General features: G+C 45.4%; 2 protein-coding genes and 1 pseudogene across 2 annotated transcripts; all 3 read right to left on the bottom strand.

Annotated features, from left to right (window-relative positions):
* Window positions 1-15,776: 15,776 nt before the first annotated feature.
* Window positions 15,777-17,972, bottom strand: LOC123050345 (putative disease resistance protein At1g50180). Its single transcript, XM_044473156.1, has 2 exons — window positions 16,363-17,972; window positions 15,777-16,239 (listed from the first exon to the last, which is right to left on the bottom strand). The coding sequence occupies exons 1-2, from the start codon at window positions 17,924-17,926 to the stop codon at window positions 15,908-15,910; spliced, it is 1,896 nt and encodes a 631-aa protein (XP_044329091.1). The 5' UTR covers window positions 17,927-17,972; the 3' UTR covers window positions 15,777-15,907.
* A 16,719-nt stretch (window positions 17,973-34,691) lies between these two features.
* LOC123050344 (putative disease resistance protein At1g50180) lies at window positions 34,692-44,288 on the bottom strand. Its single transcript, XM_044473155.1, has 4 exons — window positions 42,679-44,288; window positions 41,834-42,555; window positions 35,024-35,068; window positions 34,692-34,942 (listed from the first exon to the last, which is right to left on the bottom strand). The coding sequence occupies exons 1-3, from the start codon at window positions 44,240-44,242 to the stop codon at window positions 35,042-35,044; spliced, it is 2,313 nt and encodes a 770-aa protein (XP_044329090.1). The 5' UTR covers window positions 44,243-44,288; the 3' UTR covers window positions 34,692-34,942; window positions 35,024-35,041.
* A 17,547-nt stretch (window positions 44,289-61,835) lies between these two features.
* Window positions 61,836-71,475, bottom strand: LOC123050343 (probable disease resistance protein At1g58390; annotated as a pseudogene).
* Window positions 71,476-72,089: the final 614 nt, after the last annotated feature.

The raw sequence follows: 72,089 nt of genomic DNA, 5'->3' as shown, positions 1-72,089 counted from the left end.
CTCAACCTCAAGTTGAAGAAAGGCCACTTCCCAAGAAGACTCAAGTTAATACTTCTCTTATTGAGAAATCAAGTGACAAGAAAGTGAAGAGTAGACGTTGCTACTTATGTCGTGAGAAAGGTCATGTCGCTTCTTCATGCACTAGTGGTAACTTATCCGACCCAATTATTATTGATGATATCTATTCTCATGGGAAGGATAAGGTTGGCAATGTGTTTGCCAAGTTTGTTGGTACTCAAAGTGGTGTCAAGAAAAGAACCATTTGGGTAGCCAAGCCTATTGTGACTAACCTCTTAGGACCAACTTGGTTGGGGACCACCAAGCTCAAATTTGATCAATAGGTGTTGTTGGAGGGCATTGGAGACTTGGCTACATTATGAAGAATTAAGGGGACTTCATCATTCCTTTTGTCTCAAGCCAAGTCAATTGGATTCTCAAGTTTCTATCTTATATCCAATGTGCCTCCTTGCGGTAACTTGTACTTTAATTGGTTACATTGAAAGTTACTTGCCCCTATGCATGTTTTGGTTTTGTTCCTTGCATGTGTTTGTATATGTTGTGCTTCCAATGCTTATCTTGAGCAATCAAGTATGTGTGTGTTGGTTTTCACATCATGTATGTGTGTGTCGCGCGTTGAACCTTTTTGCTTCTTGTTTGTATCCTAGTTGGCTCGTGTGAGAGATTAATGGAACATCCCATTTTGGGGGAGTGATGTGCTTTGTGCACCTCACAATCCTATAAATGTGTATACATGAGGAATACCATCTAGTATTGATATTACAAGATTATCTAGTTGCTAGGTGGTATATCTCTCATGAGAAATTCAAATTCTAAAAGTCCAATGACTATCTCTCGTTGGATCCTCTTATTGCCTCTTGTTAAGTTTTCTTTGGTATCACATTATGGGGGAGTAATATGCTATGTGCATATTACAAGCCTAGAAAATGTGTACATTTGAGATATTGTCACTTAGAGTTGATATTATTAATTATATTGTTCCTAGGTGGCATGTCAGCTCTACAAGTTGCAATTTGCTTGTGTTTGGTGTGAAGATGATATTGGATATCCTTGCTATCTACCAACGGGAATTATTTCCAAATACTTCTTGTCTTATGACAATTGGTACTCACTTATGTGTGGTAGAAATTATTGATCATCTTTACATTGGCCTTTGCTTTTATTTGCCTTATCTCTTGCCTAGGTCTGTGTCAACTCCCATTGTTTTCCATACCACTTGTGGATCTTGTTAATTTCTTGACCTTGTCTAGTGTTTTCTAGATATAGAGAAAGTGGTGATCCCACCTTGTGCATTCTGTATTCAAATGCAAATTCTCTCTAATGCACTAGTCTTGGGGGAGCTATCCTATTTTCTATGAAACACTCATCTTGTGATCCTTATCAAGTGTGTGTTTGTGGAAGGCAAGCCGTTTCTTTTTGGTACTTTGTGCCATCATGAAACTTTGTAGAGGGCTTGGTTTGTTTGGAACCATTCTCTCTTTTGGGAGTTTGACATCTTTCTTTTTGCGTGTATCACTGGATATCTCATTCCTTGATGTATATTTCAATTGATATCCTCCAAGAGATGTTTTATTCATTTGGTATCTTTTCTTCGCTTGGTATTTCTTTGTCGTTTGGTCTCGATTCTTGAAAGTCCTGAGCATGCATATTAACTTCATGTAGTTTCCTTGGCATGCTTTCTTTCTTTGACCCAATATATAGGGGAAACTCCACCAAGTCTCAAATTGGACGAGATGTGCATGGATTTCATTTACATATCTATATGCACATATTTATGTGGAGTTTGTCCTATGTATTGTTGGTTCTCTAACTCTTGGTCCCAATGAGTTTGGGTACCATTTTGTTTGTGTTGTTGTTCTAGGAACAATTGGAGATGCATTGGTCGCTCGACACACTCACAAGGAAGGTGGTGTCACCATGTGCTTATTGGAGTCAAGCTAGGATGATCAATGAACTACTATCTACCTTTAATTGGTATCTACTACATCCTTCCAATGATATCTCGGTAACAAGTATCTATTCATGCTTTCCTCTCTTGCATTCAACCTTGTGTAGGTTGCATCTTGACATGATATTCATTTCATATCTTGTGATACTTGTTTCCTTTCTCAAAGCATCCCAACGATGATCTCTTGTTGCTAGTTGTGATGTCTTTGATGGATGTGTGATTGGACTTCATTTATATACAATAAGACCATATCTAGCCAAGTGCTATGCTTTCAAGCAAATATCTTATTGGTATATTTATGACTTCCTTGTGGATATCTTGTTCCTTCGTGTTGTAACTATTTCAGGTGTACATCCTTCTTTGTAGATATATATCATCATGATTTCGTCTACCTAGAACCTTATACACTTGAGAGAAATTACATCTCTAGTTGATATCCTTTCTTTCACGTCCACCTTGTCTTTCTTATGTTATTTCTTTGGTGGCTCCGTGAAAGCATTTGCCTTGAGTGCGTGTCCTCTATCGTTGCATCTTGATGCACTCTTGTGTGGTGAAGATTTTTTTCCTCTTGCTTATCTTTATGAGGCTTTTGCCATCTTAATTGGTATCCCTCGTCTTGATGAGCCTCTCATCGTCTATCTCCACCACAGGTTGTCACAAGCATAGGTTCTCCATTTGCTTATTAGTAAGCTTGTGAACCCATTTGCTAGTTGTGTGTGGGAATGATAGGCATTGCACCATGTGCCTCTTTCTTTCAAGACTTCATTGATGCTTGATGCTCATCCGTACATTAGTCTTCTCAAGTGCATTGCCTTGACTCACACACATCTTTTTGGTTGAGCCCATTCTTAAGTTGCCTCTTTTACATGTTGCTCAACCATGTGTTGTTGCAAGTGCTAGGCTTTGTTTCCTATATGCTCACTTGCACTGTGTGAGTTTCTATTGATTTTGGGGGAGCTATGATCCTATTTTGTGCACTTTGTATCCAAATACAAAATTCTTATGTGTGCACAAATCATGGGGAGCTTCTCTAGTTTCTTTAGAACACTCCTTGCTTTCATCATATATCTTTATTCTTGTGGCTCGTAGGATCATTGGTCTAGTTGGTTCAATTGATATCTTTGATTGCTTGCTTCAATTGGTATCTTTTGATAGCTTGATTGCTTGTTTCTCTCTTTGTTATGTCTTTGTGGCATATCATTCTTTTGCAATCTTTGGGCCTCAATATAGTTTGTCTTCCTCCAAGTATTTACCGTTGGATATGTGTATTGCATTCCACTCTCTTGTTGAGAAATACACAATTTATGGAGGAACACCTTTATATTGGCCTTCTTGCTTTTCGCCCATTTTGGCAATCGATGCCAATGGGGGAGAAGTTTCAGAGAGTTTTGTGGAGAAGTCTTAGAGTTTTCTCCTTGCTTTGGTTTTGTTCCTAGCATTTGCATCTCATACGCATGCATTATTGGTTGTTGCATTGCATGGTGATGCATAATTCCTTATATAAACTCTCTTGAAAGTGATTGTCATCAATTACCAAAATGGGGGAGATTGAAAGAACATGCGGTGCCCCCATGTTTGGTTTGAGTTCTCCACGTGATACGTGGAAGTTACAAGTTGAGAAGCTTATTACTCTTGGGTGCTTGGTACCCTTGAGCTTGTTACTCTTGGGTGTTTGGACACCCTAGAGCTTGTTCCTCTTGGGTGCCTTGGCGCCCTAGACGGTTGTTGTTGTTCGGAGCTCAATCATTGTGGTGTAAAGCTCCGGGCGAGCGTCGGGGTCTCCAATTAGGTTGTGGAGATCGCCCCGAGCAATTTGACGGGTACCGGTGACCGCCCCCAAGGGTTGCCAAAGTGTACGGGTTCGGTGACCGCCCCCAAGGGTCGCCATTTGTACGGGTTCGGTGACCGCCCTCAAGGGTCCCTTAGTGGAATCATGGCATCTTGCATTGTATGAGGGCGTGAGGAGATTACGGTGGCCCTAGTGGCTTCTTGGGGAGCATTGTGCCTCCACACCGCTCCAAACGGAGATTAGCATCCGCAAGGGTGTGAACTTCGGGATACATCGTCGTCTCTGCCTTCCTCAGTTATCTCTTACCCGAGCCCTTTACTTATGCACTTTACTTTGTCATAGCCATATTGTTTCTTGTCATACGTCTTGCTATCACTTTGTTGTTTATCTTGCTGCATAAGTTGTTGGTGCACATAGGTGAGCCTAGTTGTTGTAGGTTTTGTGCTTGACAAATTAACCGCTAGGTTTATTCCGCATTTGTTCGAGCCTAAACCGTAATTATTTTAAAGCGCCTATTCACCCCCCCTCTAGGCGACATCCTCGATCTTTCAAAGGTCTACAAAGAACTACTCACATATCATCGGAGAGGCACCAATGGAAGTGGTGAACCCCTCCGTGATGGTGTCTAGATTGGATCTGGTGTTTCTGGACTCTGCGGCGGCTGGAATTGATTTTCGTCGACTCCCATAGGATTTATGGAATATTGGGGTATTTATAGAGCAAAGAGGCGGTCCGCGGGGCACCCGAGGTGGGCACAACCCACCAGGGCGCTCCTGGGCCTCCTGGCGCGCCCTGGTGGGTTGTGCTCCCCTCGGAGCACTCCCTAGGCGTAGCCTTGGCCCATTGGGTCTGTTCTGGGCCATAAAAAATCTCCGTGAAGTTTCGTTCCATTTGGATTCCGTTTGGTCTTGATTTCCTGCGATGTAAAAAACATGCAGAAAACAGCAACTGGCACTTGACACTATGTCAATAGGTTAGTACCAAAAAATGATATAAAATGATTATAAAACATCCAAGATTGATAATATGACAGCATGGAACAATCAAAAATTATAGATACGTTGGAGACGTATCAGCGTGCATGGTGTTGGAGACGGCACCACGTGGAAGAAGTACTATCGTGAGACCACTGAGGAGAGAAAGGAAATATGGAGGTTAACTGAAGAAAACATGGAGAAGAAGGTTGAGATTGCGGTTGAGAAGAAATCAGGTGAGACAGTCAAAGCAGTGGTAGCTGCCGCAAAACGGGAGATGGAAGCTACTGTGGTGTCTTGGTTCCGGATATCGTATGTTGGAGCAAGCAAAATCCAAATAAAGATGCAACGGACTTTCCCCTTGCCGACTTCTTGGGGAGCAGCTCGACTAGCGTTGCACCAGCACGTGCTCCCGCACCTGCACCAGCATCTGCTCCTACACCGGCTCCCGCACCAGCTCCTGCACCGGCTCCCGCACCTGCTCATAGCAGCCCGTCCTCCATCTCGGACGTGCTCGACGGTGCTTCATCTTTGGCTGAGCTCGACGCCCTCACGGTACTTGTCACACCGGCCCTCTTCAATAAATGTATAATCTCCTGTTTCTGTTGCCTTTCAGATATCTCATGTCGCAGAAGGTGGACGTGGGGAAGGCGACGATAATGAGCCAAAGGAACAATTGTTCCACAGCTAGTCGATTCCCCCTGACGTCTTCAAGGTTTCCGTGGCCAGTGTCAATCCGGGCCACGAGATTTGGCTCCTCCGGTACTACTAGGGGAGATGGCGAGAGACCCCGCGGCGGCTTGGCATTGCAAGAGGTGGGTCCTGTTGTGGCCAAAGAGTCTGCTTCGTCTGGAGGCGGCGGGAGCACACCCACGACCACGCAGCCTCAGCAAGGTTGAACATCAACACCCCACCTACCCAATTAGTGGTCTCCTATCGTGCCGGGTGATAGTGGACGGGGGTGAGGAAGAGGCTGCCATTAGTCCGTTGGGACGTTGCTAGCCGTCGGAAGGAAAACCAATGCATGATATCAGTGCCATAGATGAGGATGAGGATGACGATGACACTCCACATTAACTCAATGCTGGCCGCCTATGAGGACCGGAGGATGATGGCTCAGCAGTATGAGTACTCAGAGTTTAGGCGTCATGAGCTCGGTGCCTGAAATGCCGCCTCCGGAGGTTGAACGTATTGTAGACGAACCTTCCAGTGCCAAAGAGCATAGGAAGAGAGCGAGAAAAGGCAACAATAAGTTGCTGCTATGATCCAGCCGCCTCCGCAGCCTCGGGTTCAAGACCGTATACCTATCTCCGGTGCGGCGAAATACCATATCCCCGGTGAACCAATCCTACTAAGGCAACGGATAGAGGCCATACACGGCGATCTATGGAGACTTTCATGATGATGTGCTGCGGAGAGAGAAAAGCCTAATTGCCTCGGAAAATTCCAGGATACCCACTCTACGTGGTTAACTTGCCGCGGCAAAGGTTGTATGTCCACACATTCCCCGCAGAGAAGTTCTTCCTTCGATTCGATTACATCTTCGACATGTTTCACTTGAAAAGCTGGATTTTATGTTTCTCCACCTTTTTTGCCTCGTACATGAACTACATCATCGGGATTGAGCAGATACTTATATCTGTGTCGATGACCCCTACTCATGTATGAGGGCTTTCTTGGCAGTCTGCGCAGAGCACCGTGAAATACGCGAAGGGACTACATCGTCGATTTCATGGCGCCAATAAGGACAAGGAGACGATTCTCGTGCCTTATCATCCCATGTAAGTCCATCCGCGCGGATATCCTTCCTCTCGATTTCAATCATTCATTGCACGGTGGAGGCTAATTAATTTGAGGTGTAACTTATTTTGCGCAGCCACGGGCGCGCCGTCCTCATCATATCCTTTACCCCGATTCTCCACGCTCTTTTACTTGGACTCGTCGAAGAACATGAACAAAAAGGATTAAACCCACATCAAGTCTGTTCTCGACAGTGCTATCTTTTTCTATGGCGTACGGGGTGGAGAGATCAAGACCAGGAAGACAAGGAACCGCAGGCCCGCCTTCGGCCATAAGACCGACTTCTGCTGCATCCAGCAACCGAGTGATACTCTTCGTGATGGATTTCTATGTCCTACACCACATGCTGGAGTACAGATGGGATCAGCAGAACCTTCGCATGTCACCTACATCCGCGATGCCCATATTCTGCAATGGGCAAAGAACTAGGAGATATCCCGGATCATCGACTTCGAGCTGAGTTCTATCCATCCAGCGTGAACTTGCCCAATCATCATGAAGGAGGTCCTCGACAAAAACAGGGATGTTCTACGAGAAGGGCAATTGTCGCGGAAGACGTCCGAACACGCGTAGCCGCTCAGCGTCTCGACCTGAAGCCTTTCACTAAGCTCGGGGACTATCTCCCTTGACTTGGATGGATGGCACGACATGTTGGAGTGATTGTCGATATATGACAATGTGTCCGTTTAGTCCATACTTTCTGAATGACGAAACTTTGAGTTATGCACGACGAAACTTTATTTGTGATGTAATTAAACCGTCCTCCTCAACTAGCGAAGATCACTCTAGTTAGGGCATTTTGGGTACGATGAACTTTGTTATTTATGCTTATGATATGTTGCTTCTATTTTTGCCAAGTCTGTCTCTTTCTGTTGCTCAACTATATATGTTGCATATCATCGACTCATGTGACGATGCAGGTGCATAGATCATCGATGACGAAGAAGTGCTACGCCAGGAGTATACGACGAGTGGCCGGAGTGTCAGGCCCAGGTGTACCGGTTCCGGTTTCAGAGCGACAGCCAGTAGTTAGTTTAGGTTCACGCTAGTGCGAGAGAGGGATACGAACCGACGCCTCAAGAAGTACTACATTATGTATGATGAGACATGTCATGTAACTTGTATAGATATATCGTGATTATGAATGTGACGACATGATTTGTGTTGGATGATATGATGAGACTATTATGTGTATGATATGATGAGCATATTGCATGTTTATGATATGATTAGAATACTGTACAAACCTATACAAAAACATCGCAAATATGCAGCAAAAAAAGATATGAGAAAATATAGTAGTAGCGCTCTTTAGCGCTTGACAGGAAAACGCTACTGCTAAAGCACTTAGCAGTAGTGCTAGTATGGGAAGCGCTACTGCTAAGTAGGTATAGCAGTAGCGCATGTCAACATGCGCTACTGCTAAACATTAGCTGTAGCGCCTTATCAGTAGCGCGGGTACCCGCGCTACTGCTAGGCTTTTCCCTAGTAGTGGCGGAGGGCTTGCTGGTGGCGTTCGTGGCGTCAACCAAGTAGAGAGGTCATGCTTTCGGTCTTTTGTTGAGGGATCGTTCAACTACGATACGAGGGATGCCAATTACGATCTGCACTGACTCGTCTACTTTCGCTGCACTACGGAGTCGGTAACGATCGTTGATCCAAACCTTATATGCATCTTCCTATTGTTCTTGGGTGATCGTAGGATGATTATTTTGTTTTTTACTACGTTTCCCCATAGGTATCTCTCCCGGATGGTGCTAGGAGGCCTCGGATCCAGGATGGTTGGTTGAAGACTCGGCTTCGGATGAAAATCATACATTGAAGCCAGAACGGCGTCTACGTATGTCGTCTTCCTCCTTGGAGGTACCGACGTGGAGCTCGTGCCCCATGGCTTGTGGTCTCTAAGTGAAAACATAAGATTTGGCTATGACGGATCGGGTGATGGTGCTGTCCTCAAACATCACTTCCTTCTTCGAGGCGTCACCTTCGAGACCCGATGATGGTTTTTCCGATGGTGTGGGACAGCTTGTTGGTGGGTGCTTGGGTTTGTGGTGGTGCCGACTGGTCGTTTTTCTTTATTTCTTTTTGCTCTTGTCTTTTCGTGGTGCTTTCCTCCTTGTAGGTGTTATTGTAATGCTTTTTCTGATCAATGAATTTGATAGCTCTCATGTCAACATTCCAAATATTGAGCTATGCTTGTCGATTACGAGGTGCTCAAGTTCCGCTGTGACCTACCCTACTCAGTGGACTGTGAATGTTGAAAACTGAAATGTGTCATTAACAGCCCAAACAATAGTGAGCACCAGCATGTAAGAATAAATTGTCCGCTGCGCAGCACTTACAGATGTTATACCTTCAGTTTCCCCTAAACAAAAGGCGTTTAGAGCATCTCCAATAGATGATATAGATTTCAAAAGAACTAACTTATACATCTTCGAGGCCCAAAAACTCACCTCCAATAAATGATGTTATATACAAAAAAAACATCTCCGCCTTCTGAAGATGTAAAATACACACCTAGAGATGCAAATATACATCTCCACCTACAGGAGATGTACGCGCGCCAACTGCCCAATGCCTTCATTCGGCTTCTGCCCGCCCGCCCATTGCCCGTCCACCTCCCGCCCGCCGCCCGCCGCTGCCTTGCCGACGCCGATGACCCCGCCACATTCTTCGAGCACCACTGGCCGCTGGTGTGACCCACCCTCGCCGCAGCTGCCCATCGGCGCGACCATGGTCACCAATTCGGGCCTCCGCCTCCATGTCGTCACCGCCATGCCGCCCGCCCCGAATTTGCCCCATCGTCGGCCGGTCGCCGTCACGCCAGAGCCGCCTGCGAACAAGCAGCAGGCCGCCAAGCCACGCGGTGGAGGCGCGAAGCGGCCGGCGGCGCGGGCCGCAACCTGGCGGCTAACCAACCTCGGCTGGCCAAACTTTTTAAGCCGGGCACGGCTGTGGCGGGCGATTGGCTGCCGCCGGCCAAAATGTCGACAAAGAATCCATTGACGATGATGATCATACCACCGTCCACAATGTCACTAGTGACAACGCAGAGGACGAAAATGGAGTGACATGTTTGATGTTTATGTGCATTTTAATTTGTTGAACCATGAACTTTGTTTGAGGCAATGCGTTTGGTTGTAGGATTTTAAACTATGAATGATGACGAACTTGTGATGGTAGAAATTTGATGCAAATTTCTATTTCAATGTTGAAATGCGGATGTAGTGGTTGTACAGTAGTTGCGCGGCCGGACACCGGTTCTTTACATCTTCATTTTGCGTCTATTAGAGTTCCACTTTTACATCTCCAATATACCATCTATTAGAGTTGGCTCATTTTTAAAGATGTAAAAACACTTTTTAGAAATGTAAATTTAACATCTTCTACTTTTACATCTCCAAATTTGCATCATCTATTGGAGATGCTCTTACATGGCTACAGACACAATTGCACAATGCAGCTTTTTTCATTTTGATGACAGTACCATAGTGCAGCCTTGAGGTCCGCCTTGTGACACAGAACAAGACGCAAAAGAAAGGAGAAATTCATCTAGTTGGAACAAACGGTTACTACACAGGTCAAAATCGGATCAGTAGATAGCATTACACTGCATAAAAATCATAAATTTACACAAATCTCAATATATATAGAACCGTTTGATTTATTGGTTTACGCAAATCTCAAGCTGAAAACCATAAGCCTCGTGACAACCAAATTGAGTACATACACAAATTACCATCGTAGCACACATGTTCATCTCTGCACATGGTACTACACACACAGATTACATGAATCGGATAGAATATCAGTGACACAAATTACGTGGAGTAAAAGGCCTAGCCCAGTTTCTTGATCCCTTCTTTTTCCCTTATGTGTCCTCGACTTCCTTCACATGTCATTTCACCCTCGTACGCATCGCCCCGGGGTCCTGAGGGCATCTATATGGAGTATATGCCTTTTAGAGAGGAGAAAAAAATGCAGCAGTTAGAAGTCTTATTAAAACATGTACTCTTATGCTTTGCGTCGAGCAACTCACCTGGCTCCATGAGTATCTCTAAGAGGCATCCACCAAAACGCACATCTGCAGAAGGCACGAAAGAAAATTGACTTCTAATTAGAACACATTTTTTTTGAAATATCCAGTTACCGTAGCTTTTCATTGATTTAGCAAAAGACAAATTACAAACTTTTGATCAAGTGATCAAAATGCTTGTGTAGAAAACAGAAGGGTGGCGTAGCACGCAGGCTCGCCCCCTAGATTGGCCTATGAAGTAATTCTCATGTGATCTCCCCTAAAGGGGTCGCTATGCCGTTAGCCCCGGCTAATCTGCATTGCTCCATGTCTCTACAGCAAGCCTCGATCACGTCTTTTGCGTGTCTTCCCTCGGAAAGTGCAGCAGTTTCGCTCTTGCCAGGTGTGCCATGCCAACAGAGCCACCATGGTCTTGATTCCTTTCTTCACGCACGGGGGTGAAGCAGCGATGATGGCCATGACTGCCTCCGTTGTGGTCTTGCTGCGTGCCCAGGTCTCCGGCGATAACGCGTTGTAGCTGTTCCAGGAGGCTACCTTTGACCAGATCACCTTGGAAACTGGGCATTTCCACAGAAGATGCACCGAGGACTCCAAGCTTCTATTGCAGAGCTGGCAGAAATAGTTGTTCTCCCAGCCACGCCTCTGCAGCCGGTTGTTGCACTAGAGACGGTCGTGATGGAGTAGCCATAGGTAGAACTTGATTTTCCCCGATGCCCAGATCCTCCATACCACATGTTGCAGCTCGCCCCTGGGTTGTGCTTCAAATTGTATGTTGCAGGCTGCCCTCACCGTGTACTGACCGGCCACCCTCCAGGAGATTTCATCTTCGGTGGTGTCATTAAGCACAACGTTGGCCTCGAGAATGCGGTGCAGGAGGGAGATAGCTTGAGGGATGATCGCCTCCGTGTTGCCGTGCCTCAGGCCAAGGATCCATCTGTCATCCTTTAGCGCCCCCGCCACCGTGTGGTTCTTCCTGATGAAGTGCTTGAACAGAGTCGGGAAGCTTTGGTGCAGTGGCTAGTTACCGAGCCACGTGCAACTCCAAAAGAGGGCCTTCTTGCCGTTGCCGATGGTCACCGTGGTTGCAGCGGCAAAGAGAACACTGTCCTTGTCATCGCAAAGAGAGCTAGTCTGCTAGTGCCCACCCACGGCCTTTCCGGGTATTTCCAGACGCCAGCCAGAGCCAGCGCCGAGCGGAACCCTAGCCGCCAGGCGAGCTCCCTCCTCGCCAGATTTCCCTTTCCTCGCCTCCGCCAGCAGGTGCCGCCGGGCAAAGCCCACGCAGCATTGGCAGCGGCGGGGCACTCCGGTTCTCCCTCTCACGGTCCTCGGGCGTTGCGGGGCGTCCGCCCTGGGGGCGCGTGGTCGCCGTGGCAAGCTTGCGTTGGGGCAGCGCAACGAGCGTGTACGGCGCGCTGGAGCACGTGCGGTGCGGGGAAGCAGGCGTGCGGATCTGCCTCTCATGGCGCGGCGGCGGTTGGCAGATCGGATCTCGGGGCGGCGACCTTGATCGGTGGCACGCGGTGCAGCCTGCCTGGCGGGCGGCACCCGCGGGTGCAGACGGGGGGCCTTCCACGGCTACGTGGGCGACGTGGAGGCGGCGGCACTGCGGCGGCTCCTCGATGGCCGACCGGAGTTGCATGGGAGGCATCATCTCCGACTCGATCTACTCCGGTTCGTGCTGGCTACGGTACTTAGCGACTGTGGTCAACACAAGTACTGCCTGGACGGATCTGTCGGGTGGGCATGGATCCAGGGGAAACTCCAGGCCGGCGTGGCGGCCGCACCAAAGTCGACGCCCTCGGCGCCTCTGTTCCTCTGTTTGGGCGACGGTGGCACTTTGGGGTCGTGTTCCTTCCTGAAGGCGTCGGCAGGGGACTGCTCAGGGTGCTGGAGTGCTGGTAGTTCAGAGTCGACATGAAATGGCATGTAGGTGGAGCGGTGTGGCATCAACCATAGCGTCGACGGTGGGTCTCGGTGGCATTGGTGCAGTGCAGACTCAGTGTCCGATGCGCGGAGATGGACTCGCGCGGGAGGAGGAAGTTGCCTGGCGTCCTGGTGGCGTTGACGGCAGAGAGGCCTGGCAAGGTCTCGGTGCATCAGTTCTGCTCTGAGGATGGACCGATCGAAGATGGTGGTGACGGCCCTTGCAGCATGCTGTGCTCACTGGAAGTGTGCCGGACCGGTGTGTGACCCAATCCAGGTAGTGGCTTGGATGGGACATCCGGCTTTAGATGTTAGGCTTTGGTGCGATGTCTGTTTGGTATTAGGCCCGGACATTCGGCACACCTTCATCAAGGGGATAGGAGTAGTAACAGCGTTGCCAAAATGATGGCTTCAGGCTTATTGATGTATCACCTTCTATGGTCTTTGTGAATAATTAATAATATGGCTGCATGCATCGTCCAGATGCAGAGGCCAGGGGTACATCCTCCTTTTCCAAAAAAAATCAGAGCCAGTGCAGCCGCAGAGCACGCGCAAAGCGTTCCATGTCTGGGATGCCCAAGCCGCCGCGGTCGATTGGTGTGGTGATGAGCCGCCAATTGACCTTGCAGTTCACTCCAGTGATTTTCTCGTTCTGCGCCCACAAGAATTGTCGTCGTGCCTTGTCAACCTCCTTCTAGAATTTCTTGGGGGCGCACAGCACTGGCAACGCGAACGCCGGCAACACGGCGAGCATGCAACGTACCAGAACACGGTGCCTAGCGATCGACATCAGCCGCCCCTTCTAGCCCGCCAGCCTCGCGCCGATGTGGTCGAGGATGTACTGCAGATGGACGAGCCTAACTCTAGTGATGCAGATGGGCAGCCCTAAGTATCTAGTATGGAACAAAACTAGATTTCCGCCGAAGTTTTGCACGACACGACCAAGATCAATGCCCTCGCAGCGTATGGCCACTATTAAGGATTTCTGCGGGTCTATTTCTTGCGCGTTGGTTTCACGAAGATTACTGCGTCGTCAGCGTAGAGCGTGACCCGGAGGCGTGCAGCTCCTGTCGGCGTAGAGCGTGACCCGGAATCGCCCTGTCTCGGCCCCTAATGAGAGATGCACTGTCCTGGGTTTCTGTTGAGCATGCACGAAGAGGATGAAGATGCAAGCAACAGAGCAACCCAGTCCCTCTAACGGGCGGGGAAGTCCATCTGCTGCATTAGCTCTATGATGTACTCCCAGGAGACGAAGTCGAAGGCCCTTGCAATATCCAGTTTCAGCAAAAGTGTCGGCACTTTCCTCCTCTGAAAACTTCTGACGGAGTTCTGAACATATGTGAAACTGTCATGGATCCCTTTGCGCTTCTGAAAAGCACTTTGAGCTGGAGATGTGATTTGATCAAGCACGCCGGCGAGCCTAATTGAGAGGACCTTAGCAATCAATTTTGCCATCGAGTGAATGAGATTGATGGGCCGGAAGTCATTCATCTGTACTGCCCCATTTTTCTTTGGCAGTAATATGATGAGGGTGTGATTGAGCGCATCAAAATCGCACCTGGCCACCTGGTAGAAATTGCCGAACACGGCCATCACATCAGCCATGATGATTTGGCATGATGCTCTGAAGAATGTTCCGTTGAATCCGTGTGGTCCTGGCGGGTGGAGACTAGTAAATAGGGAATCTATACCTCATATGAACAGTGATACGCTACGGACGAATTTTGCTAACTGTGACGAAGGAAGGAGAGGAGGTAGAAATTTGATATAAAAACCGAAGCTGATGTGAGAGCCCTAAGGCAGCGTTTGTTGGACCCACTAAGGGACACCATGATACTCCCGCATGCCTCATGTCTTGTCCTTTCACCAGTACTTACATCACATGCACACAAAAACATAAACAGTATAGCATGGCCTGAGCTCCTAGCATGCCTCGCTGCTGTCCGTGACATGCAGCCAGAGTAGGTCTGTCTCCTGCAGCCTAGGTACAACCCCGTTCTAGTCTGAAAATCACATGCTTAATTAACATCACAGTGCAAGTGGGCTACTGCTCTCTAGGCTTCAGCACGAATCTTTAAATGACCGGACGCACCAAATAAAGGGTGCCTAGACACCCGGGTGCTATGGCACCTTTCCGCTCGACCGATTCATCTCCCTAAACCAATAAAATTTCCACCGATTCCTTCAAAAATCAATCTCTAGGGGGAGCAAAACAGCACTTCCGATCTCCATCAATTCTTCTCATCTTCCCCCTCTCTCTCTCCATACTGCAGCGCCACCGTCCAAGCCTTCACGGGTCATCGCAGCGGGACACCCGCACTGCTGCCGGCTCGGAGCCTGGCCGTCGACCGGACGACAGCACGTGCCACCACCGCAATCCTGGTCCAACGTCATCCGCGCCAGAGGTGAGTGCTCTCCTTGAGGCCTGTTCGGCATCCCTCCGACTCCACGCTCTCGCTCCTGGAGTTGGCGGAGCTGAAGGTAAAAAGTACGGAGCGGGGGAACAGGTGCTCTGCAGATCCTTGAATTTCAGGGAGCAGTTGACTGCCGAATAGCCCCTTGGTCTCAATCTCCTCAGATATGTTTTTTTTATTTTTTGAATATTGATTTGACGCTCAGATTTGTGTGTGGTAGATAAGCCTCTTTTAGAACGAAGCTTTGTCCTGTATCACTACTAGATTGTTCTTTTAGTGCTATAACAATCCTAGCCTAAAAGTTCTTTTTCCTCTCCGAGAGGCTCAGGTATGGCCTATTCTCATTGTCCTTCAGTTTAATTGGTCTATGCTTGCTGGTAGATTAAATAAGATGTAGTAAAATGGACTATATATACGTGTACTCCGGAACCATCACATTTTGTATACCCTGGTTATTTTTTGCTTAGTAAGTGGATCAAGGTGGAGAATGCAAGCTAATTCCTGCCGCATTAAGATTGTAAGGCTTGCTAGTCAATATGAAATTTATTTGTTTCTTGCTCTGATGCACTTTAATATCACTTTAATAAACAACAAAATTATATTATCTCGAATTATTAAATCGCATTGAAATATATGTTACGTGTCTTCATGTTGGTGATGCATTGTAATTTATGCAAATTTGGAGATACTATGCAATATATTAATTTATCTTACTTTTAGTATCATTCAAAGGTTCAATAACCATATTTTATATTTCCTTTCATAGATTTTACTATTTCTCGCTGATAAATCGTCCTTCAATACATAACTACAAATTCCCGCAGCAACGTGCGGGGTATTATCTGTTTTCCAAACAAACATGGCAGGGACAGAGGGAAACTCCAATTTACTCTAAACAGAAGCTCTTTTGTCGTTGTAAATACAAAACACCTTGCTTTCTGAAAGCAAAAAGGACTCAAACTAAAACACCAAAGAATAGAAGGCGAGTGGGGAGGGGCATAGCTAACTTCTGCCAAGAGATGTGCCCCTCAGATCTACAGTTTGCAAGGAAAGGAGTTGTCCAATAGAAGAAGGAAGTGTAACAGTGTGACAATTTCTCAACCTAAGGTATCTTAGGTGAATGCACCCAGGAATTAACATCAAATTCTTGAGGCTTGAATTTTCTATGTAAAGAACTCTCAGGAACCTTAGCTTCGGAAGGAACACTTCTGAAAGTCCAAAACCAATCCATGTTCGGAGATTAGGTGTTGACTGGAGAATCCGATCATCATGGAAATTATGAAAACAAGAACGATAGGACGTCATGGTATCAGAAGATGATGCACCAGCTTGGCCTACAATTGTTTGAGCGGCATACATGGTTAAGCAAAAGGCCAAATATTGAGATTGTCAAAAAATTAGTAAATATGTAGAGGGGAGGAACATCTCAAAAAAGGGAGGAGAAAAGGCAGCCTGACCTGTAGTTTTATCAATGATATGGAGAAAACCATCTCTTCTTGCTTCTTCTATACACCAATCACGTAGAACATCATGAATCCTTATTGTTTGGATTGACATACAATTGGCTGCTACTCCAAACTCAAATTGCACCAAGTTTCTTTGAGCCAAATCGGTAACATACCTCTGTGCCATTTCTTCCATTGTATGCCTTCCTATATGTGGAATGAAGCATTCAGCTATCCAAAGTTCAATCAGATCTGCCACAGTTATAGGATAATCCTCCGGGAAGGAAGCAACATAGAGGAAACATGACTTGCGCCTCTTATTTGACAAGTCATTATAACTCCGAGCTAGTATGTGTCCAACCACCTCTACTTCTTCTATGGATGTCCAACCCAAAAGTAAATCTGACCATGCCTCTACATTTAGATTCTTCGATAGATACCCCCCAAGAACTGCAAGTGCAAGTGGCAGGCCAGCACACTTCCTTGCAAGTTTTCTCCCTATTTCTTCAAACTTATCAGGATTACATATCATGTACGTTCTGTATGATGGTAAAGCTTTGCTTTTAAAAAGCTCCCAAGATTTCTCTTCATCCATGAGTTTTACATCACAAACATAAGTTGGCATTTCAATATGATGCGCAACATCTTTTTTCCGTGTGGTTAACAGTACTCTACTGCCATTATTTGTATCTGGAAAGACTTTAGCTGCTCTATTTATTTGCTCCCAAGTGTCTGCCTCCCACACATCATCAAGAACCAACAAGTATCTTCTTTGTAATAGAAAGTCATGGATCTTCTTCCCGATCTCATTCTCCTGGATTTGATCAGTTGCCTTGCTTAATTCATAACTGGCCCCCGTTATTTGTTTCAGAATATCATTTAGTAGATCAATGCCCTTGAACTTTTGGGATACAGTCACCCAAGCAAATTCATTAAAGTATTCTTTAACTCTAGGTGAATTGTACACTTTTCTAGCGAGTGTAGTCTTTCCTGCTCCACCCATGGCTACCAATGAGACAACACTAAGTTTTTCATTCTTTTGGTCAACTAGCTTTTCCACTATTTCTTTGCACTCATCCTCAAAACCAACAACAACATCATCTACAAAATTCTGCGGGATAAGCACATTATCCTCAATATCCTCTGACTCATCGATGCTGAGGTTGGCAATATTTAAATTAAACATGCTATTCTCAATTGCACTGATTTTACGCCTTACACCAGGAATTTGAACATCAACCTTATGAAGGGCAACAAACTTTCTCGGCAAACGAGCATACCTTGAGATGGCACCCATAAAACCCTTCTTCAGCCTGCTTCGCATCTTCACGTACTCTGCAGCTTCAATAATGTTCTCGGCTTCATATGATGCATCTCTGAGCTGCCTGACGCAGACAGCCATGCTCGCGTTGCCAGACCTCATCTTCTTGTCGGCGTCTTTCAGAAAGCCCTGCAGCCTCTCTAGCTCCTCCTTCAAGAACTCCACTTCACCGGTGACTGAACAAAGTAGCGATGACTCCCTGACGACCAGATTACCAATTCTTCCCACCACAGCAGAAACTGCAGATTCTGCCATGGCTCTGGTTTGGCTCTCCTTGAGACGGAGCAGGCTCGAGGTCTCCCCTAATGACGGCCAGGAGCTAATGAAACTATGGAAGTATTAATGGATTGGACTATTATTGAACGCGGCTGGGGTGGTTGATCACTCTATTTAAGAAAAGGGTGGGTCAGCAACACTGCGTGTCATCAAGAAATACATAATGCAGGACATGGAGTAACACGCTTCTGCATTGTTGTCCCTGTCAGCTTGAGGTCTCCTCTAATGAAGGTCAATAGCTACTGAAAGTAACAATGAATTGGATTATTGGAGAGGCCGCAATTACGGTGATTGGTCACTCTATTTTATGAAAAGAGCGGGTCACCAACACTGCATGTCATCAAGAAATATAAAATGCAGGACGTGAAGTAACACGTTTCTGCGTCATTGTCCCCGTCAGATTGTTGAATAAAAGAGGCTATGTGCTTATTTAGTCTACCCTATACCCATTTTTCTATTACAAATGCAAGGAAACAATGTTCGTGAGCATAAAAGGTTGGTACCATGTACTTGAAGAAAAGAACCCATTACTGTGATTCTAGCTCGATCTGGAACAATAGGACAAGTAACCAATAGGACAAATAAGCCTGAATTTCATGGATATTTATCTGGTATAAAACTAGTGGAAAACGTTGAAGCATGTTTGACAGTAGGACAGAATGACCTTCTCGTGTACCGTCAGCGCCCGGCCGGCCTACCGAGGCCATCTTCAGATCACGGGCGTGACGGGTTGGGCGGACAGATCCACCGTGCCGCATTTCCTCCTGAGAAAAGCTTCGTCTCCGGCACACTGCCGAGTGCCGACGAGGTGATGGCACGATGTCGATGGCCAAACAGACATGCACCACTGTAGGAGGGCGACCGCACTCGCACTTCAGCTGTACCATACCACCTGCAACCCCACCGGCGACCCACGGAGCCCCGTGGCGGATACATGCTCTACGAATTGCGTCCTGTCCCATCTCCCCTCTTGGACTGCATCCACTCCGACCATCCTCTCTTCTCTCTGCGCTGCCTCCTCTTAGATCAATCTTGGCGTCTGGCCTGGCAGCCGTGAGGCTGGGCGGCCTCACCGGGGCCTGGGAATGGCGTGGCAAGAGGAGAGAGAGGCGGCGCTCGACGGGCCGATGTCGCGGTTCCCGTGGAGCCGCCGATCTCTGCCTCTCCGGCCGAGCATGGGCACGACGCAGTCGCATTCTTCGAGAGATTCGGCAGCGGGTAAGAGCATCTCTAGCAGACCCCGTATAACGCGCCAACCCGCATAATTTCGATGAGTATACGGGCTCGGACCCATTTTCTAGTTAGAACAGAACCCGTATACTCGTCCGGCCCGTAATTTTTTTACCACGGCCCGCAAAACTTACCCTCGAAGCCGTATAACTACGGGTTTGCGGGACAGGTCGAAACCCTATCTCCTCGCCGCCGCCCGCCGCCGCGTTTCACCGCGATTCCCCACTCCCTCCGTCGCATTTCATGCCGCCGGTGAGCCCAGTTCCGCCCCAGCCGCCATGTGGGTCGGTAGAGCTCCGGCCACAGCTCCGGCAGGGGCGACGACCCCGAGCGCGAGCAGTGTGTCCGTGCGGACAGCGCGAGGAAGCGCGCGGCCAGGAAGTGGACCAACCAAGGCCTCCAGCTGCCGACAAGGCTCCTCCATCACGAGACGGAGGAATACGACCGCCGGCACGGGAGGACGCCCTCCTCGGCCGTGGGCTCTAAGAGCATATCTAGCAGACCCCTTTGCCATTCGGAATAAAAAGCGTCAATTTAGTGGGCGATGGCGTTTTTCCCGTCACGAACAGATTCGTAAAATCAGCTATCCTGTAAATTTTTTGCAGGACCTGTAAAACAAAAACCTACATTTAAGTCTTCGACCACACGATTAATTGCTATAAGATTTGTGCAAATTGTTTGTCCGTTTTCTTTAGAAATACCTGTAACTTTATTCATACTCATAAAAATTACAGTTACACTGATTTAAACCTAAGATCTAAGAAAATACAAAATAACTCCTATGACTAAGAATTACAATGAAATCTCTTGAAAACACCTTCTTCACAGTGTCAGTCTCTGCTCGAAGAAATACTCCAAAGACTTCGGTAAAGAGGCTGCAATTAGACTGGAGAAACGATATTGTCACTCTTTCACCCGCACAAACATTATTAATAATGGTTTTTGAAAGCGTTTTGAGTCGCCCATCCAAAGAGATGGGAAGCCTTGATCGATGAACGTACTTGGGCCAGGGATGATCCCCTAGAAGTGCATGCCGTCGAATCACTATATCGTCACCATGTTGTCGATGAAAGATTTCACCTCCACAAAGAATCAGACCAACAAAAAAGGCTTGACACAACAACATAAACTATGGATTGTAAATATTAATAGTTCTGGTGCCATATTGCAGAATGTATTTTATGAACTCTGGATTGTAAATATATGTGTATTTCCTATGCTCTTTATTTTGTGGAATGTTGATGGGTGATGTAGAGACAAATATGTTACAGTAAATAAAATGAATTCAGTTACTATTTATATCTGTCATATAATTTGTCGCACAGAAGTTTGGAAGTTTGTGAGGACAATATGTTGACGGGTCGGCAAAGTACAAGCACTGAATTTGCATCAAGCAAATTTGAGAGCACTAAAGATGAAAAGACAACAGTTTGTTGCAGGCACTTCCAGTGATGCTTTGTCGAAATATTAACTTAGCTAGAAATCCACCAGGAAACACCAAAATGATGCATGGTGGACATCAAATGTGTCTGTATTTTTTTATCACACTCTGGTAAAATATTAGAATTGTCTTCGTGACCACAAAAGTTTCTGTTTTTCAGCAAGATCAAACAACTATCACCCAAGAAGATCCTAAAGGCTTTACTTGGCACACACAGTAACTAAAACACAAAAAACACAAACATAACAGTAGCATAATTGTGCAAAAACTCAAGAACAGAAAGCAAACAGCAAAAATAAATTTTATTCATTGGGTTGCCTCCCAACAAGCGCTATAGTTTTACGCCCTTAGCTAGGCATAAAGCAAGGACCTAAGTTTTGTCATTTTTGTTTCGAGATCCATAAGATGCCCTCGTGATTGATTCATATGGTGGCCTAATTCTTGTTCTAGGGAAGTGTTCCATACCCTTCCTCAAAGGAAATTGGAACTTAATGTTGTCTATTTCATATCAATCACGACACCGATAGTGCGTTAAAATGGTCTACCAAGAATAATTGGACAAGACGGATTGCAATCAATATTAAGAACAATAAAATCTATGGGCACATAATTCCTATTTGCAAGAATAAGGACATCATTAATTCTTCCCATAGGCTTTTTAATAGTAGAATCCGCCAAGTGCAAATTTAAAGAGTTCAAGATTGGTAAGACCAAGCACATCACATAAAGATTTCGGAATTGTAGAAACAGTAGCACCCAAGTCACACAAAGCAAAACACTCATAATTTTTAATCTTGACTTGGATAGTAGTTTCCCATTCATCATGTAATTTTCTAGACATTGATACTTCTAATTCCAATTTTTCTTCAAAAGTTTTCATCATAGCATCAACAATATGTTTAGTAAAAGCTTTATTTTGTTCATAAGCATGGGGTGAATTTATCATGTATTGCAACAAAGAAATACAATCAATCAAAGAACAACTATCATAATTAAAGTCTTTGTAATCCAAAAGAGTGGGCACATCACTAGTTAAAGTCTTGACATCTTCAAACCCACTTTTATCAATTTTCTCAACAAGATTTTCACCCTCCAAATTATCGGGACGCCTTCTAACTAAAGTTGACTCTTCTCCAGTCCCTTTTTCATCAATCTTAACTTTACTAAACAAGGAATCAATAGAATAAACACCAATCATTTTAAGATCTTCATCACTTTTGCGAAAGTAATCACTAGAAAACGTTTTTTCTAAAAATTCTCTTTTAGCTCTAAGCATAGTAGTTCTTTTCTTACTTTTATCCATAGAAATATAAAGAGCTTCAATTGATTCATCAACCTTAGGCACAAAAAAATTCATCTTGAGATTTTCCACATCATGAGAATTTCTATCAACACTTCTAGACAAATAATCAATCTTATTCGACTTTTCTTCTATGGAAGTGTTGAAAACTTTTTGCGTGTTGATAAATTCTTTAATATTATTCTCAAGATCAGAGGTGTTCCTATTATTATTATAATATTGATTTCCATAGGAATTAGCATAATTATTAGAGGAATTACTAGGAAAAGGCCTAGGATTAAAATTACCTCTATAAGCATTATTATTGAAATTATTTCGCGAGATAAAATTCACATCTATGGCATCACTATTTTGCTCAATCAAAGTAAACAAAGGCATATCATTAAAATCAATAGGAGCACTTTTACTAGCAACCAATTTCATAAGAGCATCAACTTTTTCACTCAAAGAAGAAATTTCTTCAACCGAATTAACTTTTTTACTAGTAGGATCCCTTTCGGTATGCCATTGTGAATAATTTGCCATAATATTATCAAGCAGTTTGGTGGCTTCACCCAAAGTAATTTCCATAAAAGTATCACCCGCGGCGGAATCTAAAAGATTACGAGAAAGAAAATTCAATCCCGCATAAAAAATTTGTATGATCATCCAAAGATTTAACCCATGAGTTAGGCAGTTCCTTAGCATCATTTTCATCCTTTTCCAAGATTGTGCAACATTCTCATGTTCAACTTGCTTGAAATTCATGATCTGTGTTCTAAGGAAAATAATTTTCACGGGTGGAAAATACTTAGTGATAAAAGCATCCTTGCACTTATTCTAAGAATCGATACTATTGCGAGGCAAAGAAGAAAACCAATTTTTTGCAGAATCACGCCAAGAAAACGGAAATAGTTTCATCTTCACAACATCATTGTCCTCATTTTTTTCTTTTGCATATCGCATAATTCCACGAAGGTATTAAGATGGGACGCGACATCCTCATTAGGAGTACCGGAAAATTGATCTTTCATAACAAGATTCAGCAAAGCAGTATTAATATCACAAGACTCCGCACTAGTGGCGGGAGGAGCAATCGGAGTGCCAATAAAATCATTGTTGTTGGTATTTTAGAAATCACACAACTTGGTGTTCTCTTGAGTCATGATGACTACGCAACAAGATTGCACTCAAAAAAAGATCTGGCAAAAAAAGGGCGAACGGAAAAGAAGGCGAATAACACGACAAATTTTTGTGAAGTGGGGGAGAGGAAAACGAGAGGCAAATGAAAAATAATGTAAATTGCAAGGAGGTGAGATTTGTGATTAGGAACCTGGTATATGTTGAAGATCCTCCCCGGCAACGGCGCCTGAAATTCCTTCTGATGTGGCTTGAAGCTACGTCGGTATTTCCCCAAAGAGGAAGGGATGATGCAGCACAGCGACGCTAGGTATTTCCCTCAGTGATGAAACCAAGGTTACCGAACCAGTAGGAGAACCAAGCAACACAACGTAATCATCCCCTCCACACAAATAACAACTACTCGCAACCCGACATGTTAAAGGGGTTGTCAATCCCTTTCGGGCAACGGCGCCAGAAATTGGCAAACGAACGTGAATAAAATTATAGTAGATTGATAGATCGAACGCCAAATAAAATAAATAAGAATAAAATGCAGTGGTTTAATAGATCTGAAAATAAAAGCAAATGAAAAGTAGAACGCAAAGGAAAATAATACGAGAAAGAGACCCGGGGGCCGTAGGTTTCAATAGTGGCTTCTCTCGAGAAAAATAGGAAACGGTGGGTAAACAAATTACTGTTGGGCAATTGATAGAACTTCAAATAATCATGACGATATCCAGCAATGATCATTATATAGGAATCATGTCCAAGATTAGTAGACCGACTCTTGCCTGCATCTACTACTATTACTCCACACATCGACTGCTATCCACCATACATCTAGTGTATTAAGTTCATGGAGAAACGGAGTAATGCGATAAGAACGGTGACATGATGTAGACAGGATCTATCTATGTAGAGATAGAACCCATCGTTTTATCCTTCGTAGCAACGATATATACATGTCGGTTCCCCTTCTGTCACTGGGATCAAGCACCGTAAGATCGAACCCACTACAAAGCACCTCTTCCCATTGCAACATCAATAGATCAAGTTGGCCAAACAAAACCCAAATATCAGATAAGAAACACGAGGCTATAAGAAATCATGCATATAAGAGATCAAACAAACTCAGATAACTTTCATGGATACAAAAAGATAGATCTGATCATAAAATGAAAGTCCATCCGATCCCAACAAACACAGCGCAAAAAGAGTTACATCATATGGGTCTCCAAGAGACCATTGTATTGAGAATTCAGCGAGAGAGAGGAAGCCATATAGCTACTAACTACGGACCCGAAGGTTGAAAGAACATGCGGTGCCCCCATGTTTGGTTTTGGAAATTGACGACAATCTCTATGGACTAATGGTTGCCAATGATTTTGAAACTAAAAATGCTAAGCTTGAAGTTTCTCATGCTAGACTCCTTGAGGATTTTGAGCACCTCGAAAATGGCTCAAGGGTCATCAAGGGTGAGCTCATCAAACTCACCGAGTCTCATGCCCAACTTGAAGCTTCTTATTTAAAAGAGCTTGCCAGGTTGTCCTCTCCTATTGTTGTAAATGATGATGCTTGTGCTACTAACTCTATTACTTGTGAAGCGTCCATTTTGAAGGAGAATGTTGAGCTACGGGCTCAACCTGGAAATTGGAAGAAAGTCATGAAAAGCTCTCAAGCTCTCATGATGATCTTCTAGTATCCCATAATGTGCTAAAGATAGCTCATGAGGCCATGATTGCTAAGGTAACATCTAGTGAGCCTCATGTGGATACTAGCACTACTTCTAGTCAAAATAGTATATTGCCATGTGCTAGTCCTTGTAATTCATCTACTCACAATGTTGGTACATCTTGTGATGATTTGCTTTCCTTGCCTTGTTGCTCTAACGATGAAGCTTATACTTCCTCTAGTACTTGTGTTGAGACTAACCATGTAGAGGAAATCAAAGAGCTCAAGGCCCAAGTCACTTCTTTGAAGAAAGACTTGGAAAAGAGTCATGAAGGGAAATCCACACTCAACAATATCTTGAGTGTGCAAAAATCCCCCAATGACAAAGGTGGACTTGTATTCAACTCCAATAAGAAGAAGAAGTCCAAGAGAATCAAGAAGAAGGGCCAAGAACAAGTCAAGAATTCGGCCAAGATTATTTGCTTCAAGTGCAAAATTGAAGGGAATCATGTTAGATCTTGCCCATTGAAGAAGGCGGCCATTAGTGTCAAGCAACAAGGGAAGAGGCCACAAGTTCAATCTCATGCTCAACCTCAAGTTGAAGAAAGGCCACTTCCCAAGAAGACTCAAGTTAATGCTTCTCTTATTGAGAAATCAAGTGACAAGAAAGTGAAGAGTAGACGTTGCTACTTATGTCGTGAGAAAGGTCACGTCGCTTCTTCATGCACTAGTGGTAACTTATCCAACCCAATTATTATTGATGATATCTATTCTCATGGGAAGGATAAGGTTGGCAATGTGTTTGCCAAGTTTGTTGGTACTCAAAGTGGTGTCAAGAAAAGAACCATTTGGGTAGCCAAGCCTATTGTGACTAACCTCTTAGGACCAACTTGGTTGGGGACCACCAAGCTCAAATTTGATCAATAGGTGTTGTTGGAGGGCATTGGAGACTTGGCTACATTATGAAGAATTAAGGGGACTTCATCATTCCTATTGTCTCAAGCCATGTCAATTGGATTATCAAGTTTCTATCTTATATCCAATGTGCCTCCTTGCGGTAACTTGTACTTTAATTGGTTACATTGAAAGTTACTTGCCCCTATGCATGTTTTGGTTTTGTTCCTTGCATGTGTTTGTATATGTTCTGCTTCCAATGCTTATCTTGAGCAATCAAGTATGTGTGTTTTGGTTTTCACATCATGTATGTGTGTGTCGTGCGTTGAACCTTTTTGCTTCTTGTTTGTATCCTAGTTGGCTCGTGTGAGAGATTAATGGAACATCCCATTTTGGGGGAGTGATGTGCTTTGTGCACCTCACAATCCTATAAATGTGTATACATGAGGAATACCATCTAGTATTGATATTACAAGATTATCTAGTTGCTAGGTGGTATATCTCTCATGAGAAATTCAAATTCTAAAAGCCCATTGACTATCTCTCGTTGGATCCTCTTATTGCCTCTTGTTAAGTTTTCTTTGGTATCACATTATGGGGGAGTAATATGCTATGTGCATATTACAAGCCTAGAAAATGTGTACATTTGAGATATTGTCACTTAGAGTTGATATTATTAATTATATTATTCCTAGGTGGCATGTTAGCTCTACAAGTTGCAATTTGCTTGTGTTTGGTGTGAAGATGATGTTGGATATCCTTGCTATCTACCAACGGGAATTATTTCCAAATACTTCTTGTCTTATGACAATTGGTACTCACTTATGTGTGGTAGAAATTATTGATCATCTTTACATTGGCCTTTGCTCTTATTTGCCTTATCTCTTGCCTAGGTCTGTGTCAACTCCCATTGTTTTCCATACCACTTGTGGATCTTGTTAATTTATTGACCTTGTCTAGTGTTTTCTAGATATAGAGAAAGTTGTGATCCCACCTTGTGCATTATGTATTCAAATGCAAATTCTCTCTAATGCACTAGTCTTGGGGGAGCTATCCTATTTTCTATGAAATACTCATCTTGTGACCTTATCAAGTGTGTGTTTGTGGAAGGCAAGCCGTTTCTTTTTGGTACTTTGTGCCATCATGAAACTTTGTAGAGGGCTTGGTTTGTTTGGAACCATCCTCTCTTTTGGGAGTTTGACATCTTTCTTTTTGCATGTATCACTAGATATCTCATTCCTTGATGTATATTTCAATTGATATCCTCCAAGAGATGTTTTATTCATTTGGTATATTTTCTTCGCTTGGTATTTCTTTGTCGTTTGGTCTCGATTCTTGAAAGTCCTAAGCATGCATATTAACTTCATGTAGTTTCCTTGGCATGCTTTCTTTCTTTGACCCAATATATAGGGGAAACTCCACCAAGTCTCAAATTGGACGAGATGTGCATGGATTTCATTTACATATCTATATGCACATATTTATGTGGAGTTTGTCCTATGTATTGTTGGTTCTCTAACTCTTGGTCCCAATGAGTTTGGGTACCATTTTGTTTGTGTTGTTGTTCTAGGAACAATTGGAGATGCATTGGTCGCTCGGCACACTCACAAGGAAGGTGGTGTCACCATGTGCTTATTGGAGTCAAGCTAGGATGATCAATGATCTACCAGCTACCTTTAATTGGTATCTACTACATCCTTCCAATGATATCTCGGTAACAAGTATCTATTCATGCTTTCCTCTCTTGCATTCAACCTTGTGTAGGTTGCATCTTGACATGATATTCATTTCATATCTTGTGATACTTGTTTCCTTTCTCAAAGCATCCCAACGATGATCTCTTGTTGCTAGTTGTGATGTCTTTGATGGATGTGTGATTGGACTTCATTTATATACAATAAGACCATATCTAGCCAAGTGCTATGCTTTCAAGCAAATATCTTATTGGTATATTTATGACTTCCTTGTGCATATCTTGTTCCTTCGTGTTGTAACTATTTCAGGTGTACATCCTTCTTTGTAGATATATATCATCATGATTTCGTCTACCTAGAACCTTATACACTTGAGAGAAATTACATCTCTAGTTGATATCTTTCTTTCACGTCCACCTTGTCTTCTTATGTTATTTCTTTGCTGGCTCCGTGAAAGCATTTGCCTTGAGTGTGTGTCCTCTATCGTTGCATCTTGATGCACTCTTGTGTGGTGAAGATTTTTTTCCTCTGTCTTATCTTTACGAGGCTTTTGCCATCTTAATTGGTATCCCTCTTCTTGATGAGCCTCTCATCGTCTATCTTCACCACGGGTTGTCACAAGCATAGGTTCTCCATTTGCTTATTAGTAAGCTTGTGAACCCATTTGCTAGTTGTGCGTGGGAATGATAGGCCTTGCACCATGTGCCTCTTTCTTTCAAGACTTTATTGATGCTTGATGCTCATCCGTACATTAGTCTTCTCAAGTGCATTGCCTTGACTCACACACATCTTTTTGGTTGAGCCCATTCTTAAGTTGCCTCTTTTCATGTTGCTCAACCATGTGTTTGTTGCAAGTGCTAGGCTTTGTTTCCTATATGCTCACGTACACTTTTTGTGAGTTTATATTGATTTTGGGGGAGCTATGATCCTATTTTGTACACTTGGTATCCTAATGCAAATATTCGAAGGAGTGCACAAATCATGGGGAGCTTCACTAGTGTCTTTAGAACAATTCTTTGCTCTCTTGCATTTGTCGTGAGGTTCTATCATAATATCTTTTATTCTTGTGGCTCGTAGGATCATTGGTCTAGTTGGTTCAATTGGTATCTTTTGATAGCTTGCTTCAATTGGTATCTTTTGATAGCTTGATTGCTTGTTTCTCTCTTTGTTATGTCTTTGTGGAATGTCATTCTTTTGCAATCTTTGGGCCTCAATATAGTTTGTATTCCTCAAGTATTTACCGTTGGATATGTGTATTGCATTCCACTCTCTTGTGGAGAAATACACAACGTTTGGAGGAACACCTTTTATATTGGTCTCCTTGCTTTTCGCCCATTTTGGCAATCGATGCCAATGGGGGAGAAGTTTCAGAGAGTTTTGTGGAGAAGTCTTCAGAGTTTTCTCCTTGCTTTGGTTTTGTTCCTAAGCATTTGCATCTCATACGCATGCATTATTGGTTGTTGCATTGCATGGTGATGCATAATTCCTTATATAAACTCACTTGAAAGTGATTGTCATCAATTACCAAAATGGGGGAGATTGAAAGAACATGCGGTGCCCCCATGTTTGGTTTTGGTAATTGATGACAATCTCTATGGACTAATGGTTGCATTGAGTTATATTTGAAGGATTTGTCCATAGGCTTTTCTTGAAGTCCATGTGTTGGTTTCAAGGAGTTTATGAGTTGACCAAGGTGCTATTAAGGAATTATCCAAAGATCGGTCTTGTGAGTGTTGAGCTTATTGCAGGCATGTCTTGAAGAAGAAGATTGTGTGATCATTCATGTCTACCTTCAAGACATCATCCAAATGAAGAGAGTTGGAAAGATTCAACACACAAAGCGCACAAGATGTACCGAGGGATCAAGTGATCCCATGGTATGGTAAGCATTGTCCATTGCACTTTGTGTACTAACCCATGGTCTACGTGAGAGTTCTTTGTGGGGTTAGGTATGTTTCCATGGGCTGGCGTCAAGAGGAAGATATTATACAACCCATGGAGGATGACATCAAGTGGTGGTCGTCATCAAGTTTGCGGTGTGCAAGTTCAAGCGGAGCATCATGAAGAGATCAAGTGCTTGAAGCTTGCCGTCCATTGTGGTGACAATGGACTTGTGAAGATGTGCCGAAGAGTGGCTCACCCATAGTGGAGTATGGGGGAGCATCCACTAGTCTTCACCGAGCCAACGCAATCAAGAAAGGTGGTCCAGCTTGAGGGAGTCAAGATCGTCATCCAGCTCAAGTGGACTATGCGCAAGGCAAAGGTTTGCCCTTGATAGGTTTTCTATTTTACCGGTCTCATGGTAGTTGTGGGAGACCGGGTTATAGGATCGATTGCCGCACTATCAAGGGGGGCTATCGATGAGTAGCTTGATTGTATCGTTCGTAGAGAGCTCAAACCATTGCATCCTTGTATCATCTTTTTTGGTTCTTGTTTGGTTCTTCTCCTTGTGAGATTTGGAGCTTATGGTCATTTTCATGACAAGCTCGAGTTCATCGAAAACGGAGTTCACATGCATCTTCTATGATGTTTTCGATGTTGGAGGTTATGCCAGTTCTTCTCTGATGGAGTGTCGCTGTTTTGATGCTACTCGTCTTCCTCTATCCAACAAGCTTGAGTTTGCTCAATTCGGAGCTCATGTGCAGAAGTTATGGCAGTTCTGGTTTTCCTTGGAGTGTACTTGTTTTCGTGGGAATGGCATAAGGTTGGCGCCAGCGGTAGTACCGCTGGACCGGAGCGGCAGTACCGTGTATCGCCACAAGCCGTAGTACCGATGTCCCATAGCGGTAGTACCGCCCATGGCCATAAGCAGTAGTACAGCTCCGGTTCCACGCTGGTACCGCCTCGACTCAAGACGTGGTTTTCTCATGTCGGGTTCAGCGGCAGTAGTAGCAGCAGTAGGAGCGGTAGTACCGCTCGTGTGCAGTAGTACCGCGGCTACCACCGCCCCTAGTACCGCTGGGCCAAGCGGCAGTACCACTGCGGCCACCGGTAGTACCGCTGGCTCCACCAATCACTTTCTCCTCTATATGAGGGGAACCCTTTGGATCTAGATCTTGGAGTTCTTTGTGTTCTCTTCTTGTTCTTCCTCTCATTTTCCTCCTTAGCATTAGTTGCTTCGATGGGCCTAGTTGTTTCTTGTCATATGTCTTGCTATGACTTTGTTGTTTATCTTGCTTAGCATAAGTTGTTGGTGCACATAGGTGAGCCTAGTTGTTGTAGGTTTTGTGCTTGACAAATTAACCGTTAGGTTTATTCCGCATTTGTTCGAGCCTAAACCGTAATTATTTTAAAGCACCGATTCACCCCCCCCCCTCTAGGTGACATCCTCGATCTTTCAAAGGTCTACAAAGAACTACTCATGTATCATCGGAGAGGCACCAATGGAAGTGGTGAACCCCTCAGTGATGGTGTCTAGATTGGATCTGGTGGTTCTGGATTCTACGGCGGCTGGAATTGATTTTCGTCGACTCCCATAGTATTTTTGGAATATTGGGGTATTTATAGAGCAAAGAGGCGGTCCGCGGGGCACCCGAGGTGGGCACAACCCACCAGGGCGCTCCTGGGCCAAAGGAACAATTGTTCCACAGCTAGCCGATTCCCCCTGATGTCTTCAAGGTTTCCGTGGCCAGTGTCAAACCGGGCCACGAGATTTGGCTCCTCCGGTACAACTAGGGGGAGATGACGATGAGACCCCGCGGTGGCTTGGCGATTGCAAGAGGTGGGTCTTGTTGTGGCCAAAGAGTCTGCTTCGTCTGGAGGCGGCCGGGAGCACACCCACGACCACGCAGCCTCAGCAAGGTATGAACATCAACACCCCACCTACCCAATTAGTGTCTCCTATCGTGCCGGGTGATAGTGGACGGGGTGAGGAAGAGGCTCCATTAGTCGCTGATGACGTTGCTGCCGTCGAAGAAGCAATGCATGATATCAATGCCATAGATGAGGATGAGGATGACGATGACACTCTACATTATCTCAATGCTGGCGCCTATGATGACGGAGGATTGATGGCTCAGCAGTATGAGTACTCAGGGTTTGAGCGTCATGAGTCGGTGCCTGAATTGCCGCCTCCGGAGGCTGAACGTATTATAGACGACCTTCCAGTACCAAAGAAGCATAGGAAGAGAGCGAGAAAAGGCAACAATAAAGCTGTTGCTATGATCCAGCCGCCTCCGCAGCCTCGGGTTCAAGACCGTATACCTATCTCCGGTGCGGCGAAATACCATATCCCCGGTGAACCAATCCTACCTAAGGCAGCGGTAGAGGCCATACACGGTGATCTATGGAGACTTCATGATGATGTGCTGCGGAGAGAGAAAAGCCTAATCGCCTCGGAAAATTCAGGATACCCACTCTACGTGGTTAACGTGCCGCGGCAAAGGTTGTATGTCCACACATTCCCCGCGGAGAAGTTCTTCCTTCGATTCGATTACATCTTCGACATGTTTCACTTGAAAAAGCTGGATTTTATGTTTCTCCACCTTTTTGCCTTGTACATGAACTACATCATCGGGATTGAGCAGATACCTTATATCTGTGTCGCTGACCCCTACTTCATGTACGAGGGCTTCTTGCAGTCTGCGCAGAGCACCGTGAATACGCAAGGGACTACATCGTCGATTTCATGGTTGCCAATAAGGACAAGGAGACGATTCTCGTGCCTTATCATCCCATGTAAGTCATCCGCGCGGATATCCTTCCTTCGATTTCAATCATTCAATTGCATGGTGGAGGCTAATTAATTTGAGGTGTACTTATTTTCGGCAGCCACGGGCGTGCCGTCCTCATCATATCCTTTACCCCTATTCTCCCACGCTCTTTACTTGGACTCGTCGAAGAACATGAAGAAAAAGGATTACACCCACATCAAGTCTATTCTCGATAGTGCCATCTTTTTCTATGGCATACGGGGTGGAGAGATCAAGACCAAGAAGACAAGGAACGGCAGCCCGCCTTCGGCCATAACACCGACTTCTGCTGCATCCAACAACCGAGTGATACTCTTAGTGATGGATTCTATGTCATACACCAAATGATGGAGTATAGATGGGATCAACAGAACCTTCGCATGTCACCTACATCCGGCGATGCCCATATTCTGCAATGGGGAAAGAACGTAGGAGATATCCCAGATCATCGACTTCGAGCTGAATTCAATCACATCCAGCGCGAACTTGCCAAAATCATCATGAAGGAGGTCCTCGAAAAAACAGGGATGTTCTACGAGGAGGGGCAAATCTCGCGGGAAGACGTCCGAACACGCGTAGCTGCTCAGCGTCTCGACCTGAAGCCTTTCACTAAGCTCGGGGATTATCTCCCTGACTTGGATGGATGGCACGACATGTTGGAGTGATTGTCGATATATGACAATGTGTCCGTTTAGTCCATACTTTCTGAATGACGGAACTTTGAGTTATGCACGACGAAACTTTATTTGTGATGTAATTGAACCGTCCTCCTCAGCTAGCGAAGATTACTCTAGTTAGGGCATTTTGGGTACGATGAAATTTGTTATTTATGCTTATGATATGTTGCTTCTATTTTTGCCAAGTCTCTCTCTTTCTGTTGCTTAACTATATATGTTGCATATCATCGACTCATGTGACGATGCAGGTGCATAGATCATCGATGAAGAAGAAGTGCTACGCCAAGAGTATACGACGAGTGGCCGGAGTGTCAGGCCCAGGTGTATCGGTGTCCGGTTTCAGAGCGATAGCCGATAGTTAGTTTAGGTTCACGCTAGTGCGAGAGAGGGATACGAACCAATGCCTCAAGAAGTACTACATTATGTATGATGAGACATGTCATGTAACTTGTATAGATATATCGTGATTATGATGTGACGACATGATTTGTGTTGGATGATATGATGAGACTATTATGTGTATGATATGATGAGCATATTGCATGTTTATGATATGATTAGAATACTGTACAAAACCTATACAAAAACATCGCAAATATGCAGCAAAAAAGATATGAGAAAATATAGTAGTAGCGCTCTTTAGCGCTTGACAGGAAAACACTACTGGTATGGGAAGCACTACTGCTAAGTAGGTATAGCAGTAGCGCATGTCAACACGCGCTACTGCTAAACGTTAGCTGTAGCGCCTTATCAGTAGCGCGGGTACCCGCGCTACTGCTAGGCTTTTCCCTAGTAGTGGCGGAGGGCTTGCTGATGGCATTCGTGGCGTCAACCAAGTAGAGAGGTCATGCTTTCGGTCTTTTTTTCGAGGGATCGTTCAACTATGATACGAGGGACGCCAATTACGATTTGCACTGACTCGTCTACTTTCGCTGCACTACGGAGTCGGTAACGATCGTTGATCCAAACCTTATATGCATCTTCCTATTGTTCCTGGGTGATCGTAGGATGATTATTTTGTTTTCTACTACGTTTCCCCATAGGTATCTCTCCCGATGGTGCTAGGAGGCCTCGGATCCAGGATGGTTGGTTGAAGACTCGGCTTCGGATGAAAATCATATATTGAAGCCAGAACGGCGTCTACGTATGTCGTCTTCCTCCTTGGAGGTACCGACATGGAGCTCGTGCCCCATGGCTTGTGGTCTCTAAGTGAAAACATAAGATTTGGCTATGACGGATCGGGTGATGGTGTTGTCCTCGACATCACTTCCTGCTTCGAGGCGTCACCTTCGAGACCCGATGATGGTTTCTCCGATGGTGTGGACAGCTTGTTGGTGGTGCTTGGGTTTGTGGTGGTGCCGACTAGTCGTTTTTCTTTATTTTCTTTTTTGCTTGCCTTTTCGTGGTGCTTTCCTCCTTGAAGGTGTTCTTGTAATGCTTTTTCTTATCAATGAATTTGATAGCTCTCATGTCAACATTCCAAATATTGAGCTAATGCTTGTCGATTACGAGGTGCTCAAGTTCCGCTGTGACCTACCCTACTCAGTGGACTGTGAATGTTGAAAACTGAAATGTGTCATTAACAGCCCAAACAATAGTGAGCACCAGCATGTAGGAATAAATTGTCCACTGCGCAGCACTTACAGATGTTATACTTCAGTTTCCGCTAAACAAAAGGTGTTTAGAGCATCTCCAATAGATGATATAGATTTCAAAAAGAACTAACTTATACATATTCGAGGCCCAAAAACTCACCTCCAATAAATGATGTATATACAAAAAAAAACATCTCCGGCTTTCGAAGATGTAAAATGCAACACCTAGAGATGCAAATATACATCTCTGCTGTTGTGACACAGAACAAGATGCAAAAGAAAGGAGAAATTCATCTAGTTGGAACAAACGGTTACTACACAGGTCAAAATCGGATCAGTAGATAGCATTACACTGCATAAAAATCATAAATTTACACAAATCTCAATATATATAGAACCGTTTGATTTATTGGTTTACGCAAATCTCAAGCTGCAAAACCATAAGCCTTGTGACTACCAAATTGAGTACATACACAAATTACCATCGTAGCACACATGTTCATCTCTGTACACAGTACTACACACACAGATTACATGAATCGGATACAATATCAGTGACACAAATTACGTGGAGTAAAAGGCATAGCCCAGTTTGTTGATCCCTTCTTTTTCCCTTATGTGTCCTCGACTCCCTTCACATGTCATTTCACCCTCGTACGCATCGCCCCGGGGTCTTGAGGGCATCTATATGGAGTATATGCCTTTTAGAGAGGAGAAAAAAATGCAGCAGTTAGAAGTCTTATTAAAACATGTACTCTTATGCTTTGCGTCGAGCAACTCACCTGGCTCCATGAGTATCTCTAAGAGGCATCCACCAAAACGCACATCTGCAGAAGGCACGAAAGAAAATTGACTTCTAATTAGAACACATTTTTTTTGAAAGATCTAGTTACCGTAGCTTTTCATTGATTTAGCAGAAGACAAATTACAAACTTTTGATCAAGTGATCAGAATGCTTGTGTAGAAAACAGAAGGGTGGCATAGCACGCAGGCTCGCCCCCTAGATTGGCCTATGAAGTAATTCTCATGTGATCTCCCCTAAAGGGGTCGCTATGCCATTAGCCCCGGCTAATCTCCATTGCTCCATTTCTCTACAGCAAGCCTCGATCACGTCTTTTGCGTGTCTTCCCTCGGAAAGTGCAGCAGTTTCGCTCTTGCCAGGTGTGCCATGCCAACAGAGCCACCATGGTCTTGATTCCTTTCTTCACGCACGGGGGTGAAGCAGCGATGATGGCCGTGACTACCTCCGTTGTGGTCTTGCTGCGTGCCCAGGTCTCCGGCGATAACGCGCTGCAGCCGTTCCAGGTGGCTGCCTTTGACCAGATCACCTTGGAAACTGAGCATTTCCACAGAAGATGCACCGAGGACTACAAGCTTCTATTGCAGAGCTGGCAGAAATAGCTATTCTCCCAGCCACGCCTCTGTAGCCGGTTGTTGCACCAGAGACGGTCGTGATGGAGTAGCCATAGGTAGAACTTGATTTTCCCCGATGCCTAGATCCTCCATACCAGATGCTGCAGCTCGCCCCTGGGTTGTGCTTCAAATTGTATGTTGTAGGCTGCCCTCACCGTGTACTGACCGGCCACCCTCCAGGAGATTTCATCTTCGGTGGTGTCATTAAGCACAGCGTTGGCCTCGAGAATGCGGTGCAGGAGGGAGATAGCTTGAGGGATGATCGCCTCCGTGTTGTCGTGCCTCAGGCCAAGGATCCATCTGTCATCCTTTAGCGCCCCCGCCACCGTGTGGTTCTTCCTGATGAAGTGCTTGAACAGAGTCGGGAAGCTTTGGTGCAGTGACTAGTTACCGAGCCACGTGCAACTCCAAAAGAGGGCCTTCTTGCCGTTGCCGATGGTCACCGTGGTTGCAGCGGCAAAGAGAACATTGTCCTTGACATCACAAAGAGAGCTAGTCTGCTAGTGCCCACCCACGGCCTTTCCGGGTGTTTCCAGACGCCATCCAGAGTCAGCGCCGGGCGGAACCCTAGCCGCCGGGCGAGCTCCCTCCTCGCCAGATTTCCCTTTCCTCGCCTCCGCCAGCAGGCACCGCCGGGCAAAGCCCGCGCAGCATCGGCAGCGGCGGGGCACTCCGGTTCTCCCTCTCACGGTCCTCGGGCGTTGCGGGGCGTCCGCCCTGGGGGCGCGTGGTCGCCGTGGAGAGCTTGCGTTGGGGCAGCGCGACGAGTGTGTACGGCGCGCTGGAGCACGTGCGGTGCGGGGAAGCAGGCGTGGGGATCTGCCTCTCTTGGTGCGGCGGCGGTTGGCAGATCGGATCTCAGGGCGGCGACCTCGATCGGTGGCAAGCGGTCCGGCCTGCCTGGCGGGCGGCACCCGCGGGTGCAGACGGGGGGCCTTCCACGGCTGCGTGGGCGACGTGGAGGCGGCGGCACGCGGCGGCTCCTCGATGGCCGACCGGAGTTCCATGGGAGGCATCGTCTCCGACTCGATCTACTCCGGTTCGTGCTGGCTACGGTACTTAGCGACTGTGGTCGACACAAGTACTGCCTGGACGGATCTGTCGGGTGGGCATGGATCCAGGGGAAACTCCAGGCCGGCGTGGCAGCCGCACCAAAGTCGACGCCCTCGGCGCCTCCGTTCCTTTGTTTGGGCGACGGTGGCACTTTGGTGTCGTGTTCCTTCCTTAAGGCGTCGGCAGGGGACTGCTCGGGGTGCTGGAGTGCTGGTAGTTCAGAGTCGACGTGAAATGGCATGTAGGTGGAGCGGTGTGGCATCAACCGTAGCGTCGACGGTGGGTCTCGGTGGCATTGGTGCAGTGGAGACTCGGTGTCCGATGCGCGGAGATGGACTCGCGCAGGAGGAGGAAGTTGTCTGGCGTCATGGTGGTGTTGACGGTAGAGAGGCCTGGCAAGGTCTCGGTGCATCAGTTCTGCTATGAGGATGGACCGATGGAAGATGGTGGTGACGGCCCTTGCAGCGTGCTGCCCTCACTGGAAGTGTATCGGACCGGTGTGTGACCCAATCCAGGTAGTGGCTTGGATGGGACATCCGGCTTTAGATGTTAGGCTTTGGTGCGATGTCTGTTTGGTATTAGGCCCGGACATTCGGCACACCTTCATCAAGGGGATAGGAGTAGTAACAGCGTTGCCAAAATGATGGCTTCAGGCTTATTGATGTATCACCTTCTATGGTCTTTGTGAATAATTAATAATATGGCTGCATGCATCGTCCAGATGCAGAGGCCGGGGGTACATCCTCCTTTTCCAAAAAAATCAGAGCCAGTGCAGCCGCAGAGCACGCGCGAAGCGTTCCATGTCTGGGATGCCCAAGCCGCCGCGGTCGATTGGTGTGGTGATGGGCCGCCAATTGACCTTGCATTTCACTCCAGTGATTTTCTCGTTCTGCGCCCACAAGAATTGTCGTCGTGCCTTGTCAACCTCCTTCTAGAATTTCTTGGGGGCGCACAGCACTGGCAACGCGAACGCCGGCAACGCGGTGAGCATGCAACGTACCAGAACACGGTGCCTAGCGATCGACATCAGCCGCCCCTTCTAGCCCGCCAGCCTTGCGCCGATGTGGTTGAGGATGTACTGCAGATGGACGAGCCTAACTCTAGTGATGCAGACGGGCAGCCCTAAGTATCTAGTAGGGAACAAAACTAGATTTCCGCCGAAGTTTTGCACGACACGGCCAACATCAATGCCCTCGCAGCGTATGGCCACTATCAAGGATTTCTGCGGGTCTATTTCTTGCGCGTTGGTTTCACGAAGATTACTGCGTCGTCAGCGTAGAGCGTGACCCGGAGGCGTGCAGCTCTTGTCGGCAGTGGCGCAAGGGTGCCTGCATGCATGGCTGCTTCCAAGAGCCTATGGAGTGGATCGATCGCTGGGATGAAGAGTAAGGGGGATAGGGAATCGCCCTGTCTCGGCCCCTGATGAGAGATGCACTGTCCTGGGTCTCCGTTGAGCATGCACGAAGAGGATGAAGATGCAAGCAACAGAGCAACCCAGTCCCTCTAACGGGCTGGGAAGTCCATCTGCTGCATTAGCTCTATGATGTACTCCCAGGAGACGAAGTCGAAGGCCCTTGCAATGTCCAGTTTCAGCAAAAGTGTCTGCACTTTCCTCCTCTGAAAACTTCTGACGGAGTTCTGAACATATGTGAAACTGTCATGGATCCCTTTGCGCTTCTGAAAAGCACTTTGAGCTGGAGATGTGATTTGATCAAGCACGCCGGCGAGCCTAATTGAGAGGACCTTAGCAATCAATTTTGCCATCGAGTGAATGAGATTGATGGGCCGGAAGTCATTCATCTGTACTGCCCCATTTTTCTTTGGCAGTAATATGATGAGGGTGTGATTGAGCGCAGCAAAATCGCACCTGGCCACCTGGTAGAAATTGCCGAACACGGCCATCACATCAGCCATGATGGTTTGGCATGATGCTCTGAAGAATGTTCCGTTGAATCCGTGTGGTCCTGGCGCCTTCTTCGCCGACGATGCATAGATGGCCGCCCAAACCACCTCTTCAGTGAACGGGTTGTCGAGGCCCCCTCCCCCGATGGCAGGACTAGCAGCCCGATCGCCTCCCAATTGATCGATCGGGCTCTGCTTTTCTTCTGACCCAGCAACGAGAAGAAGTGGTCGTTTATGATCGCGGCCTTATCGTTGTGATTTGTTGCCTGAGTGCCAGCGGCATGTATGCAATGGATGAAAGTCTTCCTGCGCCTAGAGTTTAGCTTCGCCTGAAAAAAGACCGTCTTCGCGTCGCCGGCCTTGAGCCAGTTAGAACACAATTGAGATGTGAGCTCAAACGATAGAACTTGCAACTGTTATCCTATCTCCCTCTGTAAACTAATATAAAAATGTTTAGATCACTATCTCTTATATTAGTTTACGGTGGTGGGAGTACTAAAAAAGTTCACCCCCATTTGATTTACTCAACATGCAGCGTACACACGTCAGCATCCAGCCATGTCACATCTGCTCCCCTCTCTCTGTCTCAGTCCCACCCAACGGCATAGCAACACCTACTCTTCCTTCTGATGCAGCCTTCTGGATCCCTAATTTGGCTTCCTCGTTTATTGATTGCTTGCAATCGCCACAACACCATTGAGTGAGCATCATAGAATCCTCAAGGGGTGAAGTAGAAGTTCTTCGAACCTTGATTGTATGTGTTCGTGCGCACTCAAATAGAGCATTTGGCCCTGTGAGCTTTGACTACGAAATCATGCGTTCCCACCACCTCAGGTCTGACCAAATCTTTTCCCTGAAAGAAAACAAAAATTTGTTCCCAATCATTCCACACGGCCCACGCCCCTGGTCAGACCCAGAGAAGCTCCCTCGCAATTTTTCTACTCTGGATCCTCCTCCCGCTGCCGGCCTCCCTCGCCGGTGGCCAGAGCCACTTTCCCATCCTGTTCCTCGGCTCCGGGTACTCCTCGCAGCGGAGGCACCAGACGCGGCCACCGCGATTCATCTCCCTGAACCAATTTAATCTGAGACTGGATTTTTAGAACCCGGGTGCCTAGGCACCCTCTTATCACTACCGCTGGTCCAGAATCTTGCGCATAGAGATCTACGCCCCGCTCTGTAGAAATGGAATTCATTAGCACATCCGGTGCTTCACTAAGCGTGTGATGGTGGGCAGCATACTCACTGTTCATCAATGCAGGAAAAAGGGCCTGACCGCTACGTCCTATCACACATGACTACATGCACGCAATACAGACTTTTCTGTTTGACTCAGACACACAAATCAATGCAGCACACTCTCTCGTAGCTTTTGGATGCAAGACACACGAGATTCTCCCTCATAACCTGCTCTCTCTCTGACCTTTCTCCATGTCTGTATATTTTTATCGCGGGTGGAGACTAGTAAATAGGGAATCTATACCTCATATGAACAGTGATACGCTACGGACGAATTTTGCTAACTGTGACGAAGGAAGGAGAGGAGGTAGAAATTTGATATAAAAACCGAAGCTGATGTGAGAGCCCTAAGGCAGCGTTTGTTGGACCCACTAAGGGACACCATGATACTCCCGCATGCCTCATGTCTTGTCCTTTCACCAGTACTTACATCACATGCACACAAAAACATAAACAGTATAGCATGGCCTGAGCTCCTAGCATGCCTCGCTGCTGTCCGTGACATGCAGCCAGAGTAGGTCTGTCTCCTGCAGCCTAGGTACAACCCCGTTCTAGTCTGAAAATCACATGCTTAATTAACATCACAGTGCAAGTGGGCTACTGCTCTCTAGGCTTCAGCACGAATCTTTAAATGACCGGACGCACCAAATAAAAGGGTGCCTAGACACCCGGGTGCTATGGCACCTTTCCGCTCGACCGATTCATCTCCCTGAACCAATAAAATTTCCACCGATTCCTTCAAAAATCAATCTCTAGGGGGAGCAAAACAGCACTTCCGATCTCCATCAATTCTTCTCATCTTCCCCCCCCTCTCTCTCTCTCTCTCCATACTGCAGCGCCACCGTCCAAGCCTTCACGGGTCATCGCAGCGGGACACCCGCACTGCTGCCGGCTCGGAGCCTGGCCGTCGACCGGACGACAGCACGTGCCACCACCGCAATCCTGGTCCAACGTCATCCGCGCCAGAGGTGAGTGCTCTCCTTGAGGCCTGTTCGGCATCCCTCCGACTCCACGCTCTCGCTCCTGGAGTTGGCGGAGCTGAAGGTAAAAAGTACGGAGCGGGGGAACAGGTGCTCTGCAGATCCTTGAATTTCAGGGAGCAGTTGACTGCCGAATAGCCCCTTGGTCTCAATCTCCTCAGATATGTTTTTTTTATTTTTTGAATATTGATTTGACGCTCAGATTTGTGTGTGGTAGATAAGCCTCTTTTAGAACGAAGCTTTGTCCTGTATCACTACTGGATTGTTCTTTTAGTGCTATAACAATCCTAGCCTAAAAGTTCTTTTTCCTCTCCGAGAGGCTCAGGTATGGCCTATTCTCATTGTCCTTCAGTTTAATTGGTCTATGCTTGCTGGTAGATTAAATAAGATGTAGTAAAATGGACTATATATACGTGTACTCCGGAACCATCACATTTTGTATACCCTGGTTATTTTTTGCTTAGTAAGTGGATCAAGGTGGAGAATGCAAGCTAATTCCTGCCGCATTAAGATTGTAAGGCTTGCTAGTCAATATGAAATTTATTTGTTTCTTGCTCTGATGCACTTTAATATCACTTTAATAAACAACAAAATTATATTATCTCGAATTATTAAATCGCATTGAAATATATGTTACGTGTCTTCATGTTGGTGATGCATTGTAATTTATGCAAATTTGGAGATACTATGCAATATATTAATTTATCTTACTTTTAGTATCATTCAAAGGTTCAATAACCATATTTTATATTTCCTTTCATAGGTTTTACTATTTCTCGCTCATAAATCGTCCTTCAATACATAACTACAAATTCCCGCAGCAACGTGCGGGGTATTATCTGTTTTCCAAACAAACATGGCAGGGACAGAGGGAAACTCCAATTTACTCTAAACAGAAGCTCTTTTGTCGTTGTAAATACAAAACACCTTGCTTTCTGAAAGCAAAAAGGACTCAAACTAAAACACCAAAGAATAGAAGGCGAGTGGGGAGGGGCATAGCTAACTGACCTTGCATCCCTTCTTTTTCAGTTCTTTCCATGTGTTGTCAAATTTAAGCCGCCAGCGGTTAGTTTCCAACTTCTTCAAGCATTGCAGGTTCAGCAGATCCTGGGGGAGCTTGTGCATCCCGCAACTCAGAAGGTTCAGGTTGGAGAGCCTTGGCATTGCCCCCACCTCTATCGTCCACTCGGTACTAAAGAAATGAAGTTCCAGATTTTGCAGCTGAGGGAATCCTTGGGCAGAGCAGTGCATAGTCGGGCCCCCATAATTCCATAGATGCAACACCACAAGACATGGAAGCTTCTCTAGGAGTGGCATCGGGTCTTGTTTAATGATTCCACAAGATCCAGAATCAAGGTAAAGGTGCCTTAGGGTAGGGATAGCCCATGCGGTGATTGGTAAACTTCTGCCAAGAGATGTGCCCCTCAGATCTAAAGTTTGCAAGTAAAGGAGTTGTCCAATAGAAGAAGGAAGTGTAACAGTGTGACAATTTCTCAACCTAAGGTATCTTAGGTGAATGCACCCAGGAATTAACATCAAATTCTTGAGGCTTGAATTTTCTATGTAAAGAACTCTCAGGAACCTTAGCTTCGGAAGGAACACTTCTGAAAGTCCAAAACCAATCCATGTTCGGAGATTAGGTGTTGACTGGAGAATCCGATCATCATAGAAATTATGAAAACAAGAACGATAGGACGTCATGGTATCAGAAGATGATGCACCAGCTTGGCCTACAATTGTTTGAGCGGCATACATGGTTAAGCAAAAGGCCAAATATTGAGATTGTCAAAAAATTAGTAAATATGTAGAGGGGAGGAACATCTCAAAAAAGGGAGGAGAAAAGGCAGCCTGACCTGTAGTTTTATCAATGATATGGAGAAAACCATCTCTTCTTGCTTCTTCTATACACCAATCACGTAGAACATCATGAATCCTTATTGTTTGGATTGACATACAATTGGCTGCTACTCCAAACTCAAATTGCACCAAGTTTCTTTGAGCCAAATCGGTAACATACCTCTGTGCCATTTCTTCCATTGTATGCCTTGCTATATGTGGAATGAAGCATTCAGCTATCCAAAGTTCAATCAGATCTGCCACAGTTATAGGATAATCCTCCGGGAAGGAAGCAACATAGAGGAAACATGACTTGCGCCTCTTATTTGACAAGTCATTATAACTCCGAGCTAGTATGTGTCCAACCACCTCTACTTCTTCTATGGATGTCCAACCCAAAAGTAAATCTGACCATGCCTCTACATTTAGATTCTTCGATAGATACCCCCCAAGAACTGCAAGTGCAAGTGGCAGGCCAGCACACTTCCTTGCAAGTTTTCTCCCTATTTCTTCAAACTTATCAGGATTACATATCATGTACGTTCTGTATGATGGTAAAGCTTTGCTTTTAAAAAGCTCCCAAGATTTCTCTTCATCCATGAGCTTTACATCACAAACATAAGTTGGCATTTCAATATGATGCGCAACATCTTTTTTCCGTGTGGTTAACAGTACTCTACTGCCATTATTTGTATCTGGAAAGACTTTAGCTGCTCTATTTATTTGCTCCCAAGTGTCTGCCTCCCACACATCATCAAGAACCAACAAGTATCTTCTTTGTAATAGAAAGTCATGGATCTTCTTCCCGATCTCATTCTCCTGGATTTGATCAGTTGCCTTGCTTAATTCATAACTGGCCCCCGTTATTTGTTTCAGAATATCATTTAGTAGATCAATGCCCTTGAACTTTTGGGATACAGTCACCCAAGCAAATTCATTAAAGTATTCTTTAACTCTAGGTGAATTGTACACTTTTCTAGCGAGTGTAGTCTTTCCTGCTCCACCCATGGCTACCAATGAGACAACACTAAGTTTTTCATTCTTTTGGTCAACTAGCTTTTCCACTATTTCTTTGCACTCATCCTCAAAACCAACAACAACATCATCTACAAAATTCTGCGGGATAAGCACATTATCCTCAATATCCTCTGACTCATCGATGCTGAGGTTGGCAATATTTAAATTAAACATGCTATTCTCAATTGCACTGATTTTACGCCTTACACCAGGAATTTGAACATCAACCTTATGAAGGGCAACAAACTTTCTCGGCAAACGAGCATACCTTGAGATGGCACCCATAAAACCCTTCTTCAGCCTGCTTCGCATCTTCACGTACTCTGCAGCTTCAATAATGTTCTCGGCTTCATATGATGCATCTCTGAGCTGCCTGACGCAGACAGCCATGCTCGCGTTGCCAGACCTCATCTTCTTGTCGGCGTCTTTCAGAAAGCCCTGCAGCCTCTCTAGCTCCTCCTTCAAGAACTCCACTTCACCGGTGACTGAACAAAGTAGCGATGACTCCCTGACGACCAGATTACCAATTCTTCCCACCACAGCAGAAACTGCAGATTCTGCCATGGCTCTGGTTTGGCTCTCCTTGAGACGGAGCAGGCTCGAGGTCTCCCCTAATGACGGCCAGGAGCTAATGAAACTATGGAAGTATTAATGGATTGGACTATTATTGAACGCGGCTGGGGTGGTTGATCACTCTATTTAAGAAAAGGGTGGGTCAGCAACACTGCGTGTCATCAAGAAATACATAATGCAGGACATGGAGTAACACGCTTCTGCATTGTTGTCCCTGTCAGCTTGAGGTCTCCTCTAATGAAGGTCAATAGCTACTGAAAGTAACAATGAATTGGATTATTGGAGAGGCCGCAATTACGGTGATTGGTCACTCTATTTTATGAAAAGAGCGGGTCACCAACACTGCATGTCATCAAGAAATATAAAATGCAGGACGTGAAGTAACACGTTTCTGCGTCATTGTCCCCGTCAGATTGTTGAATAAAAGAGGCTATGTGCTTATTTAGTCTACCCTATACCCATTTTTCTATTACAAATGCAAGGAAACAATGTTCGTGAGCATAAAAGGTTGGTACCATGTACTTGAAGAAAAAGAACCCATTACTGTGATTCTAGCTCGATCTGGAACAATAGGACAAGTAACCAATAGGACAAATAAGGCTGAATTTCATGGATATTTATCTGGTATAAAACTAGTGGAAAACATTGAAGCATGTTTGACAGTAGGACAGAATGACCTTCTCGTGTACCGTCAGCGCCCGGCCGGCCTACCGAGGCCATCTTCAGATCACGGGCGTGACGGGTTGGGCGGACAGATCCACCGTGCCGCATTTCCTCCTGAGAAAAGCTTCGTCTCCGGCACACTGCCGAGTGCCGACGAGGTGATGGCACGATGTCGATGGCCAAACAGACATGCACCACTGTAGGAGGGCGACCGCACTCGCACTTCAGCTGTACCATACCACCTGCAACCCCACCGGCGACCCACGGAGCCCCGTGGCGGATACATGCTCTACGAATTGCGTCCTGTCCCATCTCCCCTCTTGGACTGCATCCACTCCGACCATCCTCTCTTCTCTCTGCGCTGCCTCCTCTTAGATCAATCTTGGCGTCTGGCCTGGCAGCCGTGAGGCTGGGCGGCCTCACCGGGGCCTGGGAATGGCGTGGCAAGAGGAGAGAGAGGCGGCGCTCGACGGGCCGATGTCGCGGTTCCCGTGGAGCCGCCGATCTCTGCCTCTCCGGCCGAGCAGGGGCACGACGCAGTCGCATTCTTCGAGAGATTCGGCAGCGGGTAAGAGCATCTCTAGCAGACCCCGTATAACGCGCCAACCCGCATAATTTCGATGAGTATACGGGCTCGGACCCATTTTCTAGTTAGAACAGAACCCGTATACTCGTCCGGCCCGTAATTTTTTTACCACGGCCCGCAAAACTTACCCTCGAAGCCGTATAACTACGGGTTTGCGGGACAGGTCGAAACCCTATCTCCTCGCCGCCGCCCGCCGCCGCGTTTCCCCGCGATTCCCCACTCCCTCCGTCGCATTTCATGCCGCCGGTGAGCCCAGTTCCGCCCCAGCCGCCATGTGGGGCGGTAGAGCTCCGGCCACAGCTCCGGCAGGGGCGACGACCCCGAGCGCGAGCAGTGTGTCCGTGCGGACAGCGCGAGGAAGCGCGCGGCCAGGAAGTGGACCAACCAAGGCCTCCAGCTGCCGACAAGGCTCCTCCGTCACGAGACGGAGGAATACGACCGCCGGCACGGGAGGACGCCCTCCTCGGCCGTGGGCTCTAAGAGCATATCTAGCAGACCCCTTTGCCATTCGGAATAAAAAGCGTCAATTTAGTGGGCGATGGCGTTTTTCCCGTCACGAACAGATTCGTAAAATCAGCTATCCTGTAAAAATTTTGCAGGACCTGTAAAACAAAAACCTACATTTAAGTCTTCGACCACACGATTAACTGCTATAAGATTTGTGCAAATTGTTTGTCCGTTTTCTTTAGAAATACCTGTAACTTTATTCATACTCATAAAAATTACAGTTACACTGATTTAAACCTAAGATCCAAGAAAATACAAAATAACTCCTATGACTAAGAATAACAATGAAATATCTTGAAAACACCTTCTTCACAGTGTCAGTCTCTGCTCGAAGAAATACTCCAAAGACTTCGGTAAAGAGGCTGCAATTAGACTGGAGAAATGATATTGTCACTCTTTCACCCGCACAAACATTATTAATAATGGTTTTTGAAATTGTTTTGAGTCGCCCATCCAAAGAGATGGGAAGCCTTGATCGATGAACGTACTTGGGCCAGGGATGATCCCCTAGAAGTGCATGCCGTCGAATCACTATATCGTCACCATGTTGTCGATGAAAGATTTCACCTCCACAAAGAATCAGACCAACAAAAAAGGCTTGACACAACAACATAAACTATGGATTGTAAATATTAATAGTTCTGGTGCCATATTGCAGAATGTATTTTATGAACTCTGGTTTGTAAATATATGTGTATTTCCTATGCTCTTTATTTTGTGGAATGTTGATGGGTGATGTAGAGACAAATATGTTACAGTAAATAAAATGAATTCAGTTACTATTTATATCTGTCATATAATTTGTCGCACAGAAGTTTGGAAGTTTGTGAGGACAATATGTTGACGGGTCGGCAAAGTACAAGCGCTGAATTTGCATCAAGCAAATTTGAGAGCACTAAAGATGAAAAGACAACAGTTTGTTGCAGGCACTTCCAGTGATGCTTTGTCGAAATATTAACTTAGCTAGAAATCCACCAGGAAACACCAAAATGATGCATGGTGGACATCAAATGTGTCTGTATTTTTTTATCACACTCTCGTAAAATATTAGAATTGTCTTCGTGACCACAAAAGTTTCTGTTTTTCAGCAAGATCAAACAACTATCACCCAAGAAGATCCTAAAGGCTTTACTTGGCACACACACTAACTAAAACACAAAAAACACAAACATAACAGTAGCATAATTGTGCAAAAACTCAAGAACAGAAAGTAAACAGCAAAAATAAATTTTATTCATTGGGTTGCCTCCCAACAAGCGCTATAGTTTTACGCCCTTAGCTAGGCATAAAGCAAGGACCTAAGTTTTGTCATTTTTGTTTCGAGATCCATAAGATGCCCTCGTGATTGATTCATATGGTGGCCTAATTCTTGTTCTAGGGAAGTATTCCATACCCTTCCTCAAAGGAAATTGGAACTTAATGTTGTCTATTTCATATCAATCACGACACCGATAGTGCGTTAAAATGGTCTACCAAGAATAATTGGACAAGACGGATTGCAATCAATATTAAGAACAATAAAATCTATGGGCACATAATTCCTATTTGCAAGAATAAGGACATCATTAATTCTTCCCATAGGCTTTTTAATAGTAGAATCCGCCAAGTGCAAATTTAAAGAGTTCAAGATTGGTCAGACCAAGCACATCACATAAAGATTTCGGAATTGTAGAAACAGTAGCACCCAAGTCACACAAAGCAAAACACTCATAATTTTTAATCTTGACTTGGATAGTAGTTTCCCATTCATCATGTAATTTTCTAGACATTGATACTTCTAATTCCAATTTTTCTTCAAAAGTTTTCATCATAGCATCAACAATATGTTTAGTAAAAGCTTTATTTTGTTCATAAGCATGGGGTGAATTTATCATGTATTGCAACAAAGAAATACAATCAATCAAAGAACAACTATCATAATTAAAGTCTTTGTAATCCAAAAGAGTGGGCACATCACTAGTTAAAGTCTTGACATCTTCAAACCCACTTTTATCAATTTTCTCAACAAGATTTTCACCCTCCAAATTATCGGGACGCCTTCTAACTAAAGTTGACTCTTCTCCAGTCCCTTTTTCATCAATCTTAACTTTACTAAACAAGGAATCAATAGAATAAACACCAATCATTTTAAGATCTTCATCACTTTTGCGAAAGTAATCACTAGAAAACGTTTTTTCTAAAAATTCTCTTTTAGCTCTAAGCATAGTAGTTCTTTTCTTACTTTTATCCATAGAAATATAAAGAGCTTCAATTGATTCATCAACCTTAGGCACAAAAAAATTCATCTTGAGATTTTCCACATCATGAGAATTTCTATCAACACTTCTAGACAAATAATCAATCTTATTCGACTTTTCTTCTATGGAAGTGTTGAAAACTTTTTGCGTGTTGATAAATTCTTTAATATTATTCTCAAGATCAGAGGTGTTCCTATTATTATTATAATATTGATTTCCATAGGAATTAGCATAATTATTAGAGGAATTACTAGGAAAAGGCCTAGGATTAAAATTACCTCTATAAGCATTATTATTGAAATTATTTCGTGAGATAAAATTCACATCTATGGCATCACTATTTTGCTCAATCAAAGTAAACAAAGGCATATCATTAAAATCAATAGGAGCACTTTTACTAGCAACCAATTTCATAAGAGCATCAACTTTTTCACTCAAAGAAGAAATTTCTTCAACCGAATTAACTTTTTTACTAGTAGGATCCCTTTCGGTATGCCATTGTGAATAATTTGCCATAATATTATCAAGCAATTTGGTGGCTTCACCCAAAGTAATTTCCATAAAAGTATCACCCGCGGCGGAATCTAAAAGATTACGAGAAAGAAAATTCAATCCCGCATAAAAAAATTGTATGATCATCCAAAGATTTAACCCATGAGTTAGGCAATTCCTTAGCATCATTTTCATCCTTTTCCAAGATTGTGCAACATTCTCATGTTCAACTTTCTTGAAATTCATGATCTGGGTTCTAAGGGAAATAATTTTCACGGGTGGAAAATACTTAGTGATAAAAGCATCCTTGCACTTATTCTAAGAATCGATACTATTGCGAGGCAAAGAAGAAAACCAATTTTTTGCAGAATCACGCCAAGAAAACGGAAATAGTTTCATCTTCACAACATCATTGTCCTCATTTTTTTCTTTTGCATATCGCATAATTCCACGAAGGTATTAAAATGGGACGCGACATCCTCATTAGGAGTACCGGAAAATTGATCTTTCATAACAAGATTCAGCAAAGCAGTATTAATATCACAAGACTCCGCACTAGTGGCGGGAGGAGCAATCGGAGTGCCAATAAAATCATTGTTGTTGGTATTTTAGAAATCACACAACTTGGTGTTCTCTTGAGTCATGATGACTACGCAACAAGATTGCACTCAAAAAAAGATCTGGCAAAAAAAGGGCGAACGAAAAAGAAGGCGAATAACACGACAAATTTTTGTGAAGTGGGGGAGAGGAAAACGAGAGGCAAATGAAAAATAATGTAAATTGCAAGGAGGTGAGATTTGTGATTAGGAACCTGGTATATGTTGAAGATCCTCCCCGGCAACGGCGCCTGAAATTCCTTCTGATGTGGCTTGAAGCTACGTCGGTATTTCCCCAAAGAGGAAGGGATGATGCAGCACAGCGACGCTAGGTATTTCCCTCAGTGATGAAACCAAGGTTACCGAACCAGTAGGAGAACCAAGCAACACAACGTAATCATCCCCTCCACACAAATAACAACTACTCGCAACCCGACATGTTAAAGGGGTTGTCAATCCCTTTCGGGCAACGGCGCCAGAAATTGGCAAACGAACATGAATAAAATTATAGTAGATTGATAGATCGAACGCCAAATAAAATAAATAAGAATAAAATGCAGCAAGGTATTTTTGTATTTTTGGTTTAATAGATCTGAAAATAAAAGCAAATGAAAAGTAGAACGCAAAGGAAACTAATACGAGAAAGAGACCCGGGGGCCGTAGGTTTCAATAGTGGCTTCTCTCGAGAAAAATAGGAAACGGTGGGTAAACAAATTACTGTTGGGCAATTGATAGAACTTCAAATAATCATGACGATATCCAGCAATGATCATTATATAGGAATCATGTCCAAGATTAGTAGACCGACTCTTGCCTGCATCTACTACTATTACTCCACACATCGACTGCTATCCACCATACATCTAGTGTATTAAGTTCATGGAGAAACGGAGTAATGCGATAAGAACGGTGACATGATGTAGACAGGATCTATCTATGTAGAGATAGAACCCATCGTTTTATCCTTCGTAGCAACGATATATACGTGTCGGTTCCCCTTCTGTCACTGGGATCAAGCACCGTAAGATCGAACCCACTACAAAGCACCTCTTCCCATTGCAACATAAATAGATCAAGTTGGCCAAACAAAACCCAAATATCAGATAAGAAACATGAGGCTATAAGAAATCATGCATATAAGAGATCAAACAAACTCAGATAACTTTCATGGATACAAAAAGATAGATCTGATCATAAAATGAAAGTCCATCCGATCCCAACAAACACAGCGCAAAAAGAGTTACATCATATGGGTCTCCAAGAGACCATTGTATTGAGAATTCAGCGAGAGAGAGGAAGCCATATAGCTACTAACTACGGACCCGAAGGTTGAAAGAACATGCGGTGCCCCCATGTTTGGTTTTGGAAATTGATGACAATCTCTATGGACTAATGGTTGCCAATGATTTTGAAACTAAAAATGCTAAGCTTGAAGTTTCTCATGCTAGACTCCTTGAGGATTTTGAGCACCTCGAAAATGGCTCAAGGGTCATCAAGGGTGAGCTCATCAAACTCACCGAGTCTCATGCCCAACTTGAAGCTTCTTATTTAAAAGAGCTTGCCAGGTTGTCCTCTCCTATTGTTGTAAATGATGATGCTTGTGCTACTAACTCTATTACTTGTGAAGCGTCCATTTTGAAGGAGAATGTTGAGCTACGGGCTCAACCTGGAAATTGGAAGAAAGTCATGAAAAGCTCTCAAGCTCTCATGATGATCTTCTAGTATCCCATAATGTGCTAAAGGTAGCTCATGAGGCCATGATTGCTAAGGTAACATCTAGTGAGCCTCATGTGGATACTAGCACTACTTCTAGTCAAAATAGTATATTGCCATGTGCTAGTCCTTGTAATTCATCTACTCACAATGTTGGTACATCTTGTGATGATTTGCTTTCCTTGCCTTGTTGCTCTAACGATGAAGCTTATACTTCCTCTAGTACTTGTGTTGAGACTAACCATGTAGAGGAAATCAAAGAGCTCAAGGCCCAAGTCACTTCTTTGAAGAAAGACTTGGAAAAGAGTCATGAAGGGAAATCCACACTCAACAATATCTTGAGTGTGCAAAAATCCCCCAATGACAAAGGTGGACTTGTATTCAACTCCAATAAGAAGAAGAAGTCCAAGAGAATCAAGAAGAAGGGCCAAGAACAAGTCAAGAATTCGGCCAAGATTATTTGCTTCAAGTGCAAAATTGAAGGGAATCATATTAGATCTTGCCCATTGAAGAAGGCGGCCATTAGTGTCAAGCAACAAGGGAAGAGGCCACAAGTTCAATCTCATGCTCAACCTCAAGTTGAAGAAAGGCCACTTCCCAAGAAGACTCAAGTTAATGCTTCTCTTATTGAGAAATCAAGTGACAAGAAAGTGAAGAGTAGACGTTGCTACTTATGTCGTGAGAAAGGTCACGTCGCTTCTTCATGCACTAGTGGTAACTTATCCAACCCAATTATTATTGATGATATCTATTCTCATGGGAAGGATAAGGTTGGCAATGTGTTTGCCAAGTTTGTTGGTACTCAAAGTGGTGTCAAGAAAAGAACCATTTGGGTAGCCAAGCCTATTGTGACTAACCACCTCTTAGGACCCAACTTGGTTGGGGACCACCAAGCTCAAATTTGATCAATAGGTGTTATTGGAGGGCATTGGAGACTTGGCTACATTATGAAGAATTAAGGGGACTTCATCATTCCTTTTGTCTCAAGCCAAGTCAATTGGATTATCAAGTTTCTATCTTATATCCAATGTGCCTCCTTGCGGTAACTTGTACTTTAATTGGTTACATTGAAAGTTACTTGCCCCTATGCATGTTTTGGTTTTGTTCCTTGCATGTGTTTGTATATGTTCTGCTTCCAATGCTTATCTTGAGCAATCAAGTATGTGTGCTTTGGTTTTCACATCATGTATGTGTGTGTCGTGCGTTGAACCTTTTTGCTTCTTGTTTGTATCCTAGTTGGCTCGTGTGAGAGATTAATGGAACATCCCATTTTGGGGGAGTGATGTGCTTTGTGCACCTCACAATCCTATAAATGTGTATACATGAGGAATACCATCTAGTATTGATATTACAAGATTATCTAGTTGCTAGGTGGTATATCTCTCATGAGAAATTCAAATTCTAAAAGCCCATTGACTATCTCTCGTTGGATCCTCTTATTGCCTCTTGTTAAGTTTTCTTTGGTATCACATTATGGGGGAGTAATATGCTATGTGCATATTACAAGCCTAGAAAATGTGTACATTTGAGATATTGTCACTTAGAGTTGATATTATTAATTATATTATTCCTAGGTGGCATGTTAGCTCTACAAGTTGCAATTTGCTTGTGTTTGGTGTGAAGATGATGTTGGATATCCTTGCTATCTACCAACGGGAATTATTTCCAAATACTTCTTGTCTTATGACAATTGGTACTCACTTATGTGTGGTAGAAATTATTGATCATCTTTACATAGTCCTTTGCTCTTATTTGCCTTATCTCTTGCCTAGGTCTGTGTCAACTCCCATTGTTTTCCATACCACTTGTGGATCTTGTTAATTTATTGACCTTGTCTAGTGTTTTCTAGATATAGAGAAAGTTGTGATCCCACCTTGTGCATTCCGTATTCAAATGCAAATTCTCTCTAATGCACTAGTCTTGGGGGAGCTATCATATTTTCTATGAAATACTCATCTTGTGATCCTTATCAAGTGTGTGTTTGTGGAAGGCAAGCCATTTCTTTTTGGTACTTTGTGCCATCATGAAACTTTGTAGAGGGCTTGGTTTGTTTGGAACCATTCTCTCTTTTGGGAGTTTGACATCTTTCTTTTTGCATGTATCACTAGATATCTCATTCCTTGATGTATATTTCAATTGATATCCTCCAAGAGATGTTTTATTCATTTGGTATCTTTTCTTCGCTTGGTATTTCTTTGTCGTTTGGTCTCGATTCTTGAAAGTCCTAAGCATGCATATTAACTTCATGTAGTTTCCTTGGCATGCTTTCTTTCTTTGACCCAATATATAGGGGAAACTCCACCAAGTCTCAAATTGGACGAGATGTGCATGGATTTCATTTACATATCTATATGCACATATTTATGTGGAGTTTGTCCTATGTATTGTTGGTTCTCTAACTCTTGGTCCCAATGAGTTTGGGTACCATTTTGTTTGTGTTGTTGTTCTAGGAACAATTGGAGATGCATTGGTCGCTCGGCACACTCACAAGGAAGGTGGTGTCACCATGTGCTTATTGGAGTCAAGCTAGGATGATCAATGAACTACTATCTACCTTTAATTGGTATCTACTACATCCTTCCAATGATATCTCGGTAACAAGTATCTATTCATGCTTTCCTCTCTTGCATTCAACCTTGTGTAGGTTGCATCTTGACATGATATTCATTTCATATCTTGTGATACTTGTTTCCTTTCTCAAAGCATCCCAACGATGATCTCTTGTTGCTAGTTGTGATGTCTTTGATGGATGTGTGATTGGACTTCATTTATATACAATAAGACCATATCTAGCCAAGTGCTATGCTTTCAAGCAAATATCTTATTGGTATATTTATGACTTCCTTGTGGATATCTTGTTCCTTCGTGTTGTAACTATTTCAGGTGTACATCCTTCTTTGTAGATATATATCATCATGATTTCGTCTACCTAGAACCTTATACACTTGAGAGAAATTACATCTCTAGTTGATATCTTTCTTTCACGTCCACCTTGTCTTCTTATGTTATTTCTTTGCTGGCTCCGTGAAAGCATTTGCCTTGAGTGTGTGTCCTCTATCGTTGCATCTTGATGCACTCTTGTGTGGTGAAGATTTTTTTCCTCTTGCTTATCTTTACGAGGCTTTTGCCATCTTAATTGGTATCCCTCGTCTTGATGAGCCTCTCATCGTCTATCTTCACCACGGGTTGTCACAAGCATAGGTTCTCCATTTGCTTATTAGTAAGCTTGTGAACCCATTTGCTAGTTGTGCGTGGGAATGATAGGCCTTGCACCATGTGCCTCTTTCTTTCAAGACTTTATTGATGCTTGATGCTCATCCGTACATTAGTCTTCTCAAGTGCATTGCCTTGACTCACACACATCTTTTTGGTTGAGCCCATTCTTAAGTTGCCTCTTTTCATGTTGCTCAACCATGTGTTTGTTGCAAGTGCTAGGCTTTGTTTCCTATATGCTCACGTACACTTTTTGTGAGTTTATATTGATTTTGGGGGAGCTATGATCCTATTTTGTACACTTGGTATCCTAATGCAAATATTCGAAGGAGTGCACAAATCATGGGGAGCTTCACTAGTGTCTTTAGAACAATTCTTTGCTCTCTTGCATTTGTCGTGAGGTTCTATCATAATATCTTTTATTCTTGTGGCTCGTAGGATCATTGGTCTAGTTGGTTCAATTGGTATCTTTTGATAGCTTGCTTCAATTGGTATCTTTTGATAGCTTGATTGCTTGTTTCTCTCTTTGTTATGTCTTTGTGGAATATCATTCTTTTGCAATCTTTGGGCCTCAATATAGTTTGTATTCCTCAAGTATTTACCGTTGGATATGTGTATTGCATTCCACTCTCTTGTGGAGAAATACACAACGTTTGGAGGAACACCTTTTATATTGGTCTCCTTGCTTTTCGCCCATTTTGGCAATCGATGCCAATGGGGGAGAAGTTTCAGAGAGTTTTGTGGAGAAGTCTTCAGAGTTTTCTCCTTGCTTTGGTTTTGTTCCTAAGCATTTGCATCTCATACGCATGCATTATTGGTTGTTGCATTGCATGGTGATGCATAATTCCTTATATAAACTCTCTTGAAAGTGATTGTCATCAATTACCAAAATGGGGGAGATTGAAAGAACATGCGGTGCCCCCATGTTTGGTTTTGGTAATTGATGACAATCTCTATGGACTAATGGTTGCATTGAGTTATATTTGAAGGATTTGTCCATAGGCTTTTCTTGAAGTCCATGTGTTGGTTTCAAGGAGTTTATGAGTTGACCAAGGTGCTATTAAGGAATTATCCAAAGATCGGTCTTGTGAGTGTTGAGCTTATTGCAAGCATGTCTTGAAGAAGAAGATTGTGTGATCATTCATGTCTACCTTCAAGACATCATCCAAATGAAGAGAGTTGGAAAGATTCAACACACAAAGCGCACAAGATGTACCGAGGAATCAAGTGATCCCATGGTATGGTAAGCATTGTCCATTGCACTTTGTGTACTAACCCATGGTCTACGTGAGAGTTCTTTGTGGGGTTAGGTATGTTTCCATGGGCTGGCGTCAAGAGGAAGATATTATACAACCCATGGAGGATGACATCAAGTGGTGGTCGTCATCAAGTTTGCGGTGTGCAAGTTCAAGCGGAGCATCATGAAGAGATCAAGTGCTTGAAGCTTGCCGTCCATTGTGGTGACAATGGACTTGTGAAGATGTGCCGAAGAGTGGCTCACCCATAGTGGAGTATGGGGGAGCATCCACTAGTCTTCACCGAGCCAACGCAATCAAGAAAGGTGGTCCAGCTTGAGGGAGTCAAGATCGTCATCCAGCTCAAGTGGACTATGCGCAAGGCAAAGGTTTGCCCTTGATAGGTTTTCTATTTTACCGGTCTCATGGTAGTTGTGGGAGACCGGGTTATAGGATCGATTGCCGCACTATCAAGGGAGGCTATCGATGAGTAGCTTGATTGTATCGTTCGTAGAGAGCTCAAACCATTGCATCCTTGTATCATCTTTTTTGGTTCTTGTTTGGTTCTTCTCCTTGTGAGATTTGGAGCTTATGGTCATTTTCATGACAAGCTCGAGTTCATCGAAAACGGAGTTCACATGCATCTTCTATGATGTTTTCGATGTTGGAGGTTATGCCAGTTCTTCTCTGATGGAGTGTCGCTGTTTTGATGCTACTCGTCTTCCTCTATCCAACAAGCTTGAGTTTGCTCAATTCGGAGCTCATGTGCAGAAGTTATGGCAGTTCTGGTTTTCCTTGGAGTGTACTTGTTTTCGTGGGAATGGCATAAGGTTGGCGCCAGCGGTAGTACCGCTGGACCGGAGCGGCAGTACCGTGTATCGCCACAAGCAGTAGTACCGATGTCCCATAGCGGTAGTACCGCCCATGGCCATAAGCAGTAGTACAGCTCCGGTTCCACGCTGGTACCGCCTCGACTCAAGACGTGGTTTTCTCATGTCGGGTTCAGCGGCAGTAGTAGCAGCAGTAGGAGCGGTAGTACCGCTCGTGTGCAGTAGTACCGCGGCTACCACCGCCCCTAGTACCGCTGGGCCAAGCGGCAGTACCGCTGCGGCGAACGGTAGTACCGCTGGCTCCACCAATCACTTTCTCCTCTATGTGAGGGGAACCCTTTGGATCTAGATCTTGGAGTTCTTTGTGTTCTCTTCTTGTTCTTCCTCTCATTTTCCTCCTTAGCATTAGTTGCTTCGATGGGCCTAGTTGTTTCTTGTCATATGTCTTGCTATGACTTTGTTGTTTATCTTGCTTAGCATAAGTTGTTGGTGCACATAGGTGAGCCTAGTTGTTGTAGGTTTTGTGCTTGACAAATTAACCGTTAGGTTTATTCCGCATTTGTTCGAGCCTAAACCGTAATTATTTTAAAGCACCGATTCACCCCCCCCCCTCTAGGCGACATCCTCGATCTTTCAAAGGTCTACAAAGAACTACTCACGTATCATCGGAGAGGCACCAATGGAAGTGGTGAACCCCTCAGTGATGGTGTCTAGATTGGATCTGGTGGTTCTGGATTCTACGGCGGCTGGAATTGATTTTCGTCGACTCCCATAGTATTTTTGGAATATTGGGGTATTTATAGAGCAAAGAGGCGGTCCGCGGGGCACCCGAGGTGGGCACAACCCACCAGGGCGCTCCTGGGCCTCCTGGCGCGCCCTGGTGGGTTGTGCTCCCCTCGGAGCACCCCCTAGGCGCAGCCTTGGCCCATTGGGTCTGTTCTGGGCCATAAAAAATCCCCGTGAAGTTTCGTTGCATTTGGACTCCGTTTGGTATTGATTTCCTGCGATGTAAAAAACATGCAGAAAACAGCAACTGGCACTTGGCACTATGTCAATAGGTTAATACCAAAAAATGATATAAAATGATTATAAAACATCCAAGATTGATAATATAACAGCATGGAACAATCAAAAAATATAGATACGTTGGAGACGTATCAGCGTGCACGGCGTTGGAGACGACGCCACGTGGAAGAAGTACTATCGTGAGACCACGGAGGAGAGAAAGGAAAGACGGAGGTTAACTGAAGAAAACATGGAGAAGAAGGTTGAGATTGCGGTGAGAAGAAATCAGGTGAGACAGTCAAAGCAGTGGTAGCTGCCGCAAAACGGGAGATGGAAGCTACTGTGGTGTCTTGGTTCCGGAAATCGCATGTTGGAGCAGGCAAAATCCAAATAAAGATGCAACGGACTTTCCCCTTGCCGACTTCTTGGGGAGCAGCTCGACTAGCGTTGCACCAGCACGTGCTCCCGCACCTGCACCAGCATCTGCTCCTACACCGGCTCCTGCACCAGCTCCTGCACCGGCTCCCGCACCTGCTCATAGCAGCCCGTCCTCCATCTCGGACGTGCTCGACGGCGCTTCATCTTTGGCTGAGCTCGACGCCCTCACGGTACTTGTCACACTGGCCCTCTTCAATAAATGTATAATCTCCCATTTCCGTTGCCTTTCAGATATCTCATGTCGCAGAAGGTGGACGTGGGGAAGGCGACGATAATGAAGCCGAGGGAACAATTGTTCCACAGCTAGCCGATTCCCCCTGATGTCTTCAAGGTTTCCGTGGCCAGTGTCAAATCGGGCCACGAGATTTGGCTCCTCCGGTACTACTAGGGGGAGATGACGATGAGACCCCGCGGTGGCTTGGCGATTGCAAGAGGTGGGTCTTGTTGTGGCCAAAGAGTCTGCTTCGTCTGGAGGCGGCCGGGAGCACACCCATGACCACGCAGCCTCAGGAAGGTATGAACATCAACACCCCACCTACCCAATTAGTGTCTCCTATCGTGCCGGGTGATAGTGGACGGGGTGAGGAAGAGGCTCCATTAGTCGCTGATGACGTTGCTGCCGTCGAAGAAGCAATGCATGATATCAATGCCATAGATGAGGATGACGATGACACTCTACATTATCTCAATGCTGGCGCCTATGATGACGGAGGATTGATGGCTCAGCAGTATGAGTACTCAGGGTTTGAGCGTCATGAGTCGGTGCCTGAATTGCCGCCTCCGGAGGCTGAACGGATTATAGACGACCTTCCAGTACCAAAGAAGCATAGGAAGAGAGCGAGAAAAGGCAACAATAAAGTTGTTGCTATGATCCAGCCGCCTCCGCAGCCTCGGGTTCAAGACCGTATACCTATCTCCGGTGCGGCGAAATACCATATCCCCGGTGAACCAATCCTACCTAAGGCAGCGGTAGAGGCCATACACGGCGATCTATGGAGACTTCATGATGATGTGCTGCGGAGAGAGAAAAGCCTAATCGCCTCGGAAAATTCAGGATACCCACTCTACGTGGTTAACGTGCCGCGGCAAAGGTTGTATTCCACACATTCCCCGCAGAGAAGTTCTTCCTTCGATTCGATTACATCTGCGACATGTTTCACTTGAAAAAGCTGGATTTTATGTTTCTCCACCTTTTTGCCTTGTACATGAACTACATCATCGGGATTGAGCAGATACCTTATATCTGTGTCGCTGACCCCTACTCATGTACGAGGGCTTCTTGCAGTCTGCGCAGAGCACCGTGAATACGCAAGGGACTACATCGTCGATTTCATGGTTACCAATAAGGACAAGGAGACGATTCCCGTGCCTTATCATCCCATGTAAGTCATCCGCGCGGATATCCTTCCTTCGATTTCAATCATTCAATTGCATGGTGGAGGCTAATTAATTTGAGGTGTACTTATTTTCGGCACCCACGGGCGCGCCGTCCTCATCATATCCTTTACCCCTATTCTCCCACGCTCTTTACTTGGACTCGTCGAAGAACATGAAGAAAAAGGATTACACCCACATCAAGTCTATTCTCGATAGTGCCATCTTTTTCTATGGCGTACGGGGTGGAGAGATCAAGACCAAGAAGACAAGGAACGGCAGCCCGCCTTCGGCCATAAGACCGACTTCTGCTGCATCCAGCAACCGAGTAATACTCTTAGTGATGGATTCTATGTCATACACCAAATGATGGAGTACAGATGAAATCAACAGAACCTTCGCATGTCACCTACATCCGGCGATGCCCATATTCTGCAATGGGCAAAGAACGTAGGAGATATCCCAGATCATCGACTTCGAGCTGAATTCAATCACATCCAACGCGAACTTGCCGAAATCATCATGAAGGAGGTCCTCGAAAGAACAGGGATGTTCTACGAGGAGGGGCAAATCTCGCGGGAAGACGTCCGAACACGCGTAGCTGCTCAGCGTCTCGACCTGAAGCCTTTCACTAAGCTCGGGGATTATCTCCCTGACTTGGATGGATGGCACGACATGTTGGAGTGATTGTCGATATATGACAATGTGTCCGTTTAGTCCATACTTTCTGAATGACGGAACTTTGAGTTATGCACGACGAAACTTTATTTGTGATGTAATTGAACCGTCCTCCTCAGCTAGCGAAGATCACTCTAGTTAGGGCATTTTGGGTACGATGAAATTTGTTATTTATGCTTATGATATGTTGCTTCTATTTTTGCCAAGTCTCTCTCTTTCTGTTGCTTAACTATATATGTTGCATATCATCGACTCATGTGACGATGCAGGTGCATAGATCATCGATGAAGAAGAAGTGCGAGTATACGACGAGTGGCCGGAGTGTCAGGCCCAGGTGTATCGGTGTCCGGTTTCAGAGCGATAGCCGATAGTTAGTTTAGTTTCACGCTAGTGCGAGAGAGGGATACGAACCAACGCCTCAAGAAGTACTACATTATGTATGATGAGACATGTCATGTAACTTGTATAGATATATCGTGATTATGATGTGACGACATGATTTGTGTTGGATGATATGATGAGACTATTATGTGTATGATATGATGAGCATATTGCATGTTTATGATATGATCAGAATACTGTACAAAACCTATACAAAAACATCGCAAATATGCAGCAAAAAAGATATGAGAAAATATAGTAGTAGCGCTCTTTAGCGCTTGACAGGAAAACGCCACTGGTATGGGAAGCGCTACTGCTAAGTAGGTATAGCAGTAGCGCATGTCAACACGCGCTACTGCTAAACGTTAGCTGTAGCGCCTTATCAGTAGCGCGGGTACCCGCGCTACTGCTAGGCTTTTCCCTAGTAGTGGCGGAGGGCTTGCTGATGGCATTCGTGGCGTCAACCAAGTAGAGAGGTCATGCTTTCGGTCTTTTTTTCGAGGGATCGTTCAACTACGATACGAGGGACGCCAATTACGATTTGCACTGACTCGTCTACTTTCGCTGCACTACGGAGTCGGTAACGATCGTTGATCCAAACCTTATATGCATCTTCCTATTGTTCCTGGGTGATCGTAGGATGATTATTTTGTTTTCTACTACGTTTCCCCATAGGTATCTCTCCCGATGGTGCTAGGAGGCCTCGGATCCAGGATGGTTGGTTGAAGACTCGGCTTCGGATGAAAATCATACATTGAAGCCAGAACGGCGTCTACGTATGTCGTCTTCCTCCTTGGAGGTACCGACATGGAGCTCGTGCCCCATGGCTTGTGGTCTCTAAGTGAAAACATAAGATTTGGCTATGACGGATCGGGTGATGGTGTTGTCCTCGACATCACTTCCGTCTTCGAGGCGTCACCTTCGAGACCCGATGATGGTTTCTCCGATGGTGTGGACAGCTTGTTGGTGGTGCTTGGGTTTGTGGTGGTGCCGACTGGTCGTTTTTCTTTATTTTCTTTTTTGCTTGCCTTTTCGTGGTGCTTTCCTCCTTGAAGGTGTTCTTGTAATGCTTTTTCTTATCAATGAATTTGATAGCTCTCATGTCAACATTCCAAATATTGAGCTAATGCTTGTCGATTACGAGGTGCTCAAGTTCCGCTGTGACCTACCCTACTCAGTGGACTGTGAATGTTGAAAACTGAAATGTGTCATTAACAGCCCAAACAATAGTGAGCACCAGCATGTAAGAATAAATTGTCCACTGCGCAGCACTTACAGATGTTATACTTTAGTTTCCCCTAAACAAAAGGTGTTTAGAGCATCTCCAATAGATGATATAGATTTCAAAAAGAACTAACTTATACATATTCGAGGCCCAAAAACTCACCTCCAATAAATGATGTATATACAAAAAAAACATCTCCGCCTTTCGAAGATGTAAAATGCAACACCTAGAGATGCAAATATACATCTCCGCTGTTGTGACACAGAACAAGATGCAAAAGAAAGGAGAAATTCATCTAGTTGGAACAAACGGTTACTACACAGGTCAAAATCGGATCAGTAGATAGCATTACACTGCATAAAAATCATAAATTTACACAAATCTCAATATATATAGAACCGTTTGATTTATTGGTTTACGCAAATCTCAAGCTGCAAAACCATAAGCCTTGTGACTACCAAATTGAGTACATACACAAATTACCATCGTAGCACACATGTTCATCTCTGTACACAGTACTACACACACAGATTACATGAATCGGATACAATATCAGTGACACAAATTACGTGGAGTAAAAGGCATAGCCCAGTTTGTTGATCCCTTCTTTTTCCCTTATGTGTCCTCGACTCCCTTCACATGTCATTTCACCCTCGTACGCATCGCCCCGGGGTCCTGAGGGCATCTATATGGAGTATATGCCTTTTAGAGAGGAAAAAAATGCAGCAGTTAGAAGTCTTATTAAAACATGTACTCTTATGCTTTGCGTCGAGCAACTCACCTGGCTCCATGAGTATCTCTAAGAGGCATCCACCAAAACGCACATCTGCAGAAGGCACGAAAGAAAATTGACTTCTAATTAGAACACATTTTTTTGAAAGATCTAGTTACCGTAGCTTTTCATTGATTTAGCAGAAGACAAATTACAAACTTTTGATCCAGTGATCAGAATGCTTGTGTAGAAAACAGAAGGGTGGCGTAGCACGCAGGCTCGCCCCCTAGATTGGCCTATGAAGTAATTCTCATGTGATCTCCCCTAAAGGGGTCGCTATGCCATTAGCCCCGGCTAATCTCCATTGCTCCATTTCTCTACAGCAAGCCTCGATCACGTCTTTTGCGTGTCTTCCCTCGGAAAGTGCAGCAGTTTCGCTCTTGCCAGGTGTGCCATGCCAACAGAGCCACCATGGTCTTGATTCCTTTCTTCACGCACGGGGGTGAAGCAGCGATGATGGCCGTGACTACCTCCGTTGTGGTCTTGCTGCGTGCCCAGGTCTCCGGCGATAACGCGCTGCAGCCGTTCCAGGTGGCTGCCTTTGACCAGATCACCTTGGAAACTGAGCATTTCCACAGAAGATGCACCGAGGACTACAAGCTTCTATTGCAGAGCTGGCAGAAATAGCTATTCTCCCAGCCACGCCTCTGTAGCCGGTTGTTGCACCAGAGACGGTCGTGATGGAATAGCCATAGGTAGAACTTGATTTTCCCCGATGCCTAGATCCTCCATACCAGATGCTGCAGCTCGCCCCTGGGTTGTGCTTCAAATTGTATGTTGTAGGCTGCCCTCACCGTGTACTGACCGGCCACCCTCCAGGAGATTTCATCTTCGGTGGTGTCATTAAGCACAACGTTGGCCTCGAGAATGCGGTGCAGGAGGGAGATAGCTTGAGGGATGATCGCCTCCGTGTTGTCGTGCCTCAGGCCAAGGATCCATCTGTCATCCTTTAGCGCCCCCGCCACCGTGTGGTTCTTCCTGATGAAGTGCTTGAACAGAGTCGGGAAGCTTTGGTGCAGTGGCTAGTTACCGAGCCACGTGCAACTCCAAAAGAGGGCCTTCTTGCCGTTGCCGATGGTCACCGTGGTTGCAGCGGCAAAGAGAACATTGTCCTTGACATCACAAAGAGAGCTAGTCTGCTAGTGCCCACCCACGGCCTTTCCGGGTGTTTCCAGACGCCATCCAGAGCCAGCGCCGGGCGGAACCCTAGCCGCCGGGCGAGCTCCCTCCTCGCCAGATTTCCCTTTCCTCGCCTCCGCCAGCAGGCACCGCCGGGCAAAGCCCGCGCAGCATCGGCAGCGGCGGGGCACTCCGGTTCTCCCTCTCACGGTCCTCGGGCGTTGCGGGGCGTCCGCCCTGGGGGCGCGTGGTCGCCGTGGAGAGCTTGCGTTGGGGCAGCGCGACGAGCGTGTACGGCGCGCTGGAGCACGTGCGGTGCGGGGAAGCAGGCGTGGGGATCTGCCTCTCTTGGTGCGGCGGCGGTTGGCAGATCAGATCTTAGGGCGGCGACCTCGATCGGTGGCACGCGGTCCGGCCTGCCTGGCGGGCGGCACCCGCGGGTGCAGACGGGGGGCCTTCCACGGCTGCGTGGGCGACGTGGAGGCGGCGGCACGCGGCGGCTCCTCGATGGCCGACCGGAGTTCCATGGGAGGCATCGTCTCCGACTCGATCTACTCCGGTTCGTGCTGGCTACGGTACTTAGCGACTGTGGTCGACACAAGTACTGCCTGGACGGATCTGTCGGGTGGGCATGGATCCAGGGGAAACTCCAGGCCGGCGTGGCAGCCGCACCAAAGTCGACGCCCTCGGCGCCTCCGTTCCTCTGTTTGGGCGACGGTGGCACTTTGGTGTCGTGTTCCTTCCTTAAGGCGTCGGCAGGGGACTGCTCAGGGTGCTGGAGTGCTGGTAGTTCAGAGTCGACGTGAAATGGCATGTAGGTGGAGCGGTGTGGCATCAACCGTAGCGTCGATGGTGGGTCTCGGTGGCATTGGTGCAGTGGAGACTCGGTGTCCGATGCGCGGAGATGGACTCGCGCAGGAGGAGGAAGTTGTCTGGCGTCATGGTGGTGTTGACGGCAGAGAGGCCTGGCAAGGTCTCGGTGCATCAGTTCTGCTCTGAGGATGGACCGATGGAAGATGGTGGTGACGGCCCTTGCAGCGTGCTGCCCTCACTGGAAGTGTGTCGGACCGGTGTGTGACCCAATCCAGGTAGTGGCTTGGATGGGACATCCGGCTTTAGATGTTAGGCTTTGGTGCGATGTCTGTTTGGTATTAGGCCCGGACATTCGGCACACCTTCATCAAGGGGATAGGAGTAGTAACAGCGTTGCCAAAATGATGGCTTCAGGCTTATTGATGTATCACCTTCTATGGTCTTTGTGAATAATTAATAATATGGCTGCATGCATCGTCCAGATGCAGAGGCCGGGGGTACATCCTCCTTTTCCAAAAAAAATCAGAGCAGTGCAGCCGCAGAGAACGCGTGAAGCGTTCCATGTCTGGGATGCCCAAGACGCCGCGGTCGATTGGTGTGGTGATGGGCCGCCAATTGACCTTGCATTTCACTCCAGTGATTTTCTCGTTCTGCGCCCACAAGAATTGTCGTCGTGCCTTGTCAACCTCCTTCTAGAATTTCTTGGGGGCGCACAGCACTGGCAACGCGAACGCCGGCAACGCGGTGAGCATGCAACGTACCAGAACACGGTGCCTAGCGATCGACATCAGCCGCCCCTTCTAGCCCGCCAGCCTCGCGCCGATGTGGTCGTGGATGTACTGCAGATGGACGAGCCTAACTCTAGTGATGCAGACGGGCAGCCCTAAGTATCTAGTAGGGAACAAAACTAGATTTCCGCCGAAGTTTTGCACGACACGGCCAACATCAATGCCCTCGCAGCGTATGGCCACTATCAAGGATTTCTGCGGGTCTATTTCTTGCGCGTTGGTTTCACGTAGATTACTGCGTCGTCAGCGTAGAGCGTGACCCGGAGGCGTGCAGCTCTTGTCGGCAGTGGCGCAAGGGTGCCTGCATGCATGGCTGCTTCCAAGAGCCTATGGAGTGGATCGATCGCTGGGATGAAGAGTAAGGGGGATAGGGAATCGCCCTGTCTCGGCCCCTGATGAGAGATGCACTGTCCTGGGTCTCCGTTGAGCATGCACGAAGAGGATGAAGATGCAAGCAACAGAGCAACCCAGTCCCTCTAACGGGCGGGGAAGTCCATCTGCTGCATTAGCTCTATGATGTACTCCCAGGAGACGAAGTCGAAGGCCCTTGCAATGTCCAGTTTCAGCAAAAGTGTCGGCACTTTCCTCCTCTGAAAACTTCTGACGGAGTTCTGAACATATGTGAAACTGTCATGGATCCCTTTGCGCTTCTGAAAAGCACTTTGAGCTGGAGATGTGATTTGATCAAGCACGCCGGCGAGCCTAATTGAGAGGACCTTAGCAATCAATTTTGCCATCGAGTGAATGAGATTGATGGGCCGGAAGTCATTCATCTGTACTGCCCCATTTTTCTTTGGCAGTAATATGATGAGGGTGTGATTGAGTGCATCAAAATCGCACCTGGCCACCTGGTAGAAATTGCCGAACACGGCCATCACATCAGCCATGATGGTTTGGCATGATGCTCTGAAGAATGTTCCGTTGAATCCGTGTGGTCCTGGCGCCTTCTTCGCCGACGATGCATAGATGGCCGCCCAAACCTCCTCTTTAGTGAACGGGTTGTCGAGGCCCCCTCCCCCGATGGCAGGACTAGCAGCCCGATCGCCTCCCAATTGATCGATCGGGCTCTGCTTTTCTTCTGACCCAGCAGCGAGAAGAAGTGGTCGTTTATGATCGCGGCCTTATCGTTGTGATTTGTTGCCTGAGTGCCAGCGGCATGTATGCAATGGATGAAAGTCTTCCTGCGCCTAGAGTTTAGCTTCGCCTGAAAAAAGACCGTCTTCGCGTCGCCGGCCTTGAGCCAGTTAGAACACAATTGAGATGTGAGCTCAAATGATAGAACTTGCAACTGTTATCCTATCTCCCTCTGTAAACTAATATAAAAATGTTTAGATCACTATCTCTTATATTAGTTTACGGTGGTGGGAGTACTAAAAAACTTCACCCCCATTTGATTTACTCAACATGCAGCGTACACACGTCAGCATCCAGCCATGTCACATCTGCTCCCCTCTCTCTGTCTCAGTCCCACCCAACGGCATAGCAACACCTACTCTTCCTTCTGATGCAGCCTTCTGGATCCCTAATTTGGCTTCCTCGTTTATTGATTGCTTGCAATCGCCACAACACCATTGAGTGAGCATCATAGAATCCTCAAGGGGTGAAGTAGAAGTTCTTCGAACCTTGATTGTATGTGTTCGTGCGCACTCAAATAGAGCATTTGGCCCTGTGAGCTTTGACTACGAAATCATGCGTTCCCACCACCTCAGGTCTGACCAAATCTTTTCCCTGAAAGAAAACAAAAATTTGTTCCCAATCATTCCACACGGCCCACGCCCCTGGTCAGACCCAGAGAAGCTCCCTCGCAATTTTTCTACTCTGGATCCTCCTCCCGCTGCCGGCCTCCCTCGCCGGTGGCCAGAGCCACTTTCCCATCCTGTTCCTCGGCTCCGGGTACTCCTCGCAGCGGAGGCACCAGACGCGGCCACCGCGATTCATCTCCCTGAACCAATTTAATCTGAGACTGGATTTTTAGAACCCGGGTGCCTAGGCACCCTCTTATCACTACCGCTGGTCCAGAATCTTGCGCATAGAGATCTACGCCCCGCTCTGTAGAAATGGAATTCATTAGCACATCCGGTGCTTCACTAAGCGTGTGATGGTGGGCAGCATACTCACTGTTCATCAATGGAGGAAAAAGGGCCTGACCGCTACGTCCTATCACACATGACTACATGCACGCAATACAGACTTTTCTGTTTGACTCAGACACACAAATCAATGTAGCACACTCTCTCGTAGCTTTTGGATGCAAGACACACGAGATTCTCCCTCATAACCTGCTCTCTCTCTCTGACCTTTCTCCATGTCTGTATATTTTTATCGCGGGTGGAGACTAGTAAATAGGGAATCTATACCTCATATGAACAGTGATACGCTACGGACGAATTTTGCTAACTGTGACGAAGGAAGGAGAGGAGGTAGAAATTTGATATAAAAACCGAAGCTGATGTGAGAGCCCTAAGGCAGCGTTTGTTGGACCCACTAAGGGACACGCTACATGATACTCCCGCATGCCTCATGTCTTGTCCTTTCACCAGTACTTACATCACATGCACACAAAAACATAAACAGTATAGCATGGCCTGAGCTCCTAGCATGCCTCGCTGCTGTCCGTGACATGCAGCCAGAGTAGGTCTGTCTCCTGCAGCCTAGGTACAACCCCGTTCTAGTCTGAAAATCACATGCTTAATTAACATCACAGTGCAAGTGGGCTGCTGCTCTCTAGGCTTCAACACGAATCTTTAAATGACCGGACGCACCAAATAAAAGGGTGCCTAGACACCCGGGTGCTATGGCACCTTTCGCTCGACCGATTCATCTCCCTGAACCAATAAAATTTCCATCGATTCCCTCAAAAATCAGTCTCTAGGGGGAGCAGAACAGCCCTTCCGATCTCCATCAATTCTTCTCATCTTCCACCCCCCCCCCCCTCTCTCTCTCTCCATACTGCAGCGCCACCGTCCAACCCTTCACGGGTCATCGCAGCGGGACACCCGCACTGCTGCCGGCTCGGAGCCTGGCCATCGACCGGACGACAGCACGTGCCACCACCGCAATCCTGGTCCAACGTCATCCGCGCCAGAGGTGAGTGCTCTCCTTGAGGCCTGTTCGGCATCCCTCCGACTCCACGCTCTCGCTTCTGGAGTTGGCGGAGCTGAAGGTAAAAAGTACGGAGCGGGGGAACAGGTGCTCTGCAGATCCTTGAATTTCAGGGAGCAGTTGACTGCCGAATAGCCCCTTGGTCTCAATCTCCTCAGATATGTTTTTTTTTCATTTTTTGAATATTGATTTGACGCTCAGATTTGTGTGTGGTAGATAAGCCTCTTTTAGAACGAAGCTTTGTCCTGTATCACTACTGGATTGTTCTTTTTAGTGCTATAACAATCCTAGCCTAAAAGTTCTTTTTTCTCTCCGAGAGGCTCAGGTATGGCCTATTCTCATTGTCCTTCAGTTTAATTGGTGTATGCTTGCTGGTGACGCTTAAATAAGATGTACTAAAATGGAGTATATATACGTGTACTCCGGAACCATCACATTTTGTATACCCTGATTATTTTTTGCTTAGTAAGTGGATCAAGGTGGAGAATGCAAGCTAATTCCTGCCGCATTAAGATTGTAAGGCTTGCTAGTCAATATGAAATTTATTTGTTTCTTGCTCTGATGCACTTTAATATCACTTTAATAAACAACAAAATTATATTATCTCGAATTATTAAATCGCATCAAAATATATGTTACGTGTCTTCATGTTGGTGATGCATTGTAATTTACGCAAATTTGGAGATACTATGCAATATATTAATTTATCTTACTTCTAGTATCATTCAAAGGTTCAATAAACATATTTTATATTTCTTTTCATAGGTTTTACTATTTCTCGCTCATAAATCATCCTTCAATACATAACTACAAATTCCCGAAGCAACACGCGGGGTATTATTTGTTTTCCAAACAAACATGGCAGGACAGAGGGAAACTCCAATTTACTCTAAACAGAAGCTCTTTTGTCGTTGTAAATACAAAACACCTTGCTTTTTGAAAGCAAAAAGGACTCAAACTAAAACACCAAAGAATAGAAGGCGAGTGGGGAGGGGCATAGCTAACTGACCTTGCATCCCTTCTTTTTCAGTTCTTTCCATGTGTTGTCAAATTTAAGCCGCCAGCGGTTAGTTTTCAACTTCTTCAAGCACTGCAGGTTCAGCAGATCCTGGGGGAGCTTGTGCATCCCGCAACTCAGAAGGTTCAGGTTGGAGAGCCTGGGCATTGCCCCCACCTCTATCGTCCACTCGGTACTAAAGAAATGAAGTTCCAGATTTTGCAGCTGAGGGAATCCTTGGGCAGAGCAGTGCATAGTCGGGCCCCCATAATTCCATAGATGCAACACCACAAGACATGGAAGCTTCTCTAGGAGTGGCATCGGGTCTTGTTTAATGATTCCACAAGATCCAGAATCAAGGTAAAGGTGCCTTGGGGTAGGGATAGCCCATGCGGTGATTGGTAAACTTCTGCCAAGAGATGTGCCCCTCAGATCTACAGTTTGCAAGTAAAGGAGTTGTCCAATAGAAGAAGGAAGTGTAACAGTGTGACAATTTCTCAACCTAAGGTATCTTAGGTGAATGCACCCAGGAATTAACATCAAATTCTTGAGGCTTGAATTTTCTATGTAAAGAACTTTCAGGAACCTTAGCTTCGGAAGGAACACTTCTGGAAGTCCAAAACCAATCCATGTTCGGAGATTAGGTGTTGACTGGAGAACCCGATCATCATAGAAATTATGAAAACAAGAACGATAGGACGTCATGGTATCAGAAGATGATGCACCAGCTTGGCCTACAATTGTTTGAGCGGCATACATGGTTAAGCAAAAGGCCAAATATTGAGATTGTCAAAAAATTAGTAAATATGTAGAGGGGAGGAACATCTCAAAAAAGGGAGGAGAAAAGGCAGCCTGACCTGTAGTTTTGTCAATGATATGGAGAAAACCATCTCTTCTTGCTTCTTCTATGCATCAATCACGTAGAACATCATGAATCCTTATTGTTTGGATTGACATATAATCAGCTGCTACTCCAAACTCAAATTGCACCAAGTTTCTTTGAGCCAAATCGGTAACATACCTCTGTGCCATTTCTTCCATTGTATGCCTTACTGTATGTGGAATGAAGCATTCAGCTATCCAAAGTTCAATCAGATCTGCCACAGTTATAGGATAATCCTCCGGGAAGGAAGCAACATAGAGGAAACATGACTTGCGCCTCTTATTTGACAAGTCATTATAACTCCGAGCTAGTATGTGTCCAACCACCTCTACTTCTTCTATGGATGTCCAACCCAAAAGTAAATCTGACCATTCCTCTACATTTAGATTCTTCGATAGATACCCCCCAAGAACTGCAACTGCAAGTGGCAGGCCAGCACACTTCCTTGCAAGTTTTCTCCCTATTTCTTCAAACTTATCAGGATTACATATCATGTACGTTCTGTATGATGGTAAAGCTTTGCTTTTAAAAAGCTCCCAAGATTTCTCTTCATCTATGAGCTTTACATCACAAACATAAGTTGGCATTTCAATATGATGCGCAACATCTTTTTTCCGTGTGGTTAACAGTACTCTACAGCCATTATTTGTATCTGGAAAGACTTTAGCTGCTCTATTTATTTGCTCCCAAGTGTCTGCCTCCCACACATCATCAAGAACCAACAAGTATCTTCTTTGTAATAGAAAGTCATGGATCTTCTTTCCGATCTCATTCTCCTGGATTTGATCAGTTGCCTTGCTTGATTCATAACTGGCCCCTGTTATTTGTTTTAGAATATCATTTAGTAGATCAATGCCCTTGAACTTTTGGGATACAGTCACCCAAGAAAATTCATTAAAGTATTCTTTAACTCTAGGTGAATTGTACACTTTTCTAGCGAGTGTAGTCTTTCCTGCTCCACCCATGGCTACCAATGAGACAGCACTAAGTTTTTCATTCTTTTGGTCAACTAGCTTTTCCACTATTTCTTTGCACTCATCCTCAAACCAACAACAACAACATCTACAAAATTCTGCGGGATAAGCACATTATCCTCAATATCCTCTTACTCATCGATGCTGAGGTTGGCAATATTTAAATTAAACATGCTATTCTCAATTACACTGATTTTACGCCTTACACGACGAATTTGAACATCAACCTTATGAAGGGCAACAAACTTTCTTGGCAAACGAGCATACCTTGAGATGGCACCCATAAAACCCTTCTTCAGTCTGCTTCGCATCTTCACGTACTCTGCAGCTTCAATAATGTTCTCGGTTTCATATGATGCATCTCTGAGCTGCCTGACGCAGACAGCCATGCTCGCGTTGCCAGACCTCATCTTGTTGTCGGCGTCTTTCAGAAAAAACCCTGCAGCCTCTCTAGCTCCTCCTTCAAGAAATCCACTTCACCGGTGACTGAACAAAGTAGCGATGACTCCCCGACGACCAGGTTACCAATTCTTCCCACCACAGCAGAACTGTAGATTCTGCCATGGCTCTAGTTTGGCTCTCCTTGAGACGGAGCAGGCTCGAGGTCTCCTCTAATGACGGCCAGGAGCTAAAGGAACTATGAAAGTATTAATGGATTGGACTATTATTGAACGCGGTTGGGCTGGTTGATCACTCTATTTAAGAAAAGGGTGGGTCAGCAACACTGCGTGTCATCAAGAAATACATAATGCAGGACCTGGAGTAACACGCTTCTGCATTGTTGTCCCTGTCAGCTTGAGGTCTCCTCTAATGAAGGTCAATAGCTACTGAAAGTAACAATGAATTGGATTATTGGAGAGGACGCAATTACGGTGATTGGTCACTCTATTTTATAAAAGAGCGGGTCACCAACACTGCATGTCATCAAGAAATATAAAATGCAGGACATGGAGTAACACGCTTGTGCGTCATTGTCCCCGTCAGATTGTTGAATAAAAGAGGCTATGTGCTTATTTAGTCTTACCCTATACATTTTCCATGAACATACCAATCTTCATGAACAGCATTGGGGGCACAATGCAAGGAAACAATGTTCGTGAGCATAAAAGGTTGGTACCATGTACTGAAGAAAAAGAACCCATTATTGTGATTGTAGCTCGATCTGGAACAATAGGACAAGTAACCAATAGGACAAATAAGCCTGAATTTCACCAGGCC

Source organism: Triticum aestivum, chromosome 2D (assembly GCF_018294505.1).
Source record: "Triticum aestivum cultivar Chinese Spring chromosome 2D, IWGSC CS RefSeq v2.1, whole genome shotgun sequence".
Taxonomy (NCBI): Eukaryota; Viridiplantae; Streptophyta; class Magnoliopsida; order Poales; family Poaceae; genus Triticum; species Triticum aestivum.
Note: the sequence above shows the minus strand (reverse complement) of the source record. Positions and strands in the feature narration are given on the sequence as shown.

Excerpts from the sequence above, each read along its gene's own strand:
- LOC123050345 (XM_044473156.1), bottom strand. The coding sequence starts at position 17,926 with ATGGCAGAATCTGCAGTTTCTGCTGTGGTGGGAAGAATTGGTAATCTG. Across the intron at positions 16,240-16,362 it reads TATCATTGATAAAACTACAG|GCCAAGCTGGTGCATCATCT; the intron begins GTCAGGCTGCCT and ends AAACAATTGTAG.
- LOC123050344 (XM_044473155.1), bottom strand. The coding sequence starts at position 44,242 with ATGGCAGAATCTGCAGTTTCTGCTGTGGTGGGAAGAATTGGTAATCTG. Across the intron at positions 42,556-42,678 it reads TATCATTGATAAAACTACAG|GCCAAGCTGGTGCATCATCT; the intron begins GTCAGGCTGCCT and ends AAACAATTGTAG. Across the intron at positions 35,069-41,833 it reads TGAAAAAGAAGGGATGCAAG|ATGTGCGTTTTGGTGGATGC; the intron begins GTCAGTTAGCTA and ends TGCCTTCTGCAG.